Raw genomic sequence first — 72,089 nt, forward strand, 5'->3', positions numbered from 1 at the left:
GATGGGGCTTACTAAAGTGAACTACTTTAAAAAGTAGTGAGGTAATAACAGGCTTGGCATTTTGGTAGAGTGAAAAGGAGATTCGATTTCAAGAACTTACTGAAACTAAGCTTTCTTCAAAAGTAGAGCTGATCAGACTCCTTTTTCCTTAAAAATAATAATAATCAAAGGGCCACATTCAGCACTGATGTAAATAGGGGTGTAAGTGGTAGCCTAATTTGCAATGAGAGCATCTTTGCCTCCCATCCTCAGCACCTCCAGGTGCCTTCCCCTATAAAACCCTTAGAGAATGTTCCCTGGTTGGCACTTTTGGAGTGACTTTCATTGGATCAGGTGGGTAAATGCAATGTCCCTGAGCTGGGGCAACCTACACAACAGATGCACTGAACCTGGAACCTCCTCACTAATAGAAAATATGATTAAGTATGTGGTAACATGCCTCACTTCAAGAATATTTAAGGGAGAAAAATAAAAAATTGAGACATAAGCGGTAACTCTAGGTTTACAGTGAAGCTTGACTATTGGCTTTGGTAGAAGCAGGTCTTGCATACACTTCTTAATCAGGTGTTGAATATGGTTTAGCTCAATCTAACCTGGTCAGCTAACCATGTTCTAGTTCAGTTCCAAAGGGAGAGCCAATCTGAATTTAAATTAAATACTGTAGGAGGGTAAACAATGGCAAATAATAGAGGGAAATGTTATTTTTTCCTCATAGTTTATATCACTTTGTGGAATATGGCTAGGAAGGTCAAGATCTAGGTAACTAGGTCCAGAATAATACAGTATGCATCTAATATCGGAGAGCTGATTAGGCCAGTTTTCTGGCTGCTTTGTACCACTGGAGCTTTGCAATGCAGCTAACATGAACCCAAGGATCAGGCCCATAATTTTGGTAATGGAAGAATTTCTACAGGTTCAAATTAAGTTTCTGAAGTTGACAATTCTCTTTCCACTTTCCCCCCTTTCTCCTGCCTCACATATTATACACCAATATCTCTTTATCAAACTACATTTAAATAGAAGCTTCCTTCCTCTTTTGGCCTTCTGGACCCTACATAAAAAAGAAAATTCTGATTTTTACCTGGAAAAATTATTGCCTGGGAAATCATCCTGTAAATAAGACTGTTGTTTTAAATATACAGAAATATTTAGATATGCCCTTACAAGATATCTTAAGATACATAAGGTGGACATTGCTGGTGGACATATGTTCATTTACTTCTGTGGTGGAGCTCTGACTTGCTCCCGTGGGTCCTACGCTTCTAGGCGGTTTATGCTAGCCTCAGTGGCTCACTGTGACCCTCCACATAGCCCTTCTCTCTCTAGAGCCAGGGTTACAGTCTACTGAGCCCTTTTCATCATAGGCCAGCAAGGAGGTTGGTGAGAGAACTACCACAGTCACTGTTTAGCCTCCTGTCCTGACAGGGGCCTGACTTCCCCTCCCAGGAGATGTTCCTGTAGTGGTGGGTTGGGGGGAACCCGGGCCTGCCATCTACTCCGGGTTCCGGCCCAGGGACCCTAATGGTAGCAGCTGTTGGCAGCCAACCTTTCACTGCCAGAGTTGCTACATTTCCCTGGGCCACTTCCCCACAGATCTCCTGCTTCTCCCTTCTTCACCCTTACCTCAGGGCTCCCTTAATGATGGTTTGAGGGTGTCTTCAGTAACCAGCCCTTCAGCCACACTTCCTCTCCTCTGGCTCCCTGGCTCTCCTCTGCCTGACTGGAGTGAGCCCTTTTTATAGTATCAGCAGGGCCTTAATTAGAGTCAGGTGGTCACGTTAACTTAATGGGTCTCACCTGACTCTTTGCAGGTTAATTAGAGTCAGGTGTTCTCATTAGCCTGGAACAGCCCCTGCTCTGGTCAGTCAGGGAACAGAAAACTGTTAATCCAGTGGCCAGTATATGTGCCTTCTGCTAGTTTGCTGTACGCAACTGGCCTGGGTCTATTACACTTCCTTCACTTTTCTCTTTGCTGACCAAAGAAAACCACAAATGGTGCTATCATTATAGATTTATGAGGGAAGTATGTGACCCCTTCTGACAGATTTAAGAATGCATGTATGCAAGCTAAATGCTCTCTTCTAAATGTGGTTCTGTTGCTCAGACCCAAATGATATTACTGAGTCATTTCCCTCCCCCTTTCCTCAACAGCAGCAGTGTTTCATAGATAAAAATTTTATGAGAAAATAGGACATGTATTAAAATCTCAAATGGAATTTAGAACTTCAGCTTTATGGGACAGTCTTAACCTTTCATAAATTCAGTTAGGACAAAGGGTCCGATTTTCAGAGGTGCTTCTCCTTGATTTGAGTGGGAGCTGTAGGTACTCTGCACCTCTGAAAATCAAGCACATCATTTTGGTGCTAAAATATAAATATAAGTACTCAGGTATAGGCATCCACATTTGAAAATTTTGCCTAAATTCACTTTGTACTTTTGTCAGGATTTGTATTACCTACCTGGATGGTAATTTATTATTTAAAATATACACCTAAAGTGATTTGTTCCATTGATAAAAACTACATGACATCATTCTTTCCACGTTTGGTCCTTTTTACACAATCTCCATAAACTTCTGTAGGAACATAGGATTGGCCAACCTGGATCAGACTGCAATGAGTAATCAAATCCAATATCCTATCCCGTCTGGCAGTGGCCAATATTTTGTGCTTCAGAGGAAGAAGATAAACCCTGTGATTCACAAAGCCAATTGGATGATGTTGCTGTTAGGGTGATCAGGTGTCCCAATTTTATGGGACAGAACCAATATTTGGGGCTTTGTCTTATATAGGAGACTATTACTCCCCACCCCCTGTCCCGATTTTTCAGACTTACTATCTGGTCACCCTTGTTGCTGTGCTCATCATATGCCTTGAAGCCTGGAATTTTATTAATCTTATCCCTCCCGTGCACAATTACAAATGGTTATAAAATTCTCCAGCCTTGCTTAAAATTCAATAGCAAGTTCAATAGGCTGACAATATGATAGGTGAAGCAGTCTTTTCCTTTACTTGTTCTTTTGGTAGTTTAAAACCCAGATATCCAGATACTGGTAATATTGTATTCAATATCTGAACTTTATGTAATTACTATGAACCCAGGCCCAGATTTCTAAAGGTTTTTAGGCATTTCTACACTCTGCATTGCTAAGCATTAGTGATTTAAACAGCTATTGCACATTTTTTCAAAAGTGACATAGGCACGTAAAAGTCTAAGTTTAATTGAAAATCAGTAGGATTTAGGTTCCTAAATCATTTAGATGCATTAGAAACTTTTAATCAAGGATTTTTCTGCTGTGCCATATGTAATATATCCAAATTGGGCAATCTGAAATATTGCCTCCCTGGGGATATGTATAACAATATTAATTTAATTTTGCCACTGTTTAGCTATCATTTATTTTATTATTTTCTCTCTATTTTCTGTGTTATGCCAATAAACTTTGCTAATACATAAGGAGGCTGAATTTGGGCTAGAATACATGAAAGTGTTCAATCAGCTATGGCCCCATTTTAGCTACTTATATCTCAGTTTTCGCTCAACTGCAATCCACAAAACTCCCACTGAACCCTGTAGGCACCTAAAATCCACTCAACACCTAAGTTGTTCAGGGTTAAAGTTCTCTTGGTGCCTAAATTTCTGCTGTGAGCATGCACACTGCTGTCTTACTCTAGGTATCCCGATGCCTATCTCCCACCTAAGCCCCAGAGTGACTCATAAACCAGGGGAAGACAGGTGTCCAGCTGCCTAACTCAGGGTATGTCTACGCTACGGGATTACTCTGATTTTACATAAACCGGTTTTGTAAAACAGACTGTATAAAGTCGAGTGCACGCAGCCACACTAAGCACATTCATTTGGCAGTGTGAGTCCATGTACCGAGGCTAGCGTCGATTTCCGGAGCGTTTCACTGTGGGTAGCTATCTCGTAGCTATCCCATAGTTCCCGCAGTTTCCCCAGCCCCTTGGAATTCTGGGTTGAGATCCCAGTGCCTGATGGGGCAAAAAACATTGTCGAGGGTGGTTCTGGGTACAGCCTCACCCTTCCTTCCGTGAAAGCAGCAGACAACCATTTCACGCCTTTTTTCCTGGGTGAACTGTGCAAACGCCATAGCACAGCAAGCATGGACTCTGCTTAGATCAAGACCGCAATCGTGGACGTTGTAAACACCTCACGCATTCTCGTGCAGTCTATGCTGAATCAGGACCTGCAAAGCCAGGCGAGGAGGAGGCGGCTACGGCAGAGCGGCGACGAGAGTGATGAGGACATGAACACAGAATTCTCTCAAACCATGGGCCCCTGTGCTTTGGAGATCCTGCTCATAATGGGACAGGTTCTAGCCATTGAACGCCGATACAGACTGGTGGGACCGCATAGTTTTGCAGGTTTGGGATGATTCGCAGTGACTGCGAAACTTTCGCATGCGTAAGCGCACTTTCATGGAACTTTGTGACTTGCTTTCCCCTGCCCTGAAACACCAGAATACCAAGATGAGAGCAGCCCTCACAGTGGAGAAGCGAGTGGCAATAGCCCTCTGCTATGCCAGACAGCTACCGGTCAGTCGGGAATCAATTTGGAGTGGGAAAATCTACTGTGGGAGCTGCTGTGATGCAAGTAGCCAAAGCAATCATTAAGCTGCTGCTACGAAAGGTGGTGACTCTGGGAAACGTGCAGGTCATAGTGGATGGCTTTGCTGCAATGGGATTCCCTAACTGTGGGGGGACGATAGATGGAACCCATATCCTTATCTTGGCACCGGAGCACCAGGGCACCCAGTACATAAACCGCAAGGGGTACTTTTCAATGGTGCTGCAAGCACTGGTGGATCACAAGGAATGTTTCACAAACATCCACGTGGGATGGCCAGGAAGGGTTCATGACGCATGCGTCTTCAGAAGCACTGCTCTGTTTAAACGGCTGCAGCAAGGGAATTACTTCCCAGACCAGAAAATAACAGTTGGGGATGTTGAAATGCCTGTAGTTATCCTGGGTGACCCAGCCTATCCCTTCATGCCATGGCTTATGAAGCCATACACAGGCAGCCTGGATAGTAGTCAGGAACTGATCAACTACAAGCTGAGCAAGTGCAGAATGGTGGTAGAATGTGCATTTGGCCGTTTAAAGGCACGCTGGCGCACATTACTGACTTGCTCAGACCTCAGCCAAACCAATGTCCCCTTTGTTATTGCTGCTTGCTGTGTGCTCCACAATCTCTGTGAGAGTAAGAGGGAGAACTTTATGGCGGGGTGGGAGGCTGAGGCAAATCACCTAGCCACTGATTACGCGCAGCCAGACACCAGGGCGATTAGAAGAGCACACCACAAAGCGGTGCGCATCAGAGAAGCTTTGAAAACAAGTTTCATCACAGGCCAGGGTATGGTGTGATTGCAGTGTGTGTTTCCCCTTCATGAACTCCCCCCCATTGACTCCTTCCCTGTAAGCAACCCACTCTCCCCATTCGATTACAGCTTGCTTAAGGAAATAAAGTCACTATCATTTAAAAATCATGTATTCTTTATTAAAAGTCATTCCCTGTAAGCAACCCACTCTCCCCATTCAATTACAGCTTGCTTAAGGAAATAAAGTCACTATTGTTTAAAAATCATGTATTCATTATTAAAAAGTAATTATAAAAAGAGGCAGAGAACTGACAAGGTATCCTGGGTGTGGTTTGGGAGGAGGATAGGAGGGAAGAAGACACCCCTCTGGTTGACATCTCCTGTTGGTTAGTTTGGACCTCTCCCTGCCTAGCATGCTGGCTTTTGTGGAGTGCATTCTTAAGCGCCGATCTTTCCCCATTCATAGAGGGAACCTAACGCAGCTTTGTGGATCATAGGGTGTTCCTGTGATTTTCTAGGTGCCTAAAGGTTGGGCACTGTGACACTCAGGGCATGTCTGCACTACAAACTTAGGTCAATTTAACTTAAGTTGACATCCAGCCGCCATAGTAATTAAGTTGGTTGAGCATGTCCACACCACACTCCTTTTGTCGGTGGAGTGCATCCTCACTAGCAGCGCTTGCATTGATGCAGAGAGCAGTGCACTGTGGGTAGTTATCCCATAGTGCAACTCACTGCAGGGAGTTTTGGGAAGGGCTTGCAGTGCCTCATGGGACCAAAACTGTCACAGAGTGACTTTGAACATGGCTTCAATGTGCCATGATGCAGTTTTCTCCCTCCCTTGACTCCATCTGCAACCCATAATATTTTGCGCTTTTTTTCAAAAGGGTGGCATAGCCACATGTACATCATTTGCAGAGAAGCATGGATCCCACTCAGCTGTGCATTATTGTGGTTAGAGCTGCAAACAACATATGCCTTATCCTGCAGTATTTACAGAGCCACGAGAAGAACCACCGCATGGAACATGGCAATGTCCTTCAAGTAGCCCTGCTGGAAGTCATGGAATGAAACAATTCCTGGTTGCCATTGACAGTTGCACACCAGCTGAACTCAGTGAATTGCCGGTTCTGATCCCAAGAAACAAACATTGACTGGTGGGATCGCATCATTATGCAGGTTTGGGATGATGAACATTGGCTGCAGAACTTTTGTATGTGCAAGACCGCTTTCCAGGAACTGTGTGCAGAGCTCTCCCCAGCCCTGCAGTGCAAAGACACTAAAATGAGACCTGCTCTGACAGTGGAGAAGCAAGTGTCAATCGCTGTGTGGAAGCTTGCAACGCCAAACTGTTATTGCTCAGTGGGGAATCAATTTGGAGTTGGTAAATCCACCATGGGGGTTGCTGTGATCCAAGTATGCGGGGCCATTAATTGCCTTCATCTAAGAAGGGTAGTGACTCTGAGCAATGTGCAGGACATAGTGGATGGTTTTGCTGCGATGGGGTTTGCTAACTGCAGTGGGACGAAAAACAGAACACATATCCCTATCTTGGCACCAGACTACCTTCCCAAAGAATATATAAACAGAAAGGAATCCTTTTATATGGTGTTGCAAGCGCTTGTGGATCACCAGGAGCGTTTTACTGACATCAGTGTTGGATGGGTCCAGGAAGGTGCATGACTCGTGGATCTTTAAGAACACCTATCTGTTCAGAAAGCTGCAAGCAGGGACTTTCTTTCCAGATCGCAAAATCACCATTGGTGACTTTGAAATGCCACTCGTGATCCTGGGACACCCAACCTACCCCTTACTCCCATGGCTTATGAAGCTGTATACCAGACACCTGGATAGCAGCAAGGAATGGTTCAATAATAGGCTCAACAAGTGCAAAATGGTGGTTGAATGTACCTTTGGCCATTTGAAAGGTTGCTGGCGCAGATTGCACATTAGGTTAGGCCTCAGTGAAAAAAATATCCTCGTGGTTACAGCTGCCTGTTGTGTGCTTCATAATATCTGTGAAGCAAAGGAAGAGAAGTTTCCATGGGGTGGGGTGTGGAGGTGGATAGGCTGCCTTCTAAGTTTGAGCCACCACATACCAGGGCTATAAGAAGAACTCAGCGTGGAACAACGCATCTGAGGGAAGCTTTGGAAACCTGATTTAATAATGACCCACAGTAATGTGCGCTGCTTTTCTGTATTTTGCCTACCCATAGTCTGAACCTTGCTGTGACTGCTGTGTTTCTTTCTCGGCACAACCTCACACCCTCCCCCCATGCCTCAGTTTCACTATCTCTCTCCTTCCTATGCTTTGAATTAATAAAAATGGTTTCATTTTCAAGACATGGACTTTTATTGCACACATAGATGTAAGCAGAGTCAGGATAAGCTCTACCCTGACATCTGGTGGAAAGAATTTCAGAGAGTGTATTTGCATAGGCACGCCTACCCTATCCCAGACTCCCAAGCTGTGGGACTGCTTGGTGACAAATTGCTCACCCTCAGTTGGGCGGTACTGGCTAGACATGGGACATGGGTTCCAAAACCCAGAGAATTGAGAGAGAGGCTGGGGACAGGTATTTGTGCCTGGTGGTGCAGGTGCCTTGTGGAGCCAGAAGCACCAGTCGCACCCCCTCCTCTCTCCACTGTGGAATGTCAGAGATGATTTTTTTATTCCCTCAAGAGTTTAAATACAGGTTACTGAGCTGAAATCACTTTGGGCTAATGGTGCACTAGCACTGGGGCTCCCCTACTATGAGCTGGAATCACTAAGAGCTGAAAATCACTAAAAAGCTAAAATCACTGAGCTGAGAGCACTGAGTACAGTGCTAACTAGTGGGGAGCCCAAAGCTATACCTTGGAACAGAGCCGCTGGCGGAGTGGAGCAGTTTGTGGGGACGGCTGGAGCGGATCACGGGACAGCTGGTGGCAGCAGAGTGGCTGACAGAGCGGAGTAGCTGTGGGACAGGTGGAGCGGCCCACAGAGCGAGCGGAGCCGAGCAGTTTGCAGAGAGAACTGGAGCAGCTCATGGAGCAGAGCAGCTGGTGGAGCGGAGCAGTTTCTGAGGACGGCTGGAGGAGCAGCGTGCAGCGGCTGGTAAAGCGGAGCAGTTCGTGGAGAAGGCGGAAGCAGAACCCACGGAGAGGCAGGGCAGTTGGCCCAGGACCACGTAAGGTGCCCCTTTCTATCCAGGCTGGAGGGAGGGACCTCTACAGATAAACTCTCGAACTCTGGGGTGGCATTGACCAGAGACTTTTGGGTTGTTGGACTTTGGGGTGATTGGACTTAAAACCCTAAGGGGAAAAAGGACAGTGCCAAAAGTACTTGGAGGTGGGTTTTTGTTTATGGTTTGTGTTATAACCCTGTTTGTGGTGTTTCTCCAGTGGGATGCCGCATTAATTCCTTCCTTTATTAAAAAGATTTTGCTACACTCAGACTCTGTGCTTGAGAGAGGGGAAGTATTGCCTCCTAGAGGCGCCCAGGGGGGTGTGGTATGTGAGTGTCCCAGGTCACTGGGTGGGGGCTCGAGCCGGTTATGCATTGTGTTACTGAAACGGAACCCCTGGATACTGAACCCGGCCCTTGTTGCTGCCAACTCAGAGGGGCAGAAGGGTTACATATATATACACAGAAAAATCTGACAAAGAATTAAACCTTGGAAAGACAGTGGAATAATATTGAGAGGAGGAAAACTCATTCATCTTGTCTTTAAGTGTCCTACCGCGATGGAAGAAATAAGGCAGCTCTCCCCAGAAACCTTCTGTAAAGTATTGCAGAGTACATCCATGAAAGTTTCCCAGAGATCTCTATGGCGGATTCCTGGGACATCCCTGTGTATATAAATAATCTTTTTTGCAGGGCACCCTTTCTCTCGCTGGTGTGGCTGCTGGGAAGCAGACAACAACAGTTGAGGTAGAGTGGCTTTTTTAAAATAAAAAATAGCATATAAGAACATGTAATCCCACAATATTAATTGGAATTGGATACTCACCCAGACATTCTTTCTTCAGCATCATGCTCAGCCATGCTGTCGTGCTGCAACTTGCTGGACTGCTCCAGGGTTACAAACAACTCCTGGCTCTCCAGGACAATAGATCCCCCGCTTGCCTATCTCTGATTCTCCTCCTCCTCCTCTTCCTTGTCCAAGACCTTCTCTTTAGTGTTGCCTATGATGGCCCAGGACTCTAGCTCCTCAGAGGTATCCATGCTGGTCTTGGGGGTTGCTGTGGGGTCGCTGCTGAGAATAGCATGCAGTACCTTATAAAAGTGGCTTGTCTGGGGTGCTGAACCAGAATCACTGTTTACCTCCCTTGCCTTCTGGTATGCCTTGATTTTCACACAGCACTGCTGCGTGTCCCAGCTGTAGCCCTTCTCCCCAATGTCCCAAGCAATCTTCTTGTAGATGTCTATGTTTCTATGGCTGGATTGGAGCTGTGCCTGGCACAGCCTCTTCTCCTCACAGATCCAGAAGATTCATCACCACCTGTGTACTCCAGGCAGGAACACATTTGGAGCATGAAGCTGGCATGATAACAGATGAGCTCTCCACACCAAACACACAGGAAATGGAAATTCAAAAGTTCCTAGTCCTTCAACAGGGGAGGGGCTGTTTCCTGTGTACCTGGCTTCTGGGAGGTGGAGTTGAGAATGGTGATCACAGCAGTCACAGCAAAGCATTGTGGGACACCTCCTGGAGGCCAGTTAAGTCGACAGAAGCAATGCAGTGTCAACACTGCCAATATGTTGACTTAACTACATTGACTTAAGTGCTGTGCCTCTCGCAGAGGTGAAGTAATTAAGTCTATGTAGCAGGCGAGTTACATCGGTGGAAGGGACCTGGTAGTGTAGACACAAACATTATTAGGTCAACGTAAGGCAGCTTACGCTGACCTGAGTAGTGTAGACCAGGCCTCAGTATTGCACTACTTAAGTCCCTTCATAGATCCCACCCATGCTGATTTAGGCAATCACTGTAGAGTGTTAGAGAAGGAAACTGTCTTCTGACTTTAAAGGAAACTGAAGAAGAAATGAGGGAAGAACTATAGCACTCATTCAAGGACCAAAGGAATGGCAATCTCCTCCTCAAAAGTGTTGGGAGGATACTCTAACATGGGCACATGAGGAGCGGCATGACTTGAGATCTTGCTGCCTTATTGGTTGCACTTCTAAATTTATCAGACATTAATCTAATTAAACAACCACTTGATCTGATAGCTAGCAAACACAAAATTAAGTATGTATAAATTCAGCCTAGAATAAGATGTGAAGTGAAGTAGTTTGAGCAATCTTGCAAAGTAATGTTTCTTTTCACACTCTAATGTATAAAACTATGTTATATCAAGTAGCTAATTATTTCCCTTAAAGGTTTAACACCAAGGCATGTATAGAAGAAATTTTGGAATGGAAAGCTGTCAAGGTTCCTTCCCCACTCTGAACTTTAGGGTACAAATGTGGGGACCTGCATAGAGACTTCTAAGCTTAATTACTAGCTTAGATCTGGTAACTCTGCCACCATCCAGAAATTTCAGTGTCTGGAGCACTTCCTGTCCCCCCAAAACTCTCCCCTCCCTGGGTGGCCTTGAGGGACTTCACCAATTCCCTGGTGAAAACAGATCCAAACCCCTTGGATCTTAAAACAAGGAGAAATTAACCATCCCCCCTCCTTTCCCCCACCAATCCCTGGTGAATACAGATCCAATCCCCTTGGATCTTAAAACAAGGAAAAATCAATCAGGTTCTTAAAAAGAAAGCTTTTAATTAAAGAAGAAAGGTAAAAATCATCTCTGTAAAATCAGGATGGAAAATACTTTACAGGGTAATCAAATTCGTATAGCCCAGAGGAACCCCCTTTAGCCTTAGGTTCAAAGTTACAGCAAACAGAGGGAAAATCCTCTCAGCAAAAAAGGACATTTACAAGTTGAGAAAACAAAAATAAAACTAATCCGTCTTGCCTGGCTGTTACTTACAATTTTGAAACATGAGAGACTGATTCTGAAAGATTTGGAGAGCCTGGACTGATGTCTGGTCCCTTTTAGTCCCAAGAGCGAACAACATCCCAAAAAAAGAGCACAAACAAAGACTTCCCTCCACCAAGATTTGAAAGTATCTTGTCCCCTTATTGGTCCTCTGGTCAGGTGTCAGCCAGGTTCACTGAGCTTCTTAACCCTTTACAGATAAAAGAGACATTAACCCTTAACTATCTGTTTATGACAAAAGCAAACAGAAAAAGATGTATGGATATAATGTCAGACTCACAGATTGCAGTTAGTCAGCTTGAATTGCTTTAAATTGCCAGAGTCGGAGGTAACAAGATAAAGGAAAATTGATTCAATCAGTTTTAAAGCACTTTTCCTGAGTTACTGTAACAAGCACTTGATTACTTTTATCCTTTTTGTTAGAAACAATTGAAAGAAGAAGGATTTGCACTTGATGGGGCTTTATTCTTAAAGTTAAAATTATCCACAAGAGCATACACAGTGTTTTCCGATGTAATTAGTGTAAGGAATTGTGTGGTGTGGGTGTGCGTGTATCAGTTTTCAAGTGTGCAGTCCATTTCACTGAAATATATATGGTCAGCTAATAAGGGGCACTTTGCTGCCTGCTGCAGGATTTGTCACCTTTGCATACCTCAGCAGAATTAGGCTCTGGCAGAAAGCAGACCAGGATTTAGGCATTAGGTTTGTTGGAAGACTGATTTTTGAAATATTCATTCACAGGACTAGATTCACCCTGGCTGGTGGAGGGAAGTGCAAATGGCACCTGCTTGTGCTAGTGAGTCCTGCTGTGCCCAATTCATGGAGAGTTTGCATCATCAGCTTTGCTTGTGGGTTACACCAGGAGAGGGAAGCTTTAATTTTTGTCAATGAGTGCCTCAGAGCCAGGGCCGGTGCAACCATTTAGGCAAACTAGGCAGTTGCTTAGGGTGCCGAGATTTGGGGGTGCCAAAAAGCACCCCCCAATTTTTTTTTAAATGGTTGACCGGCCGCTGCTGCTGGGACAGAGAGGGAGTCTGAGTTGCCGGCGGCAGCCGGCATCCTAGGGTGTCCCCCGGGTCAGGGTGCCTCTGCGGCAGCCCAGGGGGTCCCCCGGGTCAGGGTGCCGCTGCAGCAGCTGGCAGCCCAGGGGATCCCCTGGCCCAGGGAAACCCCGGGCTGCCGGCTGCAGCAGAGGCGCACTGACCCTCGGTCAGCGCGCACCGCCAAGGCAACCGGCAGGCCAGGGGGTCCCCCGGGTCAGGGTGCCGCCACGGCAGTCGGCATCCCAGGGTGTCCCCCGGGTCAGGGCGCCGCCGCGGCAGCCCAGGGGGTCCCCTGGGTCAGCGCACCGCCGCGGCAGCCGGCAGTCCAGGGGATCCCCTGGCCCAGGGAAACCCCAGGCTGCCGGCTACCACAGGGTCAGCGCGCACCGCTGCGGCAGCCGGCAACCCAGGGGGTCCCCCGGGTCATTGCGCACTGCCGCGGCAGCCGGCAGCCCAGGGGGTCCCCTGGGTCAGGGCGCCCCTGCGACTGCCCAGAAGTTCAGGCTGCCGGCGGCGTGCTGACCAGGGGAATCCCTGGGCTGCTAGCAGAGGCTCAGAAATCAGAATCCCTCTCCCTCCCAGAGCAGGGGCTCCAGCCTATGCAATTTTTCTCATGCCGGGGGGCGGCGGCTGGGCAGAGCTGTGCAGCTCTGCTTAGCGCACGTGGTAGGGGCCCTGCGACAGCGCGACACAAGGGCTTCTGGAGGAAAGCAGGGGCTGCCCCCTGGCTCAGCCTCCACGTCAGCCCCAGCGAGGGGCAGGAGAAGAAAAGAGCCTCAGTGGTGGTCTGGTGGAGTGGAGGAAGAAAGAAGACCCTGACGCTCATGTGCTGGGCAAGATAAACAAGTGCTTCCCCACAGCTCGGCCTCAGGCGCCTGTGCTCCTGCCCCCTTGGTCCTTGGCTGGTCCCTGCTCCTGCTCCCCTTGTATGTGGGCAGCTCGAGAGAACAGCAACCTGCAGAGCTGAGCTGCCCCAGTGCCCCCAGGCACCCCCCTTGACCCCATCCCCCCCACAGCCCTGACCCCCAGCTCCGAGCCCAGCCCCTCTGAGCTGGACACCACCCTGACCCCATCTCCCCACATCCCTGAGCCCAGCCCCTGTGAGCTGGGCACCCCTGAACCCAAAGCCCAGCTCCCCACCCCGCCCTGGGCAACAACAGCACCACCCCAGGCAGCGACAGCCCATTGGTACCAACCATCACAATCACCCATCATCTGCCCATTATGTAATTGCAAATGTATACAGACCATTACAGCTTTTAATGTTTTTAAATAATGTATTTAGTGTATTTTCAAATTATTACAAGTTAATTTTTTAATGTATTTCACTAGTTATTTTTTTACATTTCCTAATACGTTACCATAGTATTGCAAATGTTTTATGGAAGGGGCCCCCAATTTTGCTTTGCCCAAGGCCCCCTGAATCCTCTGGGCAGCCCTGTCTGAGTTTTAAGCCCTGCTGCTGTGTTTTGCCTGCAACAGGCAGGCCTAAGCCTGTGAGTGACCCCCATAGCAGCTGCCTGAAGAAGTGCTTGGGGGAATCATGCAGAAGGAGCGTAATATTTATTTCAGTTCTCTCCTCATGGAGGCTGTGCTCCACTTGGTACAGGACAGCAGTCTCAGCAGGACTCTAGGCCCAGCACCTTGCCTCAGTTTTTGGACTTGTACTGCACCCATCACCAGCCTCAGTCTGGCACCGTTACCCCTCACCAGTGCCCAAGAAGCAGTCAAAAAAGTTGGATGGACTGGTTAGGTTAGTTGTCGTGCTGTTGCTTGGCCAGTGTAGAGACCACTGAATGCATAATATTCCTCTGTGATGTTCTGTCCTGAGCACAATTGGCATGTTATGAGGTAGTGCCTGTGAGGGACAGGTGTCTGTTTATGTCATCCAGCCATCATGTCTTAGTTCTTGGGGGGGGGGAGCTTTTCCATCCTGCTTTCATTGGATCAAAGTCATTTTCACAGGGAAGTTAGTAGGCATTTAGAGCAGATGAACATACCACCACAGAGAGCACTTGGCAACCATTTGAGTGTGTGTGACCTATTTAGTTAGAATATGGAATTTTTCATTCAAATTGAGTTTGTACCATTTGATGTTTTAATCATTTGGAGGTGCATGGCTAGTTAGGCAGAATGGGTTCCGCAGCACTCCCAGTCAGATTTTGATATGAAGGAAGGACGTATACGTGACTAAAAAAGGTGTATTTCTGATTACAATCAACATTGCTTAATTTTAAGGGAAAGTCATCTTGATCTCTTAATCAATATTTACGTCAAACAGTTGATGAAATTCAAATAGTTAATTACAGTAAGTGACATGCATTCTCTATCCTTTACTTTTAATAGTGAACAAGAAAAAGGACTGATAGGAATAAAATTACATTTTTTTTTCATTTACAGTTGATGCAGCCTCATGGCAGATAAAAAAAAAGGTCTGGGGCACAATTTCGTGACCATGTATTGTGTATAATGTATGTGATTTTGGGGGGGGGCGCAAGATGGAAGTTTCGCCTAGGGCGCAAAATATCCTTGCACCGGCCCTGCTCAGAGCCCTGATATTCTAAATCAAACGTATCCCCTGCTATTGGCATAACACTCCCTTTCCTCACCTCTGAGAATGTTCAGCAAGTAGGATAGGGCTGGCTTTCCTTCAATGAGAGGGATTCATGTGAAAGATTAAAACAAGCTGCTTTAAAGGACTAGCACAAATGGTGTCTCATGATGGCTTAGAAATTCTGAGAGCAGAATGTTCCTTCCTGCCTCTCAATGTTTTCCCCTTACACTATTTTTATACCTTCCTCCCTGTCAGAATTAAGATGCTGGATGAAGAACTCGTTATAAAACAACCAAACTTCCCAGTTTTATCAGACATGTAATCCCCTTTAAATCTGTCACTATTTCTAGGCCTGAAATATCTGCAGGTATGTTTGGCTCCTGCTCTCCTCATAGTTCCATACTCTGTGGCTGCCAAGATCTGAGCATAGTTGTCATTTCTACTTCCCCCTCTTCACAACGATTCAATACTCCTTCTAGGATGCTTCAATCATCCTCTCTCTCCAGGTGGTTTTTCCAAAATAGGCAAGAAGAGCCACAACATTTTGCACAAAAATATTTAAATCATCCTGCATGACCAGCAATAAAAATAATGTTAATGTGAAATAATGTTATTCTCCTTTTCCCAGGCTTGATTTTGCTAAAACTGCTGAGTGTAAATTGGGCCTTTGCTCACAATCACTCCCAATTCTGAAATACATTTGCATCCGCCTCATTTTAAAAGTCCATCAGTGCTGATGAAATATAATTAATATAGAAAGGAGACACCATTTTCTGCAAGTCTTCGAAGATACCTCTATACTGCTCTTAGACATGAAAAACATTGTATTGAAGCATGCAGCATGTTATACAGAGTATATTTATGGTTTTCCTTCCATGAAATTAGGAACTGATGAATTGCAGTGTTACACCAGAAGCAAGGTTGCTATATAATACAGGGCCTAATAAGCAAAAAGAAAATACTTCAAAACATAAACATTTTACCATCATCATTCTCAAAATACTGGACATTCACAACCCACAAATGCCCAGATTATAAACTTGCAAGCTGCATTAATGTGGCAGTAAAACTTACTAGTCTGAAAGCTGCACTTGTAAAATATTTATGAATACACACAGTTGTCACAGGAAAAAACTGCACTGTCAGCTCAACCTTCCTCCCCATTCCCTTTTCCTCTCTGCCATCCCTCTATGGATTGTATCTCATGAAATTCACAGCAGGAGCATTAGAAGATTAATTTCGAAATACCCCAGTGAAAGATTTTGCATTACAAAAGAAAATACAGCTGCTTCCATACTTTTTTTGACACAATCATTTGATTCACTCCCTTCTTGACTCATAAAGGTGGACTTGGTTTCTTTCCTTCATTTTTTCAGTTGTGTTTATATTTTATTTTTACATGTCCAGTTTTTCAAATTAGAAAGCAAAGTTTTACAGATTGAATTTAAGTATTTCCATATAATTTAAAATTCACTTTAAGTAATACAACATATTTTATAGCTAGCTAGATGCATGCATGCATATGCTATGATTGTCTGAGGTGCTACCTCTGCAACTTTGATTGACTTCAGTGGGATTTGTGGGTGCTCAGCAATTTTGAATGTCAGGCCCAAAGTGTCCACAAATATGGTACCACAAGACAAGTCTCTGCCCAAAAGACCTTACAGTCTATTATTCCAATCTCCAAACAGTTATGGAAGTACTTAACTTTGTACATATAAATAGTCCCAGTATTGTAGAGGTGTATGGGGGATATTAGGGAGAGGTAGTACAGTAACTCATCACTTAACGTTGTAGTTATGTTCCTGGAAAATGTGACTTTAGGTGAAACAATGTTAAGCAAACCCAATTTCCCCATAAGAATTAATGTAAATGAGGGGGTTAGGTTCCTGGGAAATTTTTTTCACCAGACAAAAGACTATATTATATATATACACACACTCAGAGTATAAGTTTTAAACAAACAATTTAATACTGGTACACAGTGATGATGATTGTGAAGCTTGGTTGAGGTGGAGGAGTCAGAGGGCGGGATATTTCCCAGGGAATGCCTTACTGCTAAATGATGAACTAGCAATTAGCTGAGCCCTCAAGGGTTAACTCTCACACTCTACAAGGCAGCAGGAATGGAGGGAGGGGAGACAGCATCGCAGACAGAGACAGAGACACACACCGTATGTGTGAGAGAGAGATGCGCATTTCCCCTTTAAGTATACTGACCCTACTCTTAAGTACACTGCCTTGTTAATTAGATCAGCTTGCTGAGACTGCAGCTGCTGCCAACAAGCTCCCTCATTCCTGACCCCTATTGTGTGTCCCCCCTGCTCTATGGAAGATGGGGTAAGCGGGGTGCAGGAGCAGGCGGGAGGGGGACACCCTGTCAGCCCCCTCCTCCTCCTCTCCCCCCCAGGCACAGCAAGCAGGAGTCTTGGGGAGCAGCTCCAAGGCAGAGGGCAGGAGCAGCACATGGCAGTGAGGGGAGGGACAGCTGAACTGCCAGCAATTGGTAGCCTGCTGGGCAGCTGCTGCACAGGCAACTTAAGGGAGCGGGGAGCTGATGGGAGACTGCCGGTCCATCCTGGTTCCAAGCCCCCGCCAGCTAGCTGCAACAGGCTGCTCTTCCCCAAGCAGTGGACAAAGCAGGCGGCTGCCAAATGACTTTAGAAGGGAGCATTGCACAACTTTAAACAAGCATGTTCCCTAATTGATCAGCAATGTAACAACGAAACAAAGTTAGCTGGGACAACTTTAAGTGAAGAGTTACTGTACCTCTGTTGGAGGAATACGTCATGCTCCTTTGGGCAGGACTAAACTACCGCTGCCAGTCAATCTAAGCTACGCAATTTGAGTTATGTTAGTAGTGTAACTCAAGTCAACGTAGGTTAGATCTACTTATCGCTGGGTCCATACTATGGTACATCAATGGGAGACACTCTCCTGCCAACATTGCTTCCAGCTCTCACTCAGGTGGAGAACAGAAATCGATGGGAGATGTCTTCCCTAGACCCACTAATTCAATGCAATCAATTGCAGTAGCGCCGATTTAGCTCCGTAGTGAAGACAAACCCTTAGGGAGCAGTTCATCTGCTTTGGTCTACACCTACACTCAGCTTTCACCTGTGGCTCCAAGTAGCTGTTTTCATGTGATAGCAGCCACACCCCAGTAAACTGCTTCAACGAGCGGGCTAAACCAGATAGGACTACATGTGTACATTTTGGCAGGATCATAGACTAGACAGACTAGACAGAAACAAAAAAACGAGGAAGGGTTGAAATCTTCTGAATTCATTTTTCAAGTCAATGGGAGCTGAAAGTCAATGGGAGTTTTGGCTGAGTGAAGATTTTAGTGTTGAATTAACAAAGGATTCAGCACTGAAGTTAGAAAAGTCAGGAAATAAAAATGTTAGTGTTGTTCTAGTAACAGTAACTTGCTCCTATTGCACATTCATAATATTGCTGATTCTGAGTTAATCCGTTAAAAGTAAGCCTGGATAGTTGTTCAGATACAATAGGAATGAGTGTAATTTAAGTAAACCCACCTGCAGCATGTAAAATGAAAGTGAGTAACTGTTTGTATGAAAAGCTTTTATATTTCACTTCCAGACATGCTTGCATTGCATTAACAGAGTTCTTTGACATTTTTAGGGCCAAATTTTAGGGCTATGTTCAGCAAGCACAATAAAGGTGAGATTTTTGAAGACAGCTCTGTTCTTATTTAGACACCAGAATAAGTGGCTAGATTCATTTGCAGGGGAGATCATTGCAATGAATGCTGCATTCGTTTGAAAATCTGGGCAGAAATGTCACAATGGAACATGCGAAAATCTGGCACCAACTGTAGGTGCTGACCAGTTCAGAATCTGGCCTTTAGCGTTCCTGTTTCTTCTTCCCCCTACTGCCCCAGTAACTGACAATTTTGCCTCTCTCCCATTGCAGCAACTCGGTGGGAGTGCTCAGCCCCCTCCCCTGTTCTGCCCCTTCTGCAAAGGAAGAGAGAAGGTTGGGGGATCCACAAAAAGGACTGCTCGGTGGGAGGATATATACATAAAGTTTCGGACCCGAGGTATCTCCTTGAATCCTGGCTGTGAAACAAGCACTACTGAACACTGCAGGTCCCCCAGCTCCCTTTTAAACCAGGCACAGAATATTTAGGATTGATTGGGCCAGTGTGGTGCCAGCTAATATGTGAATAAAGAGCTCAAGCACTTTGCACTCTTGCATAGCTATGGGCAAGATCTGGCCCATAATAAACACTACTGTATGCTCTAGTGTCCCCTGCTGTACAGAAACTACATTTAATAAGACAGGTGTAAATGGGCTGATGTATGGGCAGAATAGTCAATAACTTACATTTCAAGGAGAGAATATTTTATTTAAATAACAACATATACTCACATTTAAACACATCACATGTTTATGCCTGACGGAGGAAAAGCGTGATTGCAGATGTTTGTGGCCCTTAAAGGACTGATACCTTTCAAATTAATGAGGGCACGGCTCACAAAAAAAAATATGAACAGTCGCCCTTCTACAGTACTTCCTTTAAAGTGACATCTGGGGTGAATTAGGTTGCTTTCAGACTGTGGCACTGCTACAGATGTTGAGGTGTAAATGTGTTTTTCAGGAATGGTAGATTATGTGCTCATGATGTAGACTACTTTTATTAGGAGCTCCAACACCACATTTACCGAAATATGAAGAATGATAGAAAAGAGAAGAAAATGCCTTTGGAGCTTAAATTACAACCACATCTAATGAACTCAGAGATGTTTTCACTTACTCTGGTATTACTTTTCAACTCCTGCTGCTTAAATGAACCTAGTGATCATAACAGTAAATATGGGCTCAAAAGATATCCCAAGAGGTATCATTAGTCACATATTACATCCTTTTCTAATTTGTACCCTTACCATGTTGCAGGATTTCACAGGACTGCTGAAACCTCCAGAATTTCATGTTTCCCTCAGCAGTCTCCCATAACCCTTAGTCTGAATGACATGTATTATTTCCTCAGTGAACATGTGATGTAAAGGAGTTAGTAAAAGATTTATTGTAAGGAAAACTAGATGTTTTATTTCCAGACTAATTGAATACATTATTGCTCTGTGTTTAAAAAGCTGTGTTGATGTATTACACCTCAGTGCAACTACACACATGCCGTCAGCAGCAAGAGTGCTTATTAGACTACAAATCAGAATACAGATGTTAGGAGAAAAGCTAAGTTACAATGAGTTACAGTACAGTTTTAATACATGAGTCTTAGGGAAGAATAAAAGAAAAGTCTGATGGAAGAGTCACACAATTTTGGTGTTTTAAACTGTTGAAAATGGGACCCAATGATAGAACTGAAAAGGAAAATCCTCTTCTATTATATGTGTGAAAAGGGGTCTATAATATTATCCCCCTGTCAGTTAAGTGGGAAAGAGAGGTAAGGAGATAGATACTATTAGATCCAGCAAAGATTAAGTACAGGATAGAACCACTTCAAAGTTCACACTAGAGTAGAAGGACAGCACAAAGCCATATGCAGCACTGGAATCCCACATAAAGGGTGAAATTCTCTCCACCTGCCAAAGCCCAAGTATTTGGACTGGGTGTAGGTGGAGTTCAGAACAGTTGGAGGATGTGAAATCTACCCTCCCCTCAACCCCCACCCTGTATACAGAGCTGCCATGCAACCCAGCCCCCGCAGCTTCTATTTCAGCCTTTCCAAGCAGCTGAACTGAGTATTGGGTCAATTAGATCCATGCAAATTAATATGGATCTGTGGCCCCTTCTCTCTCCTGCCTCACTGTGGATTTCTGCACTAGTATACATGAAGCCAGCACTGACAACTCTTTTTACAGCATATAAAGAGGTGAAGGGGGACACCTGCACAGCCACTTCTTGGGGCTTAATTGGTACATAGGCGCTCATGCTAGCCCATTGCATCACAGATGAATTTCACTCTATGTCCTTGATTTGAGGCTTAAGTGGTGCCTAAACCATTCTACAGGCTTTTTGCACTAGAGTGAATTTCACCCTACATGATTTCTAGCAATTATCTATTTGTTTTTAAACAGATCTGCACATTTTTGTTTATTAATAGTCAGATAAATATATTAAATTATACTGCTAAATAACAGATGATCTTCATGGTGTCATATGTTCTGAAGCCTGGTCGAACCACAGCTGGCTCAGTATGCTCATTACTTTGAAGGTGTTCACCGCACTTCTTTCTCTGTCCATGAGCTACCAGTTCAATTCCAATGTGCAGCAAATTAAAATTCTTTAAGTGAGATGGGTCTGTGACAGAACTAGAGCTGATATGTAATGATGTTATAAATACTGAGCTGCAATAATGTTATTAACATTGTATGTGACTGGGTCAGTTAGGGCAAGTTAATTGTATGTTGAGTTACTAGAATTTCCTGTTTTACTGTATTTATCTAACTTATATTGTGGGTGAGTGGAATGTTGGATATGTCTACACTTTGTGTTGAAGGTGTAATTTCAACTTGAGGAGACATACCCTTGCTATTTGTTTGGGCTAGTCTGCTAAAAACAGAGTCTTGCCACAGTGGTGTGACTCTATTTTTAGCAAGTTTCTATTTCACAGAGCGGGAGATGGGGGACAAGCAATGGAGAATCCACATGCCCCTGGTTTTGTGAAGCAAACTGCATAGTGTCTCCTTCCAATAGAAGAATGGCATGTGGATTGTGGATGGGCTGAGGAAGATTGGCCTTGTGTGCCTACATGCAACACGGATCCACTAGGCCAAAACACTGAATAGAAGCTGAGCAGCAGCTCATGCAGTAATGGCCACAGCTCAGGACGGGTTGAGGATTCCATGTGGATCTCCATTTGCACCTTGAGAGTATATTTTGATGGGCACATATCCAATTTATACAGACTGAACACTCTTTCCCAGGATTTGGCCCTAACCTTGCCTTTAGTCTATTGTATATTTGTAACCATTTCCGAACCTAAAATATAACCCCTTTTCTTGCTCTTCTCTAGCTCAATGTCTCTTTTTTGATTAAATCTGCATATTGCTACTGGATTAATTTTCATTTTGTTTGAGTAAATCCTGTTTCATTGGCTTTTTCTCTGCCTGAGCAATGGAGGTTTATTTTCCAAATGACCAAGAAGGGCCATTGCCTTTTCCTCCTGATGCACTATCTTTCCAAAGTACCCTCCATCTATTTTTTAAACACTCCTTGGGCTGAAAAAGGGGGAGACAGGATAATCCTCCATTTTAAATTATCAATAGACTGGCACTACTATCAAAAAAAGTAGCTAGCCATTGCTGCAGTCATATCATTCAGACTGTTTAAGTGCAATTCAGATTGGAGCAGAGGAGAGAAACTTACAATATGAGGAACATCCTGTAAGGGTGTCTGTCTGTAAGGCACTGTTCCCCTATGGGATTGGAATGCTTTTGTGCACTCATGTCTTAGCAATGAAATTTACAAAGCATTGCTAAGTGGTACTTATCACTGTAAACTCAGCAAATGTTGGAGATTCTCATACAAATCCAGAGACTTTTTTTATCACTTCTCACATTTCAACAGGAAAAAAGTCACCAGCAGAAGACTCTTCTTTTTGCAGACCACTTATTTGAAATGGGAAGTATTTTGGTGAGAACCAGGGGATCTCTGAGCAGACACAGTGAGACCTGGCAACTTAAAGCAGCCTTTGCAGCATGGCAAAAAGGTGGAATAAAACAGCTACCTACATATAAATTACACAGTATTTGTCTAGAGTTGTCTGGCAATGAATTACTTTAATATATACATATAATTTTCCCCTTGGAAAAAAAACTGCCTTTTAAATTCTTCTCAGTCAAGTTTCCCTGACAAAGTTGTTTGATGGGCCTCGGGGACCTGAAGCAAGCTTCCATGGAAAAAGTAACCATCACTCATGCTTCATTGGATTTCTATGACAGAATGATCAAATTCTGTAGAACCTGGCATAAGCACATCATTATCAGGCCCTGCTTTAGCATTTCTTAACTGATCACGGATGCTGAGGTCCTTGGTGACTCCTGCGTTCTGGCACTGTTTGTAGTTATTTGACCTTTTCTCTGTGGATAATCCACACAAAAAGCCCTAATTACTTCCCCAGCTTTGAGCAGTCCAGCAGTGTGAATAATCAATGACACTGATTTAGGTATTGCACAATCAGATGCTTATGGTGTTTAAAGAACATTTTTCTATTGACCTGCCACAGCTGTAGGACAACACCAAGCACTAAAGCTGCTGCTGTAATCACAAGTTGACCAGATGACCTTGGGGGTCTGTATTTCACTATTGGGGCCTTGGTATACAAGATATTGATATTGGAAGCCTTGTCATGATAGACAGCATTTTTAATAAGACAGTTCCTCAGGTGTTAACATAGCAAGTGTATTCTACAAAGCACAAGATCCTAGTGTTCATATGATAATAACTGAGCACAATGTTCATTTACATGCTATGATTCTCTTAATTTTTATTTTAGCTGCAGGGAGAACACAGTAGCAGAAGGCTTCTTCCCAGTTTGATTTTAACAAAATGTAACTGAAACAACAAAAATATTCTGTCACTTGACTGTACACAATCACACTTTTAAAGATGAAGACAGAGTAGGAAAGGAGATAGCAATTGCCAAGGTGCTTTTATAGACTAAAATGTCTGAAAGAAACAATATGAATTAACTAATATGAATTAATGTTACCACTTGCCCATCTTTCAGGCTTTTCTTTTCTCTTTTTTTTTTTTTTAAAGCAGGCCCATTCTATTGTGGTTTGATTTTAAATGAAAGTTTTGCAGAGTTTTCTATAAGGAGCCATTTCCAGGAATGAATAAGATAGCAGGACAACTGAGCATTTGCCTTGGGAATGACCCTGAAACAAACATTTCTTCCTCCGTACACCCACACACATACACACAACATATGAGAAAAAATAGAGGGTGGAAAAATAGGTATGAAGAGAGACATGAATAAATCCTTGTCTTCGCTGCTAAAAAAAGTGTTTGTTTTTACCTCAGGGTAATTAGTGTGTGTCAGTTATCCTGAAGTAAACATGAAGTGAAGACCAGACACTTTAGTTGTACCACAAGGTAAAGCAGACGCGGTTAACCTTCGCTAGCTTACCTCTCAGTAAAATTAAAGTGTCTCGTCTCTGCTGCATTTTTACTTTGTGCATTAGTTACCCAGCAGTAAGAAATTGTCTCTCAGGCGTACATACACACTCACCCAGCCACCCTCCCAGCTGCTCCCTTTTATTAGCAGTGAAGGCAAGGCCTAAGAGGCGGTGAGGAGGATAAGCAGAGAAGTGGGGTCAGATGCAGGGGTTATAGTAAGGCAGAGCACACCATCACCCTCTTTTGCTAAAAGCAAAGGGAAAGCTCCCTCCATATTTTTCCTTCTTGGCTTGAAGGAGTTCTGCTCTGCTTCCTCAGTGGTTGGGGAAAGCATCAGGCAGGGAAGCTGAAGCAGGAGCAACAGGAAGAGACAGTGCATAACCAGAGAGTTTCTTGCACTGCCATACTTCCTGCCAGGAGGAGGATAAACAGCAGAGCCTGACAGGAGAATAGGAAGTTTCTCAAGCAAGAGTCTTCATCAGTCTCTTCTGTAGGAGAATATAAGCGATTTCCTCCAGACACACTGTAACCTTTATGTTAATATGTTTCCAGTTAGTATTCAGTTGGTAAAGACAAGGGTGCAATAGAACCCAACCTTGCTTTTAGGTTCAAGCCTCTACGTCAGTTTATTTAGTAGAGGATGACTATGCAACACTTTGAATAATACAACCAAACTTTATTTAAAAAGAAAATGATTAGCTAAGCAAATAGGCATGCAATTACTACTTATACAACACTACAATTATACTCACACTCAAAGATGAACTAGCATATCAATGGGTAATCAGTCCACTGACAGCAGCGTGAAGTACAGCCTTATAATCCTGGACCCTAATGGTACCCTTTTGATGTTAATTAGAGCTCCTCTGCAATTTAGCAAGGCTACTCCCTTTATACTCTATTATAATACTAATTATCATTCAATTTTACCACAATTATATTTCTTCCACCTTCTTATAGGCTTTCTGCATTACACAGTATTTAAATTAATATCTGCATCAATGTCCTTCCCATACTATCAATATACATAGCATTTAAATAAAACATTCACAGTTCTCAAACGTGCTCATTAAAAACCTTGCTCAAACCAGTTATAACCAAAATATAATGGTAATATAAACCTGGCTTATGGCCTTGCTAACTCTTAATTTCCCATAACACACTGTCTCCAACGTACCTCTAACTTTCTCACACTTCAAACTTCAATTTCTCATACTCTTCTACACTTAGACTAACTTAGGCCCAAAACCTAGTTTCTACTTGTTTCTTAACACAAACCATCCTACAGGCTATAACACGCATTTTTATTTTCACATCTATGCCAGTCAAGTCAAAATTATGACATTTGATGGATAGGTGGTGATGTGCCCATCATTATGGGACAATGTTTACATTGCAGTAGCTCCTTATAACTGCAACCAGCTTGATCCCCATCATAGTAGTTATTGTCCAAACATTATAGTCTTTGCACTAAAGCTCTTACAGTTTAAAAGACCAGAGGTGATAGGTGGATGAGGCAGGTTGGATTGGAGGAAACTGAAAAACAAATATAATATGTGCATGATTCTCACTGCTCTTTGCCTGTCGAGCCATTATCAGGTTGTGCTTTACTGTATGCATTCCAGAAGAGAAGAGTTTTGTGGAAGAACTTGGAGGATAGGGTGAATGGCTTTATGGATTTTGACTGAGAGTTTTCCCCACTAGTAAGAGGCAGCATGGGAGAAAGATGTAGAATTGTGAGGTTATGGTGGCTGGTGTCATTGGTAGAATGAAGGCAGGAGTCAACCTTTCAATAAGATAACAGGTTAGATAGGTAGAGTGGAGCTGAGCTGTGGAGAACTTTATAGGTAAGGACAGTAAATCCCTACTGTGCTGCACACATATCCTTTTTTATGCCTGGCTATAGACATTCTTAGAGATACTAACTCATTTTAGATACATTTCTTCTCTCACCCTCATTTTCTTCCCTTTACTGTGTTCTGTCACCATAGGATAACACCCCATCGTCCTGTGACAGTGAGACTCACTCTGATGGATACCAAAATTGACAAGCTCCCTCTACTTTGATTTAACTTTAACCACTGGTCAGAAGTAAACCCTTAAATTCAATCTCTGTTCAGTTTACAATAAATAAGTGACAACCCTATCCTGCCTGCAGTTGCAGATTTATCCAATCTATGGTATTGTCAGGGAGGGTACAAATTGAAGACGTAGTGCAGAATGAGGAAAAAGGAACAGAATAGCACAATTCAAGCAAAGAAGTTAGCTCCTGGCAGGGGCACTGGAACAATTTGTATAGTGGGGGGGCTGAGAGCCATTGAACCAAACTGTAGACCCCGGATATTGTGGAAACCACTTCAAGCTGGGGGTGCGATAGCACCCCCAACCCCTGTAGTTCCAGCACCTATGGTTCCTAGAAAAAAACATTTAGAAAGTGTTCTGAAGAACTCAGTGTACAAGATTTGTAAGTCTCCAAGCAGCTGTAGTTTGTATGCCCAGCACTCATGAGGCAAATAATCCAGCCTTTCACTGATTGTGGCAGCACGACATAGGTTATATTTTGAGAAAGATGAGCTGTTTCTGAACAATGTCTCCAATGTTTGGGGCATATCTGCACTTTTCTCTAACTCTAAGTATGTGAGTCTTTGTTTCACAGCTATTGTCCCGTGAAGCGTATTTATTGTCAACAGTGCAAAGTGAAATATCATTCTCTAATGCCTGAGGGCTTCTGTGTTCTTTCACTTCATTCTGGGATATTGACAGAATTGGTTTCATCTCTCATTTTGCAGGTCTAAAGACTAATATCATAGAAATAGAGCAGCTGGCCAGTGACTTTGTGCAGGAGCGTTGGAATATTTTGGTGGTTGACGTTAACAATACAAGGTGAGTAAAGTTAAGTTTAAGAAGTTGCAATTTGATTTATCACCCAAGAGGCCTGCGCCCTACTGTCATTGAACTAAATGGAAGCTTTTACCATTAATTTCAAAGGCAGCAGAAGCAGAGCCGCAGGTGGCAACGGATGCTGAAGAAGCAGGTGTTTTGGATAGCAGAAGCAAAAACACTAGGGCCACTAGCAAGGTGTGGAGCAATCTGGCCCTGATCCATCAGAGTACTTGCATCTAGTTTTAAATACAGGAGTAGCCCCTTTGATGTCAATGGGACTGTTCACAAGTTCTTAAAGCAAGTGTACAAATGCTTTGCAGGACTGGGATCCGAGTGCTCAGCAACTTTCAGAACCAAGTTCCTAGCACTGATGTAAAATATAGCTTTTAACTGGTATATATTGTTCAATGAAACAACAAAATATGCTCAACACTTTTCATAATGTAGGCTCCAGTTCTGCAATTGATTGTGTGCACACACACACACCATGCTCATACAGAACCCCACCATTCAAATCAATAGGGCTCCATGTGAGCGCTGAGGTGCACTGCGTAGTCAGTTGCAGAATTGGGCTCCTACAAGAGACCTATTTATTTGCTTTTTCTGCTGTGACTCAGCTTGTTTGCACCATATAGTTGTTTACATGCTGAATTGACTGTGGGTTATTACTAGAGTTTAAAGCTCTAAAGTTTTTTGCTATCAAAAAAATAAAAAGGCTTTCTACTCAAATAGTGGATCAGAACCTAAATTATGAAGAAATGGCTTTTTTTCTAGGGTGCTACTTCCACTGTTTAAAATTACATTTTTAAAAAAACCTATTTAATAAGCTACCAGTACAGTAGATTCAAGATGGGTATTATTCACTACATAACATTTTTGAGGTTAATCAACAGACAAAACTGCCTTTTATCTAGGCTAGTATTAATTGATTTGAGTTGAAACTACATCGAAGCAAACATTTTTCCCCTCTCTCCAATTTTTTTCTAATTTTCCCGCATTATCTAAATGTGAAGAAGGTAGTTAGTGCTATTTTCCAAAAAGTCAGAAAATCTCCAGTAGATTCAGGTATTTTGAATTGCTGACAGTTGCGTACATCTTTGAGGTTCAGCAAAAACTTACCAGCACTTTCAAAGGCATTTTTACTTAAACATCTGCTAGTGGAACAGGGTATGGCTGTTAAGCAGATTTCTTGTGGAAGGCTTTTCCAAAAGCAGTGTGGATACTAAAAATCAAAACCATATTAACAAACAATAAATTGGATTTATTTTTCTTACATCAATGGAGAGAGGCAAGAAGTGGGTAGTCCTGTATTGGTATATTACCATGGAGAAAATGATATCTAAATACTAGATATTTCACTATCAAATACAGTAACTACTTAAGAGCTGTAACTACTTAAGAGATAGGAGAAGGGTGTTTACATAATGGTTCAAATGCTGATAAGACAGTTGATAAAAGAATCAACAAATCCTGTTAAGTAATACATCACATGAATAGCATGTTTTCACTTTATAGATTCTAGTCAAATACAGTACAGGGTGTATGGTTCAAATGGAAATACAAGTATAGCAGCCCATAATCTGAATTCAGTTGAGGTCTGAGTCAATTTCTATTCAAGTCAATAGGAGTCTTTAGGGTTGGCCTGGGCCCTAGCTTAGCATACACAATGAATATTGCATCATACTATACAAAACTATGGTATATGTGAAATATACTTGCAGCTTCTGGTTTGGGAGTTTAAACCTGCGTTCAGTGGCCTGAATTAAAAACAGACTAATAGTTATTTGATACAAAGAATACATACAAATCTTTGATATGTCTCCTAGTGTCTGCATCCCTGGTCCTCAGCTCTATTGTGCTCTGAGTATCAGTGAGGAGCAGTGCATGACTTATGTTTGGTGACATATCTGCAGCAGCAGGATTATTGTAACTGCTGAACAATCCCTTCAAATTGCACTTCTCCATTTTATGTTTATTTTATTTGTTGATAAAATGCTACCAAGCCCTTTCAGAAAATAAATTCTAAAAAATTGAAATATAATTCCTAAATATAATGGTTTTCTAAGCATGAGATTCATGGCACCAGCAGATCTGACTGAAGTGTGCAGAATTATTTATGAAATTACTTTCCTATATATGTTGTACCGTAATATGGAATAGCAATTCTGATTACTATATTGGCCTATGGATATTTTGTATGAATTTTTTTCCCACGTAAAGGATAGAGTTTTCTTATATTTTGACTTGTCTCTCCAAATAATTATTGGGAATATACGTTTTCCTCCAAACAAGTGTCTCCTTCAATCCTCATCTGCCTGCTGCCAATTTGGAAAAGTCAGCTCTAAAACTCACTTCATGATATCATAATCAGTATGATGATCCATCATCCATCAGTATGATTTTTAGTATAGAAACAAAGAGAATACGTTGAAGGTAAATAATTTCATTACTTTTTTAAAAGGGCAAGGTATAGTGAGCTAGTACATTCGCTCAGTTTAGAGTTTTCTTCAAGTCTGAGTTTTCAGGTTTTCTTGGCAGGCTAGGAATCGCTGAGTTCGGTAGAGTTGTCCAGTTTTGTGTTTTTAGAATGTTAGGCAAAGGGCTTTTGGAGCATTTGCCCTTCCCTAAAGGGGAAAAGCCCGGAGAAGGCAATTTGAGCTGGCTTGCTTAAATCAGACTTATTGTAACTGTTCATATTGTGGAACATCATTACTGAAAGAGGTTCCAGTTGGATTGTTTCCTGCCACCACCAATGGGCATCAGTCGGGATGCACAGAAACGTATTAGAGATATTTTAAATCAGGATAGGACTCTATGTTTAGTAAGAGTGCATTATAAAATAGAGCAATCACATGGTGAGGGAAGAAACTATTAGAAATTAGGGGCCTGATTCTGCAACCTTTACTCACATTGAGTGGTACCTTATTCCACAGGCAGTCTCACTGAAATCAGTGGGACTATTTGCATAGTGAGGTACAATGTTATTCATTGTGTGAAATGTATTCCTTCACCTAAGTCCTTGTGGTAACCTTCTGCAAAGCAGTGAATGCCACCCAATGTGAATAAAAGGTGATAAAATTGGGCTGCATATTAGGAATATATTTGAAGCATTCATTTATTTGGGGGAGCAGGGGAGAGCACTTATCCCAGGAAGAAAGAGCAAAAATATTAACGTTTATCACTAACGCTGTTGTAGTCACACTCATCAGTTAAAGTTGTCATTGTTCCCTGCTTCCTTAGCGTCTGATGACTAAGTAGATGTGATATTTTCATGACAAACACAAAATGTCATCGTTTTCGGCTGGGGCCTTGTTTAGTGAGCATTTAAAGAATAGTTTATACTCAGAGTTAGGAAAGAGGTGGAAATAGTGATCCAAGTTAAAACTGGGCAGTTCAATTTACAAGAAGTTCAGATCTTGGGGAAACTTCCTCAATTGTGACCAAGAATGGGGAAGTTATGGCTTTATAATAGCTATACCAGCATAATTTGTTTGTGAGAGAGTCAGTTTGCAATATTTCAACATCACAAGCTGCCTTTAAGAAAACAAAGGGATAGTTTTCTGTTTCTGCTATTTAGTTACTCATAATTATACCTTATTATGCAGAGTGCTGCACATTTTACTCCAATTTTCCATCATGAAATTTTATTCCAAAATTTTAGTGTATTTTTCAGAAATATCAATAGCATATTTTAAGGAGAATAGTAAGAGTTTTATGCAAACCACAAACCTATCACATAATGTCTGTTTTACCTTCATCTTGCTTTGCTCCACAATTTTCAAGGATTTATCCACTATGGCCAGAGTTAGCTTGGCATCTCAGGAAACCCTTTTCATTAGAGGCAAGGTAATTTGTAGTATCCAATTAGTTCTGAAACCTGGTGGTAGACTGGATCTATTTTTTGTATAGTAACAGTCTAGGTGAAAGAGCAGAATGGCAGGATCAAGAAAAATAAGTGTCTTAGAAGTGAAGGGAGAAATGTAACAATATTTTGTACATATAAGTGATCTTTACTATGTTACATTGTTTGCTATACCTTATAGGATCAGGTTCTCATTTACACTTCACCCTTTACACAACTGGCAGTGTAAAGGGATCTTAGAGTAAGTTATTAATTTACTCCTACCATGGTGTAAATGGGCCTCAGTGTGAATGAGATTCTGGTCTTATGTTCTTCATTCACTCTGCGTGCATCAGGAAAGGACAGATCCTTCGATTTTTTTAGAGAAGACAGACTGGTGTCTTGTTGCTGCCAAGGTATTTTTTCAACTGAAACAATTGTGCTGGGCAACCTTACTACTGCAAAGAGCAAGAACATTAAACATAAAATAGCATTCAAAATAAAGTTTATACTTCCTCTTCTGAGATTGCTTTTATTGTTTCTATTTATGAACATCTCTGTCATACCCTCAGTTGATTTAAATGAATTTGGACCAGATGAGCCTCTGGTCCATACTGATGTGTGTACAGCCTTGTACAATATCATCTCTGCTTGTAAGAATTTACAGTCTAAAGACCAGACTGTGCCCAGACATGCAAGGAGGAAAAGGACTCATTTTCCTCTTCTGTGTGCGGTAGGCAAACCCAATTACAGTCCTTGCACTCCATTCAATCCAGGGCTAATTATGCTGTTGGTCATGGGCTCCCCAAAGAAATTGTGGGTAAACAGGAGGGGCATAAGAGAAGTATAGTTACAAGTTTCACAATATTTTTTAACTTTCTGGCACAAAGGACAATAAAAACTGAGAGAGCAAAAAATAAAATATATATTCATATTATTTAGAACTAAGCACTCAAGTGGTGGATTTTAAATATGATTTTCAGCATGTAACCAAAAAAATAAGCCAGTTTTAATTTTTTAAAAATGTTCAGGCCCTTAACAAGGGTATGCATCCATCCTGCCTTAATGCTGTCACCTAACCATATTATCCTCATGCCATATCTGCCTTGCAGTTTAGAGGCCGCATCTTTATTTGTGACCAACCACAATTAGCAAACTTCTAAACACATTATCAAACACATTATCAAGAGGATCGCGTGCACCTCACCTCAGGACTGCTATAAATATAATGAGGGAAGTAACCTTTTTCTATTTTCCTTGCCTGTTATGTTCTTTAATTAAATCAGCCATGTTGCTGCCCCTGGACTCATCTTCCACCATCCCATACAGCCTACTCCATCCTGTTCAAGGCCATTTCCTCACAGCATAACTTGGCACTTTCTTACGTATAATAATTGGCCTTGTTACCTCTATTGCTTTGAGAGAATAAGTTAACTATGTTTGGGAGGGGCTACTTATGAGAACCATATAGGTAGAGAGAATTAAATTACACAACAAACAAAAGTAACTTCATGACCTTATTTTGTATCAATTTCATACCTCTGTTACCTGTTCCTTCCTTCATTTGATTTTTAATTTCCAGTGTCAGGTCTGGCTTTTACTGTAAATTCCTTGGGTCAGGATCCTAGACTTATCACTCTGTCAAGCCTTATAGAAATTTATAGCTGGAAGAGGCCTTGAGAGATCAAGTCCAGCCTCCCGTTCTGAGGTAAGACCAAGAAAACCCATCCTCCCCTCTCCCTAAAGGTGTTTGTCTAACGTGTTCTTAACAACCTTCAGTGATGGTGATTCCATAACCAACCCTTGGAAGCCTATTACAGACCTTAACTACCCTTATAGTTAGAATGTTTTAACTATCTAACATAAAACTCCTTTGGGGCAGATTAAAGCCATTACTTCTTGTCCTGCTTTCAGGGAAGAACAATAGATCATAATCCTCTTTAAAACAGCCCTTAACATATTTGAAGACTATTATCAGGTCCCCTCTCTGTCTTCTTTTCTCAAGGTTAAATATGCACAATTTTTTTAGCCTATCTAAACCTTTTTTTTTCATTTTTGTTGTTCCCCTCTGGACTCTCCAGTTTATCCACATCTTTCTTACAATGTTGCATCCTGAACTGGACACAGTACTTCAGCTGAGGCCTCACCAATGCCAAGAAGAGTAGGACAGTTGCCTCCCACGTCTTACATACAACAATTCTGTTAATACACCCCAGAATGATATTAACCTTTTTTACAACTACATCATACTGTTGACTCATATTCAGTTTGTGATCCATTGTAATCTCAAAATCCTTTTCAACAGTACAACCACCTAGCCAATTATTCCCCATTTTGTAGCTGCACATTTAATTCTTTCCTCCTGTGTGTAATACTTTGTACTTGTCTTTACTGAATTTCATCTTGGTTTCAGACCAATTCTTCAATTTGTCAAGGTCATTTTGAATTCTAATCCTGTCCTCCAAAGAGCTTGCTACCCTTCCCAGTTTGCTGTCAACTGCAAATTTTATAAGCATATTCTCTGCTCCATTATCCACGTCATTAATGAGAGCACAGACTAGTACCAGACCGCACAGTCTAGCACCAGACCTAGGACTAACTCCTGAGAGACCCCAATAGATATATCCTCCCAATTTGACAGTAAACCATTGATAACTACTCTCTGAGTACAATCTTTCAACCAGTTGTGTACCCACCTTGTAGTAAATTTCTTCTAGACTTCATTTCCCTAGTTTATTTATGAGATTATCACATGAGACTGTCAAAAGCCTTACTAAAAAAAAATCAAAATGTATCACATCACTTGCTTCCCCTCAATCCACTATGTCAGTAACTGTGTTAAAGATGGAAATTAGGTTTGTTTGGCATGATCTGTTGACAAATCCATGCTGGCTATTCCATATAACCCTATTATCCTCCATGAGCTTACAAATGGATTGTTTAATAATTTGTTTCAGGATTTTTCCAGGTTTTGACATTAGACTGACGGGTCTATAATTCCCCAAGTCCTCTTCCCTTTTTTAAGGATAGGTACTATGTTTGTCCTTCTCCAGTCCTATGGGATGTCACCTGTCCTCCACGAGTTCTCAAAGATAATTGCTAATGGTTCTAAGTACCCCAGGATGAATGTCATCAGGACTTGATAACATGAATACATCTAACTTACCTAAATATTCTTTAACATGTTCTTTCCCTAGTTTGGCTTACTTTCCTTCCTTCCTGTTTGTATTAGTTGTGTTAAGCATCTGCTCACGATTATCCTTTTTAGTGAAGACAGAAGCAAAACAGACATTAAACACCTCAGTCCTTTTGATGTCATCAGCAGGGAAGGAAAGCTAACAACTAAATAGGGGACCTATACTTTCCTTCTTCTTTCTCCTGCTCCTACTATATTTAAAGAACTTCTTATTATCTTATGTCCCTTGCTAGGTATAACTCAGTTTGTGCCTTAGCCTTTCTGATTTCTTCCCTACCTACTTGTGCTATACTTTTGAACTCCTCCTTAGCAATTTGTTCCATTTTTTATAGGATTTTTTATTTTTTTAATTTCAGGTCACTAACAAGCTCTTGAGGTAGCTATAGAAAGGTCTTATTGTTCTTCCTATCTTTCGTTTGCATTGGGATGGTTGGCAGCTGAGCTTTTAATATTGTCTCCCTGAGAATTTGCCAGCTATCTTAACTTCTTTATCCCATAGATTTGCTTCCCCTGGGACATTACCTACCAGTTCTGAGTTTAAGATCTGCTTTTTTGAAATGTAGTGTCTTGTCATACGGTTTACTCACCCTATGAGCAAGAGTGGAGAATCAGCTCTTGTTTTCTCTAGTGCCCCCTTCCATTGTTTGGTCCCCCTGTAATCCCTCTCTCTGTTTATGTCTCAGCCCTCTGGCAAGGTCACTAAATAGTCCCCCCTTCCAGTGTATCAAAGTCCCTCCAGACAAGCTGTCTGGCTGACATCTCCCACAATCCTGTGCCACTTCCCAATAGCTAGTAGGGGAGTTCAAATTGCCGACCAGAGCAATCATGACGGGCATTATGGGACACCTCCTGAAGGCCAATTAAAGCAATACAATCAAGCATGGTGTCTACACTGGCACTTTGTTGACAAAAATTTTGTGCAAGAAGCCTTATGTCTCTCATCAGAGTGGTTTTATGATGTCACCAAAATAGGGCATTTTCCCCTCCAAAAGTCGCATTGCAGTGTATATACATCCACTGTTTTGTCAACAAAAGATGCCTTTTGTCCATAAAACTTTGTATTGTAGACAATGCCTAATTCTCCATCAGATATGACCTATCAGGTTAATTGGCCCTATCTGAAGCACCGTAAGCCCTTCAGGGCTGGTGTGGGCTGAGCACCTCCATCATATGTCCTTAATCTGCTGTTCTCATGCCTTCCTTTCCTTAGAATCATGAAATCTATTATTTCACCCAAATTGCCTTCAGCCTTCAGAATCTCAACCTATTCTTCCCTGTTGGTCAGAATCATGTCTAAAATGTCTGTTCCTCTGGTTACTTCCTCCATGTTCTGAAACAAAAATGTGTACCTAATACATTGCAAGAAGTTATTAGAAATTTTGCATTTTGCTAGATGTCTGAGCAGTTAAAGTTCCTCGTTACCATCAGGTCTTGTATTTTGGATATTTCTTTTGTTTGTTCTAGAAATGACTCATCCACCTCCTCTTCCTGATTTGGTGATCTATAGTAGACATCATCCCCATTTTTCCCCCTTTTATCTTTCCCAGAAACTTAGAACTGACCATTGCCTCACACCTCCTTCTGGACCTCAGAATAAATGTATATATTCTTGATGTATAATGCAACCCCTCCTCCCTTTTTTCCTTGACAGCACCCTACACCTCCCTCTTTGGGTGTGGTGGCCTTGGAGGCAGGTAGGGCCTCCTTCTTGTCAGGAACCAGAACATGGGTGATCAGGTCCAGTGGTTAGAGGCATAAGTGGCCAGGCCTGAGGGGTCAAGCCAGAGTTGGTAGCCAGGGTCTGGAACCAAGGGTCACACCAAGGTCAACAATCAGAGGCTGCAGCCATGGGTCAAGCTAGAGTCAATAGCCAATAACCAGAGAACAGGACAAGGAGACAGAGCCCAGAAACAAGACAGGGTCTATCTCAGCAGCAGGTCAGGGATCTGCCTTGTTGCACAGACAGCGTCATTGTACTCCCTCCAGGTTTATATAGTAGGTCTGGGTCAGTCGGAGATCATGGGAAGGGCTGCCAGTCTTCTCTACCATGGGCAGCACTTCCTGCAGCAGTTGGTCTCTCAGCATGTCCAGTGCATTGAACATGGCTCTGCCAAGCCTACCTACTAGCAGCATGGAAATGCCACCTGCGCAGAGCCCTGCAGACACAGATTCAAATCCCATGAATCCCCGTGCTCTGAAACTATTGGGGTTGTACCTCACCTCCTGTTGCCAGTGTAGCATACTGGTTCTTGACCATGGCAGTCCAGCCACTAGTTCTCCTTTTTCCTCTCATGCTGCTGTAGTCAGCTAGCATCCTTCATCCCAGATGTTTCACATGCATCCTGTTGATGAAGTCCTCATGTTCCTGGATACTATACAGATAAGCCAACTCCTCCTGCTACTCTCTGACCTGATTCCTGAGAGACTCCACCAACAGATACATCTCACACTAGGTTTTCTTCTCCAGGGCCAGTGGGCCATGTTCCCAGCAAGTCAAGACCAAGACCTGGATAGAAGCTATTAGGGTCATGTTCACCTATGGCACTGTATTAATATGAATACTAATTATTATAATTGGGAATGACAGCACATGACAGGGTTAGCATTAGTGATAAGACCAATGGGGAAGCAGTAGTGGCTATGTGTGCTTCACCCTTGATATATGTACTAGCCTCGCATGATGACGTTCCAGATAAACTTGTCTTCTTGATGGCATTAGCTGCACTGAGAAAGCCTTTGGACTCCAAGAGGCTTAGAATAGCTGATATGTGTGGATACAAGACATCTTTTGATAAAAGAATGTATACCACTTCCTGTGATTTTTCCATACCCAAGTCAGATTCAGTTTGAAACTCTCTCTTTCACTCAATACATAGGGCTGGTCTTCCCACAGTTTTTGATATAATCCCAGAATGGTGACACAATTATAACAATATAAACACTGGTTTTGAAGGTATTTTTTGCTGAAATAGTTATACTGGTACATCCCTATTGTGTACACAGTTATACCAGCATAAAGATGCTTTATGTGAGTATAGCTTATTTCTCTTCTCTTATACTAGTATAAGGGCTAGTCTTCACTATGGGGAGAGTGATGCTGCTGCAATCGATGCAGCAGGGGTTGATTTAGCGGGTCTAGTGAAGACCCGCTCAATTGACAGCAGAGCACTGTCCAGTCAACCCCGGTACTCCACCTCTCTAAGAAGAGTAAGGGATGCGCAGAGAAGACACCGTGATAAGTCGACCTAAGCTACATTGACTCCAGCTATGGTATTGACATAGCTGAAGTAGTGTAACTTGAGTTGACTTACCCCGGTAGTGAAGACAAGGCCTTAGTTACACTGATATAACAACAGCCACTCTAGGTGGGGTTGCCCTGCTTTAGTCATACTAATGTAGTTAAAGTGGTACATCTTCTGTATTGCATAAGCCCTACATTTACCAAAATATGCTATACTGTTATAAACACCTATATTGGAATTACTGCATCCACGCTAGGAGTTGCACTGCTTTTGCTATACAAATTCATATGAAACCTGTGTTTAGACAGGCCCTTAATCATAGAATCATAGAATATCAGGGTTGGAAGGGACCTCAGGAGGTCATCTAGTCCAACCTCCTGCTCAAAGGAGGACCAATTCCCAACTAAATCATATTAATGATTAAATTAACCTATACTCTTGAAACAGTGATAGAAATTCTAGCAGTGGAATGGTTTAACCTATGAATTTGCAAGACTTCAATTAAATGAGACAATCCTATACCAACACGAATTCCTAGTCCTGTCCATAAATCCACATGCAAGGTAGCTGCATCCACATTCTGTTTTGTGACCTATTTGGTAGTCACCTATTTTAATATTACTTTAAATTTCTTAGATTGCATACATTAGTATTTGTATAACTCTTTGAAAGGAGCCTTATAATGGAGCTCACCAGAGGTTGGTTGTTTGATTTTACTTTTTACCTAATTTTGTAATTATAGTGGAGCACTTTCTGGGTTTCTGAACAGAACCATTCCCATTGGTGTGATAAGTTGGTTGGCAGTGTTGTAAAAGAGAGGCATCTGAGTTAACTTTCCAGTCCTTTTTTTTTGAAGTTCTTAATTGCATTTGTTTTAGTGTTTCAGTCCCTGTTGTGGCTCAGCCAACCTATTTAATAGTTGTGGAATGTGAAAACTATAGGGCTGTTCTTTATTCCCTGTGAGTTACTACCAGATGCAAACACAGTGATATGTCCATGCATGCCACTGTTGCTAAACTGTAAGCAATGTGAGAGAAAAGGCTGATTTAGAAAATAAACCTAAGGTCCTTGATGAGTGAAATGTCAAGTAGATTCATGTCTTGCAAAGGACTCTTCCTTGTCTATCATCATCCAATCAATGACACTTGAACCTGGGTTGACCAGGTCATCACTCCACCTCTGCTCAAAGCTGGGAGAAATTAATAGGTCACATTTTAGAATGACAATTAATACAAGAAGATATGGTAATCCTGCAAATCCTTTCAAAGTGGTTTTGTCTTGCCATGCAAAACTCTCCATGTACTACACATAGCAGCAGCAAACCTGCTCTCTTTTCTTTACATGAGGAGAAACAAAAGACCTTTAGGAAACTATCTCCCTGGTGGCTCTTGTCTGATTAGAAAGTCCTTGGGGGGATTATCAGTATGAATTTCACAGCTTCCCCACCCCCGCATGCATCAAGGTTAAAAGGATGTGCCTAGATCAAGTCAAAAGGAAATTAAAGGAAAAGCAGCCTCAGAGCAGTGTTCTTTTGCATATGAATATTTTTAGTCAATGGTCTTTTGCCATTTATCTAAAATATCCTGCAAGTTTTGGTGAAACAAAAGGTTTGTTCAAATGTTGTCATAGGGCAGTAATTTATTATACTCCTATTTTAGATTAATGATAGCATTTGCTGTTAATTTGTTATACTTGTACATATTTGTTGTTGCATGTAATCCTTCAGTTTACCCAGGAGATTTCGTCAAGTCCCCAAGAAGATCAAAAGCTGTAAAGGTTTTGTTTGCATTTCCATGTAAAACTTACCACTTTCTCACTGCAAAACAGCCTAGAGAGCATTCTTTAAACTCATGTTAACTTTCAGCTGCCAAAACCTGCAGGGGAAGACTTTGATGAGTGTATGATCAAAGAGCAGTAAAATTTAACCTTTTATGCAACAAAATGAGAAAAAAACAACAACTTCATATTGTGTCCTTTCCATATTGCCTATTAAATATAGATTTATAATGGATATTCTTTAAAGGAGTAAACGTTGCCACTTGGTTTCCCTAGCAAGGAGCTGTAAAGGGTGCTTCAAGGATCAAAAGTGCCATTCGAAAGTATGTTATTTTAAATAGGCATCTGTTCCAGAATCTTCGCAATAACAGCTGTTTCTGTACTTGGTTCATTTTACTACTGTTGATGAATACTATGGGCCAAACCCTGCACTCTTCACAAGATGGGAAAACATCCCACTGAATTCAACAGTATAACTGTTAGGATTGCAGGACTGGTTGGTGTGTAACCACCTCACTGGACAAAATTCTGCTGCCATTTACACCCATGTAATTCTGTTCCAATGACTGGGAGCAACCAAGAGCAGAACATGGCCCAATCTGCTTATAGCTAATATTGACAGTGATTGAAAGGCAGAAAGAAATACAGACCATGGACCAGACTTTTATAAGTGAACTAGGTTTCAGAGTGGTAGCAGTGTTAATCTGTATCAGGAAAAACGACAAGGAGTCCTTGTGGCACTAAAAAATTTATTTGGGCATAAGCTTTCGTGGGCTAAGAAAACCCACTTCATCATGAAAGCTTATGTCCAAATAAATTTGGGCTTTAGCCCATGAAAGTTTATGCCCAAATAAATGTGTTAGTCTCGAAGGTGCCACAGGGACTGCTGGTTATAAGTGGACTAGACTCTCACAACTGGGGCCAGATTTTCAGAAGGGCAGAATTCCCATTCAAGCATGTAAGGGTATGTGTATACTGCAGTCAGAGCATTTGAGTGCAGCTTAAGTAGATGTATCCAAGATAGCTTTAATCTAGCTGGTCTGGATGAAGCTGTGGCAGCATGTGCTTCAGCATGGCCTAGCCCTTCAGTAATTACCCAGGGCATGGGCAGGCTTGTACAGCCCACGCTGAAGCACATGGTGCTGCAGCTTCACTGCTCCCAGACCCAAGCTAGCTAGATTAAAGTTAGCTCCAGTATGTATGTTTGAGATGCAAAGTCTGTGACTGCAGAATAGACATACCCTGAATGAAGGGGACAGCTTTCACTGGGAACTGCCAGGTGCTGAGAGCACGTTAGCCTCTTATTGTGTATTTCAGTGCAGAGTGAATCCATTAACAAAGGAAGCAATCTTTAAATGATATGCGCAACTGACAATACGCTTATTTGCTACAACCTTCTAAATCTTGGGTGCCTAAAATTAGGCACCTAAATAAGTGATTTTCAAAGGTGCTAAGCACTCACAGTCCAATAAATTACTAAAGAGTGTTGAGTGCAGTGTTTAAAATACTAGCTTCCTATGTGTAGATCATATGCACATTTAAGATCCTGAAGATACATTACACTTAACAAGCATGTTAACAATATGGCTTACAGATGGCATTCAGGCCAAATCAGAAGTACTGCAAACTGTATGAGTACAATCAATGCTGATTAATTGATGCTTGCTTTAGCTACATGTCTAGGTATTTCAAAGATGTAGATTGGATACAATCTTTCTTCCTTGTATTTTTATGCAAGGCACATTTATTTGGTTTAGCTTATGGTTGATTGATTTTGTACTTTTTTGTTTGTTTGGATTTTGTTAGGGTTATTTCATGTCTTGACAATATGGCTGATTTATTTCTGGCACCAGTAGTCATTTAATTCTGGAAGTTTTATATAACTTATATTTTTAATTTCTGCCAGTAGCCCCTAGTTGCCATAGGGATAATCATGAAATTAAATAAATATTAGCAGTACCGTTGACTTGTGTTAATGACTGTTGCACAGGAAGAGAATATAATGATACACCTCAACCCGACATAACATGAATTCAGATATAATGTGGTAAAGCAGCATTCCAGGGGGGCGGAGCTGCGTGCTCCAGTGAATCAAAGCAAGTTCGATATAACACGGTTTCATCTATAATGCGGTGAGATTTTTTGGCTCCCGAGGACAGCGTTATATCAGGGTAGAGGTGTATATGGTAAATTCATCATAGTTGTACAGTATAAGATCTTTGCCCTCACTCTAGGCTTGATTTGACATGGACTTCAGTGGGAGCAAAACATCTTATGGCTTGATTTGCCCCTGCTGGATACAGATTCCCCAATGGTACTCAATGCAAGGTGCTTGCAATAGTACGTATACCACAAGGACAGGTCAGCATGAAGTGCTATGTGCAAGGTTCACAATCAGGAGGACAGGGGGCATTGCAATGAAACAGAGCACCAGGAGAATCCCTTCTAGAAAAGAGGATTAAAGAGGACCTAGAGATTAAAGAGAACACAGACAAGGGAGGAGCAGGAGCATGTCATATGGAGATGTTAGATCCAGAGTCCAACTCTCCTTTCCCCAGGACTATTCCTGCCTACTGTCTATTCTATATAGGTTCTTATACTTCACTCATCACATTTGTATCTGAGCACCTTCCAGGAGTGCACTAAGCAATGGAACTAACATCTGTCACATATTTGTTCACTTATCCCAAGGGGAGATGTATATGCAATGGAATGTTCATTCTGGTAAGTCTGGGTGGTTTTTTTATATACATGTTGCTCTGTATTTATATTAGAGAAGGAAAGGTCGAAGATATAAGCCTGGCACATAGCACAGAAGGTACTTAGGTTTGTTATGGTCATTAGTTCCTCAAGGAGTCTTGGAACAGCCCCTAAGAGAGTTGTGTCTCCAACACAAACGCACTTTACCCTTATTGTAGTGAGTTCCATTGTGTAAGCTGTCCCCATATCCTTCTATTTAATTTGCCTTTTGACTGGCGATAAGCACTATGCCAGTTGCCAGAGAGACTCTTGTTTGCCACAGGAGTGATCCAACATCTACTGAAGGCATGAGAGTCTTTCCATTGGCTTCAATGATTCAAGCCCTGTAAGTTCAGACTCTTCTGCTGCTCTTTTGTTTTTTACTATATGGCCAAATACCACCGTGAATATTTTCTTTCTTTTTTACCCTGTGTGTGTCCTTGGCTTTGTCACTTTGTTTCTTTGAATTCAGTTGCTTAACCCACTAATGGCACATACTTTATGCAAATTGTTATTCTGAATTTTATTGTCCCACTTCCTTTCCCTAAATTTGCTTCATCTGTGAATTTCCTCACTTTAATGGTAAATTCTCTAATTTATGACACAAATAAAATTTGATCTGTATGGTTCTTTACTAGTCCTCTTCCTTTACTTTGAACTGTTAATAGTCAACAAGAATCATGGGACTTTCATTATCCAAGTAATTTCTTTATCTACCTAGTACAATAATATTTTCCATTTTTGCAAATTAGTCATTCTGTGTTACTTAGAAAAAATCCTAAAGTTTGGGCATTTTATGCCCAATAAAATAGTATATTTCACCACACAGCCCTCCAAAACTAAAATATGAGTGTCCTTAGCTTTTACTAACGCATGACAGAGATCCGAAATGAAGGACCTATCAACAAAAATAGAAAATGAAGCTTGTTACGATGTGGGGATTCTCGCTTTAAGAGAACATTTTATACATTTTGGTTTCAAGATTTTGCATTTCTAGTGTTTATAATTTATTGAAATAAACAACAAGGGAACAGTGGATTTGTATTGGGCAGAAGGAAATTCAAATCTAAAATAAGTGACGTGATGTATTATCTGGAAAAAAGTACTTTTGAAACTGCCACTTTCTTAGCAGAATCTGAAAATACAAACTGGCACTGGATTGGTTGTGAAATATACCTTGGATAAAAGTCAGCCTCTATCTGCATCTTTGATGTTAAACTTTTATAGCTTCTTCTGTGGTTAGTAACAAGCTCAATTTGCATTCCAAGGCAATCAGATCCATGGCTGGTGTCTTTAATAGGAGTTCAAGCCCCATTGAAGGAATCTCACTAACCCATCAATGTGAGCTTTAATATGCATTCCTTTTTCCTGTTGACCTCCTCTTCTGAGGTTAGAGTTGAGTAGCTAGGCTTCAGCTGCTGCTTAGAGATGTGTTGGGTGTCTGATATGTGTTGTCATCATAAGCCCATGAGTAACAATTGTACCTGCTGTCCTTGGGTATTTCTATGTGTGGTTTCTGATACATTATTTATGAGGCAAATACTTTTTAAAATTCCTTTCACAGATAATAGGTTTGGGAATATTTAGTACTGAAAAAAATTTGGACTCTTTTCTGGGAAATTCAATATCGTAAAGATTTAAAGAAAAACAGACACCCTTTTACATTTTTAAAATTTCTTTATAAGAAAAAAACAGGGCTCAATTTTAGGTTTACAAAAAAACCTTAATGCAATATAGTACATTCTTACATTGAACCTTGATGTTATTTTGATGACAATGGGCAAGTCAAAAATACTTCCTACTGCATTATACTTATGGAAATGACTCATTTTTGATAGTATGTAGTATAGTATATTTGGAGTTGTATGCAGCAGTCAGAAGGTTATAGATGGTGAGCCCTGTGGGGATGATGTTTTGTTTCTTGCTATAACCCACTAACAGCACCCCTCGGCAAAAAACCTAACTGGCTTCAAGTCTGAGCTCGATAAGTTTATGGAGGGGATGGCATGAAGGGGATGGTATCTGCGACTGCAAATATCTCCAATGGCCAGTGATGGGACGCTAGATGGGGAGGGCTCTGAGTTACTACAGCTAATTCTTTCCCAGGTATCTGGCTGGTAGGTCTTGCCCACATGTTCAGGGTCTAACTGATGGCCATATTTGGGGTCAGAAAGAAATTTTCCCCTGGATCAGATTGGCAGAGACTCTGGGGGGCTTTCGCCTTTCTCTTCAGCATGGGGCCTCGGTCACTTGCAGCTTTAAACTAGTGTAAATGGTGGAGGGCATGGCTACACTGGAGAGTTGCAGCGCTGGTGATGGGGTTACAGCGCTGCAACTCACTCTGTGTTCACACTTGCAAAGCACGGCCAGCGCTGCAACTCCCTGGTTGCAGCGCTGGCTGTACACCTGGTTTGCTTGGGGTGTAACGATTCCAGCGATGGTGATGCAGCGCTGGTCATCAAGTGTAACCACCAAAAGCGCTGTTATTGGCCTCCAGGGTATTAGGAGGTATCCCAGAATTCCTGTCCACAACAAACAGGAAGAATGGCTGAACTCTGATCTCCCCGTAGCTACTTAGGCCATGGCTACAGTGGCACTTTACAGCGCTGCAACTTTCACGCTCAGGGGTGTGAAAAAACACACCCCTGAGCGCTGCAAGATACAGCGCTGTAAAGCCTTGATGTAATCAGTGCTGCAGCGCTGGGAGCGTGGCTCCCAGTGCTGCAAGCTACACCCGTAAGGGATGTGGTTTACGTGCAGCGCTTGGAAAGCTCTCTTCCAGCGCTGGCGCTCCGACTACAATCACACTTCAAAGCGCTGCCGCGCAGTGCTCCCGCAGCGCTGCCACGGCAGCGCTTTGAAATTTCAAGTGTAGCCTTACCCTCAGCTAAAAAACAAACTCCCACAGCTGCTCTTTGCTCCAGCGAGCGAGCGAGCGGAGGCAGGGGAATTGCTTTGGAATGTTCACAGCTGTTTGCTTGAGGAGAAAGGGGAGGGGTAGTGTTGAGCAGCTGCTTATATGGTCTAAAGACTATTTAGGAGTGCATAATTTGCATTTAGTGAATAAGTGACAGGTGTGGGAAAGGTCAAAACTTTTAAAATGATTGAAGGTAGGCACTGTGTATCTTCCAGTCCTTAGAACTTGCAAGGCAGGGAGCTGAGAACAGTGTCAGCTCCAAAAATCCACTCTCTGTCTCCCCCACGCTCCCTGTCACACTCCACCCAACCCCCCTCTTTTGAAAAGCACGTTGCAGCCACTTGAACGCTGGGATAGCTGCCCACAATGCACCACTCCCAAAAGCGCTGCAAATGCTGCAAATGTGGCCACACTGCAGCACTGGTAGCTGTCAATGTGGCCACACTGCAGCGCTTTCCCTACACAGCTGTATGAACACAGCTGTAACTCCCAGCGCTGCACATCTCCAAGTGTAGCCATACCCGGATTCTCTGTAACTTGAAGTCTTTAAATCATGATGTGAGGACTTCAGTAACTCAGCCAGAGGTATGGGTCTATTATAAGAGTGAGTGGGTGAGACTCTGTGGCCTGCATCATGCAGAAGGTCAGACTAGATCAATAGTTCTCAACCTATTTACCATTGTGGGTCGCATAGGCAGCTCTCTATGTGTTATTTGAGCCACATCCACACAATATATAAACTACCTGTATGGCCCTGAGGATGTCATATGGGCATCAGCTGTGGGCTGATTGGGCTGCAAGTGGCCCGAAGGCCACATGTTGAGAACCACTGAACTAGATGATCATGATGGTCCCTTCTGACCTTGAAGTCTATGAGTCTATGAGCTGCCTTCGCCCTACCACTTCCTTTACCCATTACGATGGAGGGGTGTTAATGGGCCACTTCGCTTTGAATGGTCCCTGGAAATATGTGTTAACTACTCATGCTAAATCTGTTTCAGCTTGTATTTAGCTGTGGCCTTTCCCAGATCTGAAGAACTCTCTGTAAGCTCTAAAGCTTGTCTCTCTCTCCCCAACAGAAGTTGGACCAATAAAAGATATTACCTCACCCACCTTGTCTCTCAATTTTTTATATGTAATGACTTGAAAATGACCTAGTAGTAACTTGATTTGCTCACATAATTACTGGTAAAAATTCAAGTTAAGTGTTAATTAATTGTATTATAGTAGCACCCAGTAGCCAACCAATATCAGGACCTGTTATGCTAGGTGCTGTATAATAAACACACACTGTCAGAGATGGTCCTTGCCCTGTAGCGCTTATAGTTTATACTGACAAAACAAACAAAGGATATGAGAGAGATAGAACATACAAACAATGCCTGATGTAAAACTCATCTCATGCTAAGAGGCAAAGTTCTTGTGTGTTACTGATCTTAGGAAATATGTGTTGAAAAGCTATAAATTGATAGTGGCAGAAATGACAAGAGATTGAATAAGGAAATATTGGTACGATCCTTTCCCTGCATTAGCTTCCTTGGGTACTTAGAGGAGCGATTAGACAGTGTCTGCCTTGGCCCATATAGACATATGCTCCCATGTCCAAATCATAAATAAAGCCATGGCATCTCTTATTTGAACAAGAAACAGAATTCAGGCACATTTTTTTAATAGTAGCTGATGTTTTTGAAGTGGCCTGCAGAAGTTAGGCATCTGGCTCCAGCTGAAGTCCATGGTAACTGGATGCCTAAATCTCTTTGGCCCATTTGAAAATCCAAGCCATTAAGAGTATTTGTAACAGTGTAGGGCCCTATAATCAAAGGGTGAGGCAGGACATACTATAATGCAGTCAGCTATCTTAGTAGCTTAGCTCTTAACTGCCTGCAGCTATACAATTGCATTTAAACTCCTACTGTCTCCCAGCTCAGGGATACACTGTGCCTTTGTCTTACTCAGATGAGTAGAGAAATTAGGGATTTCCCAGCTCCTTGCTTGCCCTACCCACACTTTGGGCCCTGGTCAGAACTCAGCCCCTCCTCTCCAAATATTCCCCCGGAGAGCTAGTGAGTGCGGAGGGGATAGAGAGGAATAAGAAGTGGGCAAAGTCAAAATAGGTTTCAAAGGACGCTGAAGCTTACCCACCACTCCAGAACAAGAGACGAATGGGGTGGGGGGAGGGGGATGGGCAGACAGTTGTGACTCTGAGGTACAATGCCACCTGGGGCTACTCCTAAAGACACAATCTAGCCCCAAGAGTCTATGTACTTATGTATATGTATGCATATTTTATGTATATAGAAAAGTCACCCAGCGAGACAGTTTTGTTACATGTGAACCTACCAACTTTCGTGCGTTTTAGAGCATTTCCTGGCATCTGTTAGGAATGGAGTGTTATGAAGTAAAGTTGCACCCACTTTTGACTTTTCTTCAAACGGTGGCAGTTAAAAATATTTCTGAAATTGTGTTACTGAAACCCAATGCCCAATGGGAACAAGGTTGTTCCAGCCTTTAATTATAATCAAAGTGTAACTGTATGAGCTCCTGCTGCTGTTCAACCAAGATTGGATATATAAGGAAGTTATCACATTTTGTATCATCAGTGCCTTGAAATTTGCCAACAGCTTTCTGAGAAAAGGGGAGTTATGTTTCCTCAGTAGCTTAACAAGAGTTACAGACAGGAAAGGAATAGTCCTGGCTTTGGTTTTGTAACAGTTTCCTGGAGGTATTTTAAAAGGTGTAACAGGAGGGGGAAGAAAAATAGACTAGGTCCTAAAGCAACAGAAACTGTTCCTATGTGATATATTGTGCCTGGCCCTGCACTGCTACAGAAGGGGAGGCAAGTGTACAAATCTTTTGAAGGCCAGACACTCATCTCCTGGCTAGTATTTCTGATAGTGCTAGCCTCTTGAAGAGAGAGAATGAAGAGAAGTGGATTGAGGGCAGGGATGGCCCAGCATGGAAGGAAGCCCAGGCTGCATCTAGAGATGCCTGTGCTGCCAATCTCCTCTGCATTCCCTCCATGCCCCAGAGAAATGCTTATTAAAATATTGTCCATGAGGGAACAACAGTGAAGGAGGACTCCATAGCATCAAAAATGTCTCTGGGAAAGGGACTGAAGACATGGCCAGTGTATGTGATCTTCTTGGTGAACCTTTAAATGTGGCTAAAAAGCCCAAGAGAAGAAATGAGAAGAGCAGAATAAATAGGCTCGCCAGTGACAAAGAATGGAGTGTTTAGGATTCAGAGTGTACTCAGGTGGCTTGTGTGAGGATAGTATTTGGGTTAAGCCATGTCTACTTAAACAGAAGGGGAACAATCTCCTGTGATCAAAACTGGTAGAGCTTGAGAGGCAGACTTTAAACTAGGCAGGAAGCAAGGACCCACTTAACCTTGTTTTCCCAGCTGACACTCTGCCAAGAATCCATCTTGCAAGGTGCAGAGCATTTCCTGGGAAGTGCTGAGCACCTCATTTCTCATTGAGCCCAGATCTGTTCTCATTTACACTGGTTTTCCACTGGTGCAAACTCACTGATTTCAGTGGATTTGCACAAGATTTATGTGGTGTAAATGAACAGAATCTGGCTCATTAACTTAAGTGGGAAATGAGGTCTCTAGCACTTTGCAGGATCAGGCCCCTAGTAAAGAATACCCCAATCCTACACTTGGAGCATCAGCGAAGGCAGTGCTCCATTGACATCAACCCTCAATACTGTACTTTGAAAGTCAGTCACTGCAGTGAAATGTTAACACTGATGCCTAATGAGGGAGACATTGTTAACTCTTTCACCGCTAGCCTTTTTAGCAGAAACATCCAGCAGCCCTGGGACTGTGAATGAAGCTTGGGTCTCACCTCTTGCCCCCTTCCAATCTGACCCCTACATGCATTGTGGTTTGCAGGATTACATTTCTTATTCTGGCCAATATACCTTGGGAGAAATCCTGATCCCACTAGAGTCAGTGGCAAGACACCCATTAATTTCAGTAGGTCCATTATTTCCCCCTATGTTTCCAACCATTAGCAAAATATCTGATAGAACTCTCTTGTGGTTCTTCCCTTTCACTCTGTTATATACCCATATGGTCATCACAGCCAACTCAGAGTAAGAAAAAGTGATGTGTACATGAACAAATATTTTTGATCTTCTTTCAAACAAACAAAAACAAAAAACTACTCCAAACACTTCTCCAGTTTTCCTTTTCTGCTCCGCTCAGGAAATCATGATCTCTTTGTTGTACAAAAGCAGAAGAGAAATTTCTAAGGAGATATTTTATGAATGTTACCTTTAAATAGCAATAATGGAAGGAAGGTTTCTCCTTAGAGTTTGCAAAGTCATTCAGGAGGATGATGGATGAATTTCTGATTCTATCTCCAAGTTGATTCTAAAATGCCTACAAGTCTTTTAAATATGAAACCACCTCTTTCATTTATGATTTAAAATATTCAAGTTAGATTTCTCCTCCCACTGAACATTGGTATTTCCAGAAACAAGCCTGAAGATTTGTATCTTCAAGGAAATTTCACATTTCTAGCATTTATATGGTATCCTTCATGCCAAAAAAATCAAACCTAGCTTAAAGCAGGTTCAAATCCATTGACTTCAGCAGAGTGCATCTGTTATCAAATCTGAAATTAGTCATTTATCTTCAAGACTTTTTGGACACAAAAACTGGTTGAGTTATGAACTTATTACCCTTGTCAAAGAAGAAAGCAATATAACTGACTTGTTATTACATGATGCAACATTTGTTTTGTTGCAAAATTGTCGTGAAAACTTGCCATCTGAGTAGAAATTCTACCCATCCATCTGTACTATGATGGTAATGAAGAAACTAATGTTAGTACTATGTTTGTGCAACACATAGTCACAAACCAGCACTCCTGGGTGCCATGGTAACACAAATAAAAAATATCATTCATTTCACTCATGTGTCAGTAAAGTTACTCACTCCAGGAAAGCACTTGTGTCGAATTTTGCAAAGCCATGATGAATGTATTAGTTATGCCTGTTTTAAGAGACATCTTCCTGAATACATGTAAATTTTGCTTAAAATTCAACTTTTCAAGTTGAAGAGCTTTAACATTAAATCACCAAGTTCACTAGTCTTCTAACTGATTCCTTTACATACATGAAACATAGCTAGCATCTACTCCAAGGCCTGGTCTACACTATGCATTTAAACCGATTTTAGCAGCATTAAACCGATTTAACCCTGTACCCGTCTACACAACAAGGCCCTTTATATCGATATAAAGGGCTCTTTAAATCAGTTTCTGTACTCCTCCCCAATGAGAGGAGTAGCTCTAAAATCGGTATTACCATATCGGATTAGGGTTAGTGTGGCCGCAAATTGACGGTATTGGCCTCCGGGCGGTATCCTACAGTGCACCACTGTGACCGCTCTGGACAGCAATCTGAACTCAGATGCACTGGCCAGGTATACAGGAAAAGCCCCACGAACTTTTGAATTTCATTTCCTGCTTGGCCAGTGTGGAGCTCTGATCAGCACAGGTGACCACACAGAGCTCATCAGCACAGGTAACAATGCAGTCTCCTGAGAATCGAAAAAGAGCTCCAGCATGGACCGCATGGGAGGTACTGGATCTGATCGCTATATGGGGAGAGGATTCTGTGCTAACAGAACTCCGTTCCAAAAGACGAAATGAAAAAATATTTGAAAAAATTTCCAAAGCTATGATGGAGAAAGGCCACAACAGGGACTCAGTGCAGTGCAGAGTGAAAGTTAAGGAGCTCAGACAAGCCTACCAGAAAACCAAAGAAGCAAACGGAAGGTCCGAGGCAGGGCCGAAAACATGCCGCTTCTATGCTGAGCTGCATGCAATTTTAGGGGGCTGCGCCACCACTACCCCACCCCTGTCCGTGGATTCCGAGGTGGGGGTGGTAATCTCAGCCATGGCTGAGGATTCTGTGGACAGGGAAGATGACGAGGAGGAAGAGGAGGACAAGCTTGCAAAGAGCACACAGCACTCCATTAGCCCCAACAGCCAGGAGCTTTTTCTCACCCATACGGAATTACCCTCCCAGCCCTCCCAAGCCATTAGCCCAGACAGTGAAGCCATGGAAGCGACCTCTGGTGAGTGTACCTTTGTAAATATAAAACATGGTTTAAAAGCAAGCGTTTTTTAATGATTGATTTGCCCTGAGGACTTGGGATGCATTCGCGGCCAGTACAGTTATTGGAAAAGTTTAACATGTCTGGGGATGGAGCGGAAATCCTCCAGGGACATCTCCATGAAGCGCTCCTGGAGGCACTCCAAAAGCCTTTGCAGAAGGTTTCTGGGCAAGGCAGCCTTATTCTGTCCACCATGGTAGGACACTTTACCACGCCATGCATGTAGCAAGTAATCGGGTATCATTGCATGACAAAGCCTAGCTGCGTATGGTCCCGGTGATTGCTGGCATTCAAGCAACATCTGTTCTTTATCTCGCTGTGTTATCCTCAGGAGAGTGACATCGTTCATGGTAACCTGGTTGAAATTCAAGAATTTAATTAAGGGGACAGAGATGGTCATTCCTACTGGGCTGTTTGCCTGTTGCTTAAAAGAAATCCTTCCTTGCACGTAGCCAAGTGGGGGAGGGGAGAAGGGGAATAGCGCTGAGCTTTTTCAAGTTTGGCTATCAGGGGTCTTCCCTGCTACCAGCCACGGGGGGGGGGGGGGGAAGGAGGGTGATTAGCAGTGATCTTCTATGATACCAGCTGTGCGGTGGGGGGAGGGGTAAAGCGATCATCCCACAGAATTGGGGGGGGTGGCTTCTTCTGCTGCATGTTAGCAGGAAAGAAGCATCACTGAAAGGGATTTGCTTGGTATTTGGGAATGGAGGGCACTGTGTATATGAAAGCTGCAGAAGCCAAAAGACAATGGCTTACCATGGCCGCATGCAAGCTGAATTCTGATGCCCGGGCCTGTGTCTGTGAGATCTGTAACACCAGAGCCGCAGGCACTCAATATTAAGATGCAAAATGCGACCTTGTAGTGAAATCACATGTGCTATGTAAGATGAATAGTGGTGTTCACTGTGAAAGAGTTTAACCATTGTTCTGTAAAATGAAACTTTTTAAATACGTCGCTCCCTTTTTTCCCTCCCTCATGCAGCTGCACATTTTTCAAACCTCCCTACTCCATCCCGAAGGCTATCTCAGATAAGGCGGAGGAAAAAGACGCGAGACGAAATGTTCTTGGAAATCATGGAAGTGACCCACAATGAAAGAGCTCATCTGAATGAGTGGAAGGACGTGGTATCAAATTACAGGAAAGATGCCAATGAACGTGAGGACAGGAGGGACCAACGTGAGGATAGGAGGGACCAACGTGAGGATAGGAGAGACGCTCGAGATGAGAGGTAGCGACAAGAAAATCAGAGGTGTAGGCAGGAAGATCAGCGGTGGCAGGATGCAATGCTGGGGCTGCTGTGTGATCAAACTGATATCCTCTGACATCTGGTGAAGCTTCAGAAAGAGCAGCGGGGTCACAGAGTGCCGCTTCAGCCCCTGTGTAACCACCCTCACCACTCACCCCATGTCTTCCTCACCCAGACGTGTAAGAACGCATGGGGGAAGGCTTCATGCACCCACCCACTCCACCCCCATGGACAGCCCAACCAAAAGGCTGTCATTACATTGAAATGTTTTTAGTGGCCTTTTCCTTCCCTCCTATCCTCCTCCCAAACCACACCTGGGATACCTTGTCAGTTCTCTCCCTCTTTTTATAATGACTTTTTAATAAAGAATACATGATTTTTAAATAATAGTGACTTTATTTCCTTAAGCAAGCTGTAATCGAAGGGGGAGGGTGGGTTGCTTACAGGGAATGAGTCAATCGGGGGGAGGTTCATCAAGGGGAAACAAACACAACAGTTATATCATACTCTGGCCTGTGATGAAACTCGTTTTCAAAGCTTCTCCGATGCGCACCGCTTCCTGATGTGCTCTTTTAATCGCCCTCGTGTCTGCCTGCGCGTAATCAGCGGCCAGGTGATTTGCCTCAGCCTCCCACCCCGCCATAAAGGTCTCCCCCTTACTCTCACAGAGATTGTGGAGCACACAGCAACCAAAAATAACAATGGGGACATTGGTTTGGCTGAGGTCTGAGCGAGTCAGTAATGTGCGCCAGCATGCCTTTAAACGGCCAAATGCACATTCTACCACCATTATGCACTTGCTCAGCCTGTAGTTGAACAGCTCCTGACTACTGTCCAGGCTGCCTGTGTATGGCTTCATGAGCTATGGCATCAAGGGATAGGCTGGGTCACCAAGGATAACTACAGGCATTTCAACATCCCCAACTGTTATTTTCTGGTCTGGGAAGTAATTCCCTTGCTGCAGCCGTTTAAACAGAGTAGTGTTCCTGAAGACGGGAGCATCATGAACCCTTCCTGGCTATCCCACGTGGATGTTGGTGAAACATCCCTTGTGATCCACCAGTGCTTGCAGCACCATTGAAAAGTACGCCTTGCGGTTTATGTACTGGGTGCCCTGGTGCTCCGGTGCCAAGATAGGGATATGGGTTCCTTCTATCGCCCCCCCACAGTTAGGGAATCCCATTGCAGCAAAGCCATCCACTGTGACCTGCATGTTTCCCAGAGTCACAACCTTTCGTAGCAGCAGCTTAATGATTGCTTTGGCTACTTGCATCACAGCAGCTCCCACAGTAGATTTTCCCACTCCAAATTGATTCCCGACTGACTGGTAGCTGTCTGGCGTTGCAAGCTTCCAGAGGGCTATTGCCACTCGCTTCTCTGCTGTGAGGGCTGCTCTCATCTTGGTATTCTGGCATTTCAGGGCAGGGGAAAGCAAGTCACAAAGTTCCATGAAAGTGCCCTTACGCATGCGAAAGTTTCGCAGTCACTGCGAATCGTCCCACACCTGCAAAACTATGCGATCCCACCAGTCTGTGTTTCCCGGGCCCAAAATCAGCTTTCAATGGCTAGAACCTGCCCCATTACCAGCAGGATCTCCAAAGTGCAGGGGCCCACGGTTTGAGAGAATTCTGTGTCCATGTCCTCATCACTCTTGTCGCCGCACTGCCGTAGCTGCCTCCTCCTCCTCACCTGGCTTTGCAGGTCCCGGTTCAGCATAGACTGCACGAGAATGCGCAAGGTGTTTACAACATCCACAATTGCGGTATTGATCTGAGCAGGGTCCATGCTTGCTGTGCTATGGCGTCTGCACAGTTCACCCAGGGAAAAAGGCGCGAAACGGTTGTCTGCTGCTTTCAAAGAGGGAGGGTTGAGGCTGTACCCAGAACCACCCGCGACAATGATTTTTGCCCCATCAGGCACTGGGCTGTCAACCCAGAATTCCAAGGGGCAGGGGAGACTGCGGGAACTATGGGATAGCTACGGGATAGCTGCCCACAGTGCAACACTCCGGAAATCGACGCTAGCCTCGGACCATGGACGCACACCACTGAATTAATGTGCCTAGTGTGGCCACGTGCAATTGACTTTATACAATCTGTTTTACAAAACCGGTTTATGTAAAATCGGAATAATCCCATAGTGTAGACGTACCCCAAGATGCATGGTACCGGAAAACAAGTTTCAGAGGTACTGCATAGCTGCATAGTCCACGATACAGCAATACTGGGGACAAAGTTCAGCCCTTTGTGTAAGTAGGTGTAACTCCATTGACTTCCGTGGAGTCACTCCTGCTTCTGCCAAAGCTAATTTTGTTCCTTTCATTAAATTTGCATGTGTATATGCAGACTCTCTTGAATTGCATGGTGACGTGTGCTGTTCAATTTAGAGTAAAGTTTGGCTCTTTCAGTGGGTTTGTGAAGTGCCTGATGCTGATTGATTCATACTTCAGCAAACACATATCTAAACACTTGTACAGAACTTCCTAATGGTATGATAGTTTGAATGAGGAGACTAGAAAAAGACAATTCAATGGCAATATTGAATACTCCTCACAATTCTCCAAGCACTTCCTAAGGCTTTGAAACCACTGCAGGTCTATCTGTATATTCCTAATACATCCCTCACTGTAGAAACTAGGCTCTTAATTCAATAAGATTTGAACATAATACATGAGTATCCTTCTGCCAAGTCCCAGTGTTCAAGTTCTTTAGGAAAAGGAAGAGGAATCTCCTGGCTCACTTTCTAGGAAGATTATTTCTTCCTTCAGAAGAGTCCATTTAGCCATGTAAAGTTCTTCTATATTTATTTTATTTATTCTGTTCTTAGATCAAGCCACAGAACCCTGATTCCTGTAAAAAGATTTATATTCTTAAATAATTTAGATTTAGATTTAATTAAAAAGTGTTATTTTTACTGATTATTTAGTATCTGATTTTAATTACCATGTGTTTAGTAATTTTACAGAGTTTCTTAATTTAAGAGCAATGTTTTTTTATTGATTGAGCTCATTTCAAATTCATCATAGAGAGACAAAGTGTACAGTTATGCCCTAAAGAAAAGCCTTAAATTAGTAGGATTATATTATGCAAATTGTTTAAAAATATTTTTAAGCAGGCATTACTTCAGCATTTAGATATTGGCTAAAGCAGCTTTAATATGCAAGACAGGATGTAAGATGCCTAGCTGATCCAAATGCCAGTCTATAGATTTGAAAGACTAAAGATCACATCACTGGGAGGTTGACAGAAGTGACACTTTGCAAAGTGCCAATGATTTATGCCAATGTCTTGCTTGATGATACTGTTATAGACAGCACTGTCATTACAAAGTCCCCAACGACTTCAGTCTACATTTATGGTGCACAAATTATAGGGTAGCCCAAAGATCGAAACCTTCCTGACTTTTAGATTTCAGTGACCACATGATTCTCATTAGGTTCAGTTGTTGCATGCACTGTGAAGCTTTCTACCCCATTTTCTGTTTCAGTGTTAGATTTAAAACATACCAAACAATATATCTGTTTATAAAATGGTGCTGAGTGTTTGTGGCTCTGCATGTGTTTTGTGGTATCAGAGTGCAGAAAATACTGTAAGACACATTCTGGCAATCATTCTTTTATTTCAAACTGTTGATAATCTTGCACTATCATTATGTATAGACAGACAAGTATAAGATCCAATTCTGCAAGGGGCAGAGTGACTTATCGAAACGCTTAGCTCCTTTCAACTCCCATTCACATAAATGTTGAGGGTGCTCAGTATCATGCAAGGATCAGACCAGGTTTCTAAAGAGCACCTTTGGAAGCAAGGCTCTAGAGTAAGCTGTCAATATTCTTATGGATTGACCTTCTGTGGTGTGTATAATATTCTAATGTTCTACAACACTTTAGTCATTCCTGAAATGATTGCTAACACTAAAGCAAATTATAGGAGCTTTGTTCTCTTCAGTAATTACATTAAGTCTTAATGTTTGTGTGCCTAAAGAAGACAGAAAACCAGCAAATAATTATATAGAACATAAAGCAAAAGTGTCAACTCATGAATAATACTAATTATAACATAGGAAGTGGTTCTAACATAAGATAGAAATCTAGTTCTAACAGGCCATTTAAAATTTAATGAGTATTGCACAATGTAAGGAGATTGGCAGAAATTCCATAAGAAGGGTTAGGCACTGTAGTTTGGCCTCCAGTGGACAAATGAATGATCCGTTGTTTTTAAAGGAACTGCAGCAGTTTTGCATCTTCCATGAAATTCCTTAGATAAGATCAGAACCAGCTTCAAAGGACACCAAAAATAAGATATAACTACAGTGGGCCAAATCCTAAGGGTTTTTGGCAGTTTCTACTCAGTACTTATTCAAGCAAAACTGCCTTTGAGGTCACTGGGTGTTCTGCCTAAGTAAGAGCTCAGTGAAAACCTCAATATTTGTCTTAATTTTTGTTTATTCTGAAGTGTACTGGAAAATGTATACCGAAAGAAACACATATGGACTTGTGCTAGAACTAGGGGTGCTGCTGCACCCCCTGGCTTGAAGTGGGTTTACAGGGTTCACAGTCTAGATCAGTGGTTCTCAGTACCCCTAGCTATAAAAATTGTTCCAGCACCCTCTTTCTGGCTAGGTAGACTCCTGCATTTATATTTAGCTGCCTAAATGAAAATGGCTTGATCTTTAGAGGAGCTGAGTTCTTGATCTTCCAGCAATCTGTTCCGAGGAGAAGAAAGGCAGGATCAGTGGGATATTAGAAGTATTGCTAGTTTTCAGTGGTTATGAAAGTTTCATTTAGGTTTTCCCAAAAATATTCAAAATCTGGAAGTTAAATTTTTTTCAACTAGCTCTGCTAATTTTTTCCCTTGATATCCAGTCATGTTCTGCCCATACATTAGCTGCTGTAACATTAGTTCATGCTAACTGACCTCTTGTGCAGAGCAGGAGATCTGTTTCCAGCAGCAAATAGGACACCAGAGCATGTAAGGGAATTCAGTCTTGCCTTTCTGAATAAGCCTTGTTTAGTATTTGAAAAGGTTGCTAAACTTTTACTAAATATGCACTAGTTTTCATATAGCAATTTTACCACTGGCTGCTGTTCCCCAAGAGAACCAGAAATGGTGGGTGAAAACCCCTCACAGAGCAGAACTACTTGTCTTCTAAGATCCTCCACACATTCCCAAGGAGAGAGAGAATAAACCAAGGACTAGAAATGGTAGAATGTCAAGACCAGAGAGAGAATTTTCAAGGAGGTGTGGTTGGAATCTTTCCCGTCAGTGCTAGATTGTCTTCATGAATGACCACTTGGATTCATTGATAGGTGTCTTTTTCACCAAAGAGGCTGAAAAAGGCATGGAGAAAGATAAGAAGTGCAAAAAGAAAATAGGGAAATCCTCAAAAAATCTCTGCTGTAAAATCAATACATTCAAAGTATTCTTTTAAAAATCAGAACAAACACCATACATGCAGCACTATTAGTTAAAAGATAAGTGTTCCAGAACATTCAGTAACCAAAATCCAGGGTCTCCTGATGACTGAGAGGCCTGAAGATACTTCACTTTCTGATTCACCTGTTGGATCCTAAGTTTCCCATAATGCTCTTGGCTTTGTAGTTCCAAATACGCACATGATGACCCCCAGAATTTCACGTCAGAGACTTGTTGCTCAGAACAGCAACATTAGAGAGAACTTAAAGTTCCACTAGGGAACAATGAAGAGAACTTAATCTTTAAGGTGAAATTTTAGGGATCATTACAAAACCAAGTCAGGAATTTGCTCCTGTCCTGCTGGTTACTCTCTTGGGTGTCTAAAATGATCAGGAATCCAGATGTTGCTCTACAAGTCATTCAATCAAAACATACTTCAGAGTACCCATTTGCTTCAGTCCTGTGGTTTACAGTGTCACCACAACTCCTCAAGAAAAATACAGCCTTATATTATAAAACTGCATATATGTTATGCCAGATACAGCGCTTTTTCACCTTTCCTTTCTAGCCACTAGCAATTCCCTACTGGAGAAGCATCCATTAACACAACACACAAAACCACCAGAGCAAGCACCCGGATTCTGTTCTGAAGATAAATGGGATGGGAAGAGCTTCCTTTTCTGAGAAGGACAGTACAACAGTTGGCTATGTTCTACTAATCATTCTCTCAAACAACATTCATCCCAAGGCCAGATTTGGAGGTACATTATGAAGGCCACATGTCTCCAAAATCTGATAGCCTAAACTGCCCTTGATTCATGCCCAGGTAACTCCTTTTGACATAATTAGGGCTGACATCTTAACACAGGCTGAGAGACAAATATGGCCAGCAATTACTAAAAATAGTGAATTAAGTTCTCCCCTACATTAGGGCTTCTCTAAAAGCAGCTTAGCCAGCCACAGAAGGATCACACCCACTATGGGATTTCCTGAGATGGCACAGGAACAATCATGATGGCTCTCTTGTGGTTAGTATAGGCAGGGTGACCTGAAAAAGAGGAGGCTTCACAGCTGGAAGGATGCATATTCCCTTGGGGCCACTGTCAATGCTATAAGGAAGGCTACTCTAATTTGCCCTGGGGGACTAGTTCAGCCCAATATAAAGAACACAGGAGCTCAAAACGTTGTTTAAAACCAGCTCTGCACAACATCTCTTGAGTTGCACCAAGTAATCCATGGCCAGAGTCAAGGATCAGGATCCATAAATCTAACAAGGACTCTGATTCTTCAGCCACTCCCTACACAGGCCTCCCATTGCCTTCCAAGAGGAGTTTTATGCACAGAATGGTGGTAGAATCAGTGTCAATGGAGTTAGAAAGATAAATTATATGAGAAAATATATAATTGGAAAATAAGAATGAGAATTCTCTATTAATATTTTCCTAATAAGAATTAATCTGAAGTAGTGATAATCAGATACATATATTTTGACTGATTTTAAATATTAATGAAATGTGTCCTACTTGTATTTAGAAAAATTCTGAGAAAATGTAATTCACCATTATATCCTGGTAACTTCCTTTTATGAAGTTCTAGGCAGTTAAGTTAATCTTTGCAAGACTAAAGGCTTAAAATAAGGCTAAAAAGACCATTGAAGGTCAGAATTTACATATTGATCATACTGTAAGTTTATACTCCTGCAAACATGTAATTAACTTTGCCGTTATTGAATTTTGGTTCACTTCCAATTTTGTTGGTCATAGTTTCACTAGTAATTCCACTGGACTGAAGCATGAGTGACAGACATTTGTAACAACACAGAGTGCATACTTATATGTTGTGACTACATGTAGATTTAAACCTCTTATAATATTTGTTGTTTTGAAGGAAATACCTTTTTTCTAACACCAGTCTTGACAATTAAATGAAGCACTTTCATGAGAATTACTGATGAACAAAAACCCCTATATAATAAAGTTTTAAAGTTCCAAAGCATCTGTTTCTCAATGATAAATGAAACTGCCACAATAATTGCTATTAAGTTAATAAAACAGCTAAAATAATTTTTAAAAACCTTTATTCATGCCTCAGTTTTATTGCTTCTCTCCCAACAAATCCCCGTCCTGAATATTAATTGTATAATGATCTGAAGGTAATCTGCACAAATCTTTGGGGCATGGGGAAAATGGTGACAGATGGGGGCACGTATGGTAACAGGGGAGAACTGAAGAGCAAGTGAAAAAAGAGCTCATGTTCCAAGATCCCAAGGCTTGAATGGGGTGAAGAGGACAGAGATGACCGACCAGGTGGCGCTGAAGAGCCCAAGCTCTAAATCAATACTGTTCTGGTTATTAGACACAGGAGAACCACCTTGGCAAATTTAGGAGCCACCGTTGAATCCTGGGAGAGTGAGCTGGATTCTATTCTGGCTCATACATCTTTGACTGAATTGTTTATTAAGTTCCAATTCTATGGCCAAATTGATTAATTAAGCCTCACCTTCCCTCTGAGCGGTACAAATCCTCTATGTAAGAGAGAGATCAGTTTGTTCCAATCATCATCGAAGTCCACCCACCCTTAAAAGCTAGTCTGCACACAAGCTGGAACCAAAACCAACAAAAGTGTGAGGTACTGCTGTCATGAATTCAGAATTCAGCACCCAATATTAATATAGCTCTTTGCTAAACATTTGCCTTCTTTTTGCCTTGTTAAATTTCCAGCTTCTTAGTGGAAAAGCCTCATTAGTACTAAAAAGTGTTGAAGAAAGACATTTCAGAGAAGAATGCATAAGTGTCAGTTGCACCGATTGACCCAGAACTGAACTTTAAACTATGTTACCTATTGCCCAAGGGTTTCACGGCTAGAAAGCACAAAGGGGGGGGGGGGAAATCAGAGCATCACAAAGGTATCAGGGATAGTTATCACCATCTCAGCAGACTATCCTACCATCAGTACACACTGCTCTCAGCCATTATCTCCTGATCAATATGGCCATCAGTGAATGGGACTCACTGTCCTCTCAGGTCATCCTTATTTCACTTGGTACAACAGGACCCAGAATCAACATCCTATCCAATGCTCTTTAGGAAAAGCAACATGACCAGTAAAGGCATAGGCAGAGTAATGTTATATGTCAGATGGCAGACTGGAGGCAGTTTAAATGTGTTTGGAAATGTTAAAATGTGTTCATTTCCATGTTCTCTACAATTTTAACTTTACATTGACAGATAGGGCATCATTGAAAGAGGGTGTTTGCTGAAAACCAGGTTACCAAAAAAAAAACAACCACCATTGTTAGGCATAACTAGATAGAAATAACAATATTGTTATGCATTCATCTGGCCAAATACTTTACAGATGCAAAAGATGTGTTTGGTCACATTTTGATTCTGAAATGTGAGCTCTGCTTTTCTGCTGCTTATTTTAAAAAATTACTGTGTCTGAAATCAGACCAGAACACTTGCCTTATCAGCTATCAATGCATCTCTTTAATTTGTTATTGTCACACTAAGAGAAAATATTATATCATTTTACATTGGTCATTGTTTCTGAAATCACTCACTTTAAGTATTGGCCCAGACTGAAACCTTTTATCTTCCCATCCCTACAGAAATGGGGGGCACTAGAGCAAGGAGGCACATCACAATCTTTAGTTATTATATCATGCCTAAGGGATTATATGCCAGTGATTTGGATGAGAATAGCCCAGAGGCTGCTCTAATTTACTCTGGGGTCAGCACAACCCTTAGAAGAGTTCAGACACAAGGGAGAATCTGGCCCAAGGATCCTTACTTAGGGAAAGGTATAGAGAAGCTATTTCTTGCATCACTGTATTTGGAAGAAGAAGGAGGTCCTTACCTACCTCCCTGAGGCACCATCACCATGGCATCTATTTCTATACTGCAGCTGGAGAGGTCTTTCTCCAATTGTCAAACTAGAAGAATTCCTTCTCTTTCTAATAGTAATTTGGATTTGGGGGAATAGAGAAAGGAGGAGGCTCCTCAGAGCCATAAGGCCCTCTCTTCTCAATGATTGAGCTCCATGTTGCCTTTTTAAAGCTATTCAGTGGCTGATTTTTCAGTAAGCAAGGTCCAAGTGAAAGAGAGGAGAATTAGAGTTCTAAAAGTTAAGAACTACTGATTTTCCACACAAGATGCACACAATTATGCTAAGCAAAATAACTACAAACCTCATGTAGTTATTGCTTTTTCAAGATGGTCTCTTAATCATGCATGAGCAATAGGTGTACATTTTATCAGTTATGACCACTCATAATTTTAAATGATTGAATTCTATTCTAGTGGCTACTGTACACTAAAGATTACTAAAGGATTCAAACACAGAGGTGATTCTAAGGTATCATAGTTCTTCTGGGTCCCTCAGTAGGCAAGTTAAAGCACATACACATTGGTAAGTGGGTGAGAGTCTAAATTACACATCGCTTTGAATGGCCCATTGATTAGGAGTCCAGGGAACCTGTTGGAAGTGGGTAGATAAGTAGCCTCCAGCCAGTTTTAGCTTACACCTTCCTCCAGCACCTTCTTATGTAAGTTACAACTTTAGACTCCCTGACATTCACCCTGGGTCACATTGTACTAGTTAGACACTGGCTCTTGTTGGAAGATGCACAAAGGGCCCCATCCCAGGGGCCCTCTCTAGGGGAGCTGAGCAAGCTGGCACAATATATACGCACTGCTGAAACATCTCTTCAGAAGGTGCAGATTGCTTCCTCCAGATGGGAGGAGTGTTGGGACCATGGTCTCACTTCTTTCCCACGTGTCACCTTTTGTGGTGATTTGTACCCCGGGCCTTAGCACAAAAACTATGGTTGCATCTTGGCTTTATCTGGGGTGTGCAAGGGTGGAATCAAGGTTCCATATGCCTACCCTGCCATCTTGAGCACCTACACAGTTTGTATGTGTAACCGGGCGGCCTCACCCCCAAGGCGCCTCCTGCTGGTCGTCCTCAGGAATCAGCTCAGTCCAGTGTCCAGAGCGCCCTCTGCAGGCCGGTGATCCGCCTTCCAGCTACTGGCCCTGTGTCCCTCCCTGGACCCCGGTGCCCCTTTAACTGGGTCTCCCCCTCCCAGGGGAACCCCCACCCCACTATCCCAACTTTGCCTCAGTGTATTGGCAACTGCCCGGTCATTGGCTAGCCCCACACTCTGGGGCAGACTGCAGTATCAGCCTCTCATCATCGGCAAAGGGGGTTTGGACCTGCTGCCTTTGCCTACCCCTGGGTTGCACCCTGCAGCCCCAGTACCTCTTGGCCTAATGCTGGGTTGCAGCCTGGGGCTTTCCAGGCAGGAGCTCCCCAGCTCCGCTGCCTTTCCCCAGCCCTGCTCCACACTAGGTACCTTGTCTAGTTTCCAGCAAGCAGGCCCTTCTCCCTCTACAGCCAGAGTGAGGGCTGGGCCACACTATGGGGGAAAATTGATCTCAGATACGCAACTTCAGCTACATGAATAATGTAGCTGAAGTCGAGGTATCTAAGATCGAATTACACACCATCCTCACAGCGCGGGATCGATGTCCGCGGCTCCCCATGTCGACTCCACAACTCCGTTGGGGTTGGTGGAGTTCCAGAATCGATATAAGCACGTTCGGGGATCGATATAATGCGTCTAGCTGAGATACGATATATCAATCCCCGAGGAATCGATTGCTACCCGCCGATACGGCGGGTAGTGAAGATGTAGCTGAAGACTCTTTTTGCTTCTGGCTCCCCTGGCCTTCTTATACAGCCTTATTGCTCAGTTTGGGGTGTGGCCCCCAGCTGCAGCCACTCCCGCCATCAGCCCAGCCTAAAAGGCTGCTTTCTCCAGCCCCAGCCCTTATCCAGGGCGGTTTTAACCCTTTCAGGGCCGGAGCAGTGGTCCACCCTGCTACAGTATGTATAGTACATTATGGGGGGAGGGAAGGTTTCAACTTAAAAAGACCAAGAATTAGAAAGAGATAAATATTTTAAATTTCATTTTAGAAAATGTAGGGCCGAGTTCTGCCTTCAGTAACATTTGAGCAACCCCAATGAAGTCAGTGGGTGTATCAGAGGGAAAAGCCTGGCCTTTAATCATTAAAATATTATTTAAAGGAACATGAATAGAAACAAAGGCAAGAGAATCTCCACTTCCATATCATTGTTCCGGATATTTTGCATTTATACAGAGCAGGGTTCATGAACTCTTTGTCACCATGTTAACAATCCATTGGGTTTCTAAAGGAGCAGCAGGGGTTGGAATTAGAAGTCTCCCCCATCTACATCAATAACATCAGTCTTGACACACTGATGGGATTTCCAGTGTGTTCTTTGCAGAGGGTTTAACAGCCACAGTAAGCAACACTCAGCAGTGGTATCTCAATATGCCTTGTGGGAGGGAGGGGGGAGTCTAGCACTGGTAGTTCAAAATTAAATGTGGGTCTGTGATTTCTTGCGCAAACAAGTCAGAGTTAAGACACTTATTTTAAATCAATTCTTCTTAGTGAAGAATGTAAGTTTGCTTGCAGTAAATAGCTATTCTTAAGGAGATGGATATTTATAGAGGTTTAATACCAGAATTTTAAATTCTCATTCGAATTCATAAGGTTTGTGTGGATGAAATTACAAATGATTTCACTGAGAGATTAAGGAAATGCTAGTGCCTCTAATATACAAAGGAAGACTGTGTGACTAATGATGACCCAAGCAACCAACGGGTCGTTAGTTTTGAGGCTCAAGCAGATTGATCAATTCTAAAGAAAGCAAGAACAGATCCTCTCAGCTGCTGTGAACTGGTCACTAAAGTCAATGAGACTGGGTAAATTTGCCCCAGAAGAGGATCTGGCCCTATGCTGCAGAGCTATTCCAAACTTTGAAAAATAAATAATTCAGAGTGGTTTCTGTGTCACAAGATCCAAAACTGACCCACTGTTTCAAAAATTGTCATGATTTTCTTTTTAATTTAGACACCTGACTGTAAACCAGGGTTTTGTTCAAACAAAACTATTCAATAATTATTTCAATAATGTCACCCTGCCCAATGGAAACAATTTTGACATTTTGTGTTTTTAAAAAACTAAACCAGTCAGCTCTACTGCTTTGTAAATGCCTATTACTATATCTCTTATACTATATAATACCTATGGTGTGATGTAAGAGGAAATATTAACTCTAGCTTGTATGATATGCAAATACTGTATGCTTTGAAACAACATGTATGGATTTCATCTTTCTGTATATCACTTTTGGAGCAATTGTTCTGCTATATCAATATGTTTCAAAAATCCAATAGATCAGTAAAGTGCAATTTTTTGGCTGTTACAGTATATTCAATCCAGGTTTCTTTGTGACATTTTCATGGACTGAAAGTAAAACACTTCCAGTTTGACTAAATAAAACCCGTTTTGGAGAGGGCTAATCCAGCTCTGATTAAAATCCCACTTATTCTGATCTGCCCTCAAACATATGAAGCATATCTGTGGTAGTTGTGGTGATTAATATCAGAGAACCGTTTACATAGTCTCTCGTCACTAAGTACCCTGGCAGATGTCATGCACATGGCAGTTTCGAATTGTGGATGATGGTATGTGCTGGGGAAGTTGAAGATTCAGGCTGCTACGGCGGGAGTGATGAAGAGGGAAGTTAGGAGGAACTCTACTTGGTGACCATTTTTCTCATAATATCTCTTCTCAACATTCACTTAACAAGTCTTGAAAACTATGTTCTCTATCCTGCAAGGAGTCCCCCATTCATCAGTGGACTCCTGTGGCCGAGCAGAGCCCCAAGGACTGCATGGTGGTACTGCTCAGGCCCAGGAGTCCATCTGTACTGAGATCTTTGCAGGATCAGGGCCTAAACTAATCTCCTCTTGTTACCACCAGTTTCACCTTTCTAAAAACACCCACAGGACATATTCAAAGAGAAATATACTTTGTATTAACACTGGCCAATCTTAAAATAGCTTTTTGGTGTGATTCTCTTTGATCAAGTTGTCAATAACAGGCCAGAATCTAAAGTTTCGGCTTGGTTTCAGCTCACATGTCATTTAAATCACTGGGAATGCAGCTAAGTAGAAACTGAGGCTATGTCTGCACTACAGAGCTTATGCCAGCATAGCCAGCATAATGCAGATGGAGCAGATGCCAACAGAAGGAGTTTTTCTACTGGCCTAGGAACACCATCCCAAACAATATTAGCTATGCGAATGGAAGCCCTCTTCTGATGGCATAGCTGAGCCTACGCTCAGGTTGTTGTTGGAATTGTCATGTCATGAGGGGGTGTGATTTTTTTCACACCCCTGATTCACAAAGTTGTGCCAATATACATTTTAAGTGTAAATCAGGCCTGAGTAAAGACCTCAGGCTTTGAATGACTATTTTAAAAGGCTGTTTATCTGTTTATTTGTACTTAGTGGAAATTAGCCATCAAAAATGTGCCGTATCATTATCATGCTAAACATCGTAAGTGACATTTATCTAGCACAATTCATCCGAAGTGCTCAGGGATCTTGGCAAATTTATTTACATAGAAGGACAAAAATCTAGTCCTTAAATTGTGGTGGTGAGAAAGCGGAGGGTGCTAGCCTTATGGACTCATGCTGGTGACACAAACTGCTCAGGGTTGGGACATGACCTCTAGTGCACCTCCCTGCAACTCCAAAAAGGAGCAGCATGTAATCTCCTCTCATGCCTGTTGCTAACTGCAGCCTGCACAAAGGGTGGTTGGAGACCTGCCACGCTCCCAAGACAGCAGACAATAGGGGGATTGGGCAAGGAAGGATGAGGCTCACAGCAATGGGATGCCATCATTACTCAGCTTTGCTACACACATATCCTGATGATTTTGTTACACGTATCCATTTCATTTTCATGCAGTTTGTCAGTAGCACAGAAGAAGTGGGTATTTTTATTTTTAGGAGTAATTTGAAGGATGAGAAGGATCCTTGCAGACAGAAACTGGATGGCCATGCCATATGCTGTGGATGCCTGGGAGAAGGCAAACAGATAGGTAATCAGAGCAGGGGGCAAATGTAATATGAGGCAAGGTCTGATGGGTAGTTGAGTCTATTTATGTATTTAATACAGTTGGATAAACAAAATAAAGAAAAACAGAATATGCAGTAATAATCCTCCCTGGACCAGAGTTGAGTGTTTTTCATTGTTCTGGAGGAGACGTGACTCAGAAAGGTGCTGGTTGCTCTTGCGACAGCTAGTACTGGCTGTATTAAGTAGTGCTGATAAGTGGGTTGTCACTCAAACCCTGGGCACAGGGAAGTCAGTTATAGAATGACCTTCAGGATAAGACAGGAATTAATCTGAAATCCCCTTATATCATCTTTCACATAACTTGACCCCAAAAAACCTCTCTTATGGGCAACTTTTCACACAGGGCACCTAGGCAAGCTTCATAAGCATAACCTGCAAGAAGAGGCCTGTGCACCGAAGGAGAAATTTTGGCCCCATTAAACTCAGTGGCAAAATTCAATCAGTGGGGCCAGGATTTCACCCCAAGATCTTAATGAGAGAAGTGCCACTTCCAAGAAACTGCAACACTTTTTTACCTCATAGACAAAGGGAACCCAGCTCACAGATTGCTCTGCTTCTCTTCTACCCCAGCATAGTGGACATTGGTTGCTGGACATGCCCTTCTGCTTCCCACACTTAACATACTAATGTTTAAACTGGCAGAAAGAAAGAACTAATTTCCCTTACTGAAAGTTCAGCCTGCCAATCCTCCACATGTGTCCAGACAGTAACCGCTGTGATCCCAAAAACCACAACACTGCTAGCAGAATCAACAGTATTGCACAAGCTGTTGGCAGCTATGAAGCACACTGCTGGAGCAATGCTAAGAAAATAGTGTTGTATATGTTCCTGTGTAAGGGTCTGGCTTTGCATTCACAAGATAATGCATGCTTAACCTGGCATGCACCAGAGTCTGCAATCCACTGGCTGGATCAGTGGGTGGAGCACCATCTGAAATAGAGTCATCAGTCCTAGAGATCTCTCTGCAGGGCCCAAAGATTAAGGAAATCAGGAACTGCTATTCATATTTAAGAGAGGGAAGGCAGCATATTTATAGCCACTTACCTAATTCCTGTCCTTATGTGAATGAATTGGCTTAGCTTTTCCAAAGAAAGCTGAAATTTTAGAAAAGCCTGTACATTATGGATTAGCTGCTTATCCATCCCTGAAATGCTGTCTAAAGGTCAGTCCTCACTGTACAAGCATGTTTAACCACTTCACTACTGCTTAATGGGCCAGGTATATCTAATGCTGCCTTCTATACCAGGTATAGCACAGCATTCCACCATTCGGCCAATGAAGTATCAGAATCTCAACTGTACAACACAGATGCTGGAGTGGTGGATCAGCAGAGATGCAGTTTAGAAGCAGCTGAGTAACTTATGCTGTTCAACCTTAGGTAAGCAAATGTGAGTGTTCCCCTATCACCCTGTACAGCTGACTAGAGGGAGATCTAGCCATCCCCTAGAGGTTGTGCTTTTCCGAAACAGCATGTTAGTCAAACAGTGCAACCAGTGGGCTACAGTAAAAATTGAACATGCACAATACAACAAACCCAGCAGGTCTGCAGGCCTTTAAGGTATGTCTACACTGTAGCATCGCCATGACTAGCCCAGGTCAGCCAACTTGAGCTTGCCAGGTTTGGGCTGCAGGTCTAAATATTGTAGTTGAGATGTTCAGGCTCAAGCTGGAGCCCAGGCTCTGAGACCCCATGAGAGTCCCATAGATCAGTTGACCCAGGCTTGATAGTCAGTGCAGCAGATTTCCTATTGCAGTGTAGACATACTCGATATTATCCCCCTCCCTATGGAAATAACATAAGTTAAAAGTTATCTGCTGTAGAAGGTACTGTGTGGTAATGGGCGAGAGCCAGCATTACTTTACCCTAGGCAGAAGGTATGCAGTCATAAGATGTATATTTTTTAAAACTTCACAAGAATCAAAGGCTCTTTTTGTGATCCAGTGATGCTTGCCAGAACCGTAAATGTCTCTTTTAAGGCTGGCTCTCTCTCCTGCTCAGGTCCACATTCCCTTGAGATATCATATGCAGTAGATGGGCTGGGATACTTTTTTGAAGTACTTTAGTGTTTTATTAATATTAAGAGTGGCAAATACTTGAAAGATACCAGAAATCTTGTGATTTCTACTGGTGTTGTTTATGCCAAGAAACCATGTGGCAGCTGTTAGCCAGATTAACATTATAGTCATGTATGTTTTTTGGATGTAACATCCTAGTTTTTGTTTTGTTTTGTTTTGTTTTGAGGAAGAAAAAAAAAGAGGATAATGGGGTTCCAAATCTCCAGAACTTGGAAATCTAATGGTTTCCAGAGAACTGAAAATAGTGCATGTAAGTTTAATAACCTGAGAATACCCACACATCTTTGGTGGTCTGCAGCAGGAAGCAACTCTATTGTGCACTATAGGTGATTTGCAAGAGTGACGCTCCTATAACATGTAGGAGAGGGGCTCCCAATAACAGGAAGGTGAGAGTTCCAGAACACTATGAGGGACTGAAAACAGGAAGTTAAAAGAGAAGCCAATTATGCACCCTTAGTGATAGCAGGCTGCAACTAGAGCTACTATAATGTATAGAAATATAATTATGACATGCTAGTTTTTTTATATATTATAGATGCTATCACACTCAGAGAACAATATTTGTTTCTGGTGGGTGTTGCCTTTTGTTCACAGGCATGGGACCTATAATCCTACAGGGGCCTCAGAGACCCACAAAACTCATAGGACATCATTCCACCCTGCCAATTAGAGGGATACAGATGTGTAAGGGATAATATAAGCTCTCTTTTTTCAAAGTAGCTTGCTAGCCTTTCCTTTCAAATATATCCTTGAAAATGTAATCAGGGCACGTAGGCTGAAAGTACATTACTGCATTTTCCTAAATGTCACACCATTTATCCGTGTCTGTCCTGCTCAAGCTGGCCTTTGGCATCTGAAAAGAATGGCCGGGTGTCCCCTGGTTTCTGGGAGTTTTGCAGTTAAATGTACAGCTGGGGGCCAGTGCTACTCAGGCTACCCCTTGCAGAACTAGGGCTTCTGCCAGCTCCCTCCCAGAAGCTGAGCCAGATCCTCTTCTGAACAATTCCTGTGACCTCTGGCCAAAAATAGGGCAACCGCATAGCTTGAGAAGCAGTGTTGTCTAAATGACTATGTATTGATCTAGCTTTCTAGTCTGTGCCCATCACCATGGTATGGAACTGGAAGCAACCAAGCAACTTCTGCATTCTAATCATAGATCTAACATGAACTCTTTCCATGGCCCTTGTCAAGTCACTTAATTTTCCAGCCTTGGTTTCTTTCCCTATCTTTAGAATTGGGATACTGCTACTTACCTTCTCACAGAGGGACTGAGTGTTTGTAAAGGACTAAAATTAACCAGAATGCATACAACTCCAGACTACCAATGTATCTGGACAATTGTCACTTCAAAACCTTTTGGAATACAAAGGATGGGACACTGGCCCAGGAGTCAGGAGACCTAGCTTCTATCTCCAGCTCTACCAATGAGCTGCTGTTGGGAGTGGGACCTTCACCTCACTATGCCTTCATTTCCCCTTCCACCTTTCATCTACTTAGACTTTAAATTCTTCTCTTACTATGGGTCTCTATAGCACCAAATGCAATGGGTTCCTGATCTACCAGCCTCATTTAAGTGTTTGCAACTCTTCAGCAATTCCAGCTCAAGCTTTTCTTGCAGCAAAAGACCGCAGCAATCCCAAGACTCTACTTCCTATAAAAAGGGCTAATAAAATTTGAGTGTAATTAGAAGGACCATCTTGCCAGTCCTTCCCAAAATCATAAGGAACAGTAGGATGATGGTGGAGCAGAGTACATTGCCTCAAGCTGTGAGTGAAAGAGTTGTTTTGCAGGACTCCCTCTTCCCCTCACAAAACAAAAAATTATGCAAGCCCATCTCACATTACAGACGTTTGGATAAAACTTTTTACATCATCCAAGATTCCAAGCTGCACACTATATTGTCAAATCTATCAATCAACTTGACTGGTGTAGATTTGACTAAAAATGTCTATTCTTAGAATGGCTAGATAACAGGCATTTCAGTAGATCTCTCGTTTTATGTTAAAGACTTTAATCTTCCACTGGAGTTTCTCATTTGACATTCATCCAGAGTACAAAGATGGATCTTTTCTTTCTCTGTTTGATAATGTGTCAGAGCTTCACTTAAAGGTTTAGAAGACAGTCAAAAGATCTGTAAAACAAATGTTTTTTTGTTTCTCTTCCAAATAATGTATAGGAGTTAGCAATATGTTGAAATAGCTTTACCTTGGGATAATAGCTTTCTGCTGATCTCACATCTATCTGTCACACTGTCTAGCTTCTGTATTAACAAAGTCTACCTTTGGGCAGCTCACACAGTACAGTAGCTGTCAATCTGTCCTCACTCCTGGGTAATTACTGTAAACCATACTTATGTATATTAAAGGTGTATTGGCAAAGACAGTAATTTTCCATCTCTCTCTGTGACAAAGTCAGAGGTAGCCAAAAAAGTGGCCCTCCAGCACTTCAGATGTGAAATAATGCAGTACATATTGCTGTAGTAAAAACTTTTTCCACTTCAGGGGTCTATTAATTTTGGCAGCAGGCCCACTTGTGAAAGTGAGGAATAAAAAGAGGCTAAGCTCATTTAAGACTCAATGGCTACCCAAGGAGCAAGGAGCTACGGATGGGCCCTGACACTGCAACTGACTCAGAATTCTACTCTCTGGGATTTCATACAGAATAGCACAGAACATCTCCTGTCTATGACTGTTGAGAAAAAAATGGGGGTTGGAGAGAGAAGATGAAAAATGAGAATTTGTGGCTTATTTCCTTAAGTCCCAAAGCTCAGTGGAGTGAGGAGGAGACTAGAAGAGCCTTCTCTCTAATGTATTTTGAAAAACTGAAGCAGGTGCTGCCCTGTCTTCACCTCTCTTATTTGTATTGTGGTAGTGCCTACAGGCCCACTTTCATTGTGCACCAAAAAAACATAACAAAGAGTGGGCCTCTTCCCCACAGAGCTTACAACCCAACTGTAAAATGAGAGAGAGCAGGTGGACGCAACAGAGAAAGAGGGTGTGGAGCACAAAAATAACAGTGAGGCAATTATGGTCAGCATGACAAGCAGAGTCACAGCACATCAACCTAACCACCCTCACCTCTCTCTTTTACAGATTCTTTTTTAAAGAGTCACCTGGTGTCAGAAAGGCTAGATGTTGTCCTTCCTGAGGCCTCACCTCTTACCTGTGTCTGTCCAAGAATACTATTGTATTGATGTAGCCCTTTCTTTTGTTTCTGCCATTGCTGTTTTCCTTCCATTTTTTTTGTTTTTCCTCCTTCCTTCCCCTATGTTTATTTTTTCTATTGTCTCTCTCATTCCTCTTTATTTTTGTCCTGTCCCCACTGTCTGTGCTCTTAACTCTCACTTTCCTGTAACTCTATTTCCCACTCTTTTCTCTCCCCTTCATCTTACAAATATACCTGTCTTTCTCATTCACTGTCTGTGCTTTCCAGCCCTTTGACAAACATGTTTGTAGCTAAAGAAAAGGTTATACCATGTATTAGAGACAAAACATGCCCTCCCCCACACAAAAAAAAGCTAGGTTAGCATAGGTATATGCCATATATGTCTGTTTCTTCAGTAACATTCTTTCCCCCACACTCATCT

This window comes from Gopherus evgoodei, chromosome 2 (genome assembly GCF_007399415.2).
Source record: "Gopherus evgoodei ecotype Sinaloan lineage chromosome 2, rGopEvg1_v1.p, whole genome shotgun sequence".
Lineage (NCBI taxonomy): Eukaryota > Metazoa > Chordata > Testudines > Testudinidae > Gopherus > Gopherus evgoodei.